The sequence below is a fragment of the Heterodontus francisci genome, unplaced genomic scaffold (genome assembly GCF_036365525.1).
Source record: "Heterodontus francisci isolate sHetFra1 unplaced genomic scaffold, sHetFra1.hap1 HAP1_SCAFFOLD_54, whole genome shotgun sequence".
Lineage (NCBI taxonomy): Eukaryota > Metazoa > Chordata > Chondrichthyes > Heterodontiformes > Heterodontidae > Heterodontus > Heterodontus francisci.
In genome coordinates this window covers 10,513,411-10,585,499 of record NW_027140250.1, presented here as the reverse complement: position 1 = coordinate 10,585,499, position 72,089 = coordinate 10,513,411, and positions in this window count along the sequence as shown.

The window sequence follows — 72,089 nt, the reverse complement described above, 5'->3', positions numbered from 1 at the left end:
CTGTGAAACCCCATACACACCTGTCAGGATCCTGATCCACTGTGAAAACCCATACACACCTGGCAGGATCCTGATGCACTGTGAAACCCCATACACACCTGGCAGGATCCTGATGCACTGTGAAACCCCATTCACACATGGCAGAATCCTGATCCACTGTGAAACCCCATACACACCTGGCAGAATCCTGATCCACTGTGAAGCCCCCATCCACACCTGGCAGGATCCTGATACACTGTGAAAACCCATACACACCTGGCAGTATCCTGATAAACGGTGAAACCCCCATACACTCCTGTCAGTATCCTGAATATTGTGAAAACCCCTTACACACCTGGCAGGATCCTGATATATTGCGAAAACCCCGTACACACCTTGCAGGATCCTGATCCTCTGTGAAACCCCGTACTCACCTTGCTGGATCCTGATGAACTGTGAAACCCCCATACACACCGGGCAGGATCCTGATAATCTGCGAAACCCCCGTACACACCTGGCAGGAGCCTGATACACTGTGAAAACCACGTGCACACCTGGCAGTTTCCTAATGCACAGTAAAACCCCATTCACATCTGGCAGGATCCTGATACACTGTGAAACCCCATACACACCTGGCAGGATCCTGATCCACTGTGAAACCCCCATTCACACGTGGCAGGATCCTGATACAATGTGAAACCCCCAGACACACCTGGCAGAATCGTGATACACTGTGACACCCCATACACACTTGGCAGGATCCTGATGCACTGTGAAACCCCATAAACACCTGGCAGGATCCTGATCCACTGTGAAACCGCCATACACACCTGGCAGGATCCTGATACACTGTGAAACCCCATACACACCTGGCAGGATCCTGATATACTGTGAAACCCCATACACACCTGGCATGTTCCTGATGCACAGTGAAACCCCATTCACATCTGGCAGGATCCTGATTCCCTGTGAAACCCCATACGCGCCTGGCAGGATCCTGATCCACTGTGAAACCCCCAAACACACGTGGCAGGATCCTAATACACTGTGAAAACCCCATACACACTGGGCAGGATCCTGATGCACTGTGAAACCCCATACATACCTGGCAGGATCCTGATCTACTGTGAAAACCCCACACACACGGCAGGATCCTGATCCACTGTGAAAACCCCATGCATACATGGCAGGATACTGATAAACTTTGAAACCCCCATACACACCTGGCAGGATCCTGATAAACTGTAAAACCCCCATACACACCTGGCAGGATCCTGATAAACGGTGTAACCCCCATACACACCTGGCAGGATCCTGATCCTCTGTGACACCCCGTACAACCCTGGCAGGATCCTGATATATTGTGAAAACCCCGTACACACCTGGCAGGATCCTGATGCACTGTGAAACCCCATACACACCTGGCAGGATCCTGATGCACAGTGAAACCCCATTCACACATGGCAGAATCCTGATCCACTGTGAAACCCCCATACACACCTGGCAGGATCATGATACACTGTGAAACCCCATACACACCTGGCAGGTTCCTGATGCACTGTGAAACCCCATACACACCTGGCAGAATCCTGATCCTCTGTGAAACCCCATACACACCTGGCAGGATCCTGATACACTGTGAAAACCCAATATACACCTGGAAGGATCCTGATACACTGTGAAACCCCATACACACCTGGCAGGATCCTGATGCACTGTGAAACTCCATACACACCTGGCAGGATCCTGATGCACTGTGAAACCCCATACACACCTGGCAGGATCCTGATACACTGTGAAAACCCAATATACACCTGGAAGGATCCTGATACACTGTGAAATCCCATACACACCTGGCAGGATACTGATCCACTGTGAAAACCCCATACATACCTTGCAGGATCCTGATAAACTGTGAAACCCCTACACACACCTGGCAGGATCCTGATGCAATGTGAAACCCCATACACACCTGGCAGGATCCTGATCCACTGAGAAACCCCCATACACACCTGGCAGGATCCTGATCCACTGTGAAAACCCCATACACACCTGGCAGGATCCTGATCCACTGTGAAATGCCCATACATACCTGGCAGGATCCTGATCTACTGTGAAAACCCCACACACACGGCAGGATCCTAATCCACTGTGAAAACCCCATGCATACATGGCAGGATACTGATAAACTTTGAAACCCCCATACACACCTGGCAGGATCCTGATAAACTGTAAAACCCCCATACACACCTGGCAGGATCCTGATGAACGGTGTCACCCCCATACACACCTGGCAGGATCCTGATCCTCTGTGACACCCCGTACAACCCTGGGAGGATCCTGATATATTGTGAAAACCCCGTACAAACCTGGCAGGATCCTGATGCACTGTGAAACCCCATACACACCTGGCAGGATCCTGATAAACTGTAAAACCCCCATACACACCTGGCAGGATCCTGATAAACGGTGTAACCCCCATACACACCTGGCAGGATCCTGATCCTCTGTGACACCCCGTACAACCCTGGCAGGATCCTGATATATTGTGAAAACCCCGTACACACCTGGCAGGATCCTGATGCACTGTGAAACCCCATACACACCTGGCAGGATCCTGATGCACAGTGAAACCCCATTCACACATGGCAGAATCCTGATCTACTGTGAAACCCCCATACACACCTGGCAGGATCATGATACACTGTGAAACCCCATACACACCTGGCAGGTTCCTGATGCACTGTGAAACCCCATACACACCTGGCAGAATCCTGATCCTCTGTGAAACCCCATACACACCTGGCAGGATTCTGATGCACTGTGAAACCCCATACACACCTGGCAGGATCCTGATGCACTGTGAAACCCCATACACACCTGGCAGGATCCTGATACACTGTGAAAACCCAATATACACCTGGAAGGATCCTGATACACTGTGAAACCCCATACACACCTGGCAGGATACTGATCCACTGTGAAAACCCCATACATACCTTGCAGGATCCTGATAAACTGTGAAACCCCTACACACACCTGGCAGGATCCTGATGCACTGTGAAACCCCATACACACCTGGCAGGATCCTGATCCACTGAGAAACCCCCATACACACCTGGCAGGATCCTGATCCACTGTGAAAACCCTATACACACCTGGCAGGATCGTGATAAACTGTGAAAACCCCATACACACCTGGCAGGATCCTGATCCACTGTGAAATGCCCATACATACCTGGCAGGATCCTGATCTACTGTGAAAACCCCACACACACGGCAGGATCCTGATCCACTGTGAAAACCCCATGCATACATGGCAGGAGACTGATAAACTTTGAAACCCCCATACACACCTGGCAGGATCCTGATAAACTGTAAAACCCCCATACACACCTGGCAGGATCCTGATGAACGGTGTCACCCCCATACACACCTGGCAGGATCCTGATCCTCTGTGACACCCCGTACAACCCTGGCAGGATCCTGATATATTGTGAAAACCCCGTACAAACCTGGCAGGATCCTGATGCACTGTGAAACCCCATACACACCTGGCAGGATCCTGATGCACAGTGAAACCCCATTCACACATGGCAGAATCCTGATCCACTGTGAAACCCCCATACACACCTGGCAGGATCATGATACACTGTGAAACCCCATACACACCTGGCAGGTTCCTGATGCACTGTGAAACCCCATACACACCTGGCAGAATCCTGATCCTCTGTGAAACCCCATACACACCTGGCAGGATCCTGATGCACTGTGAAACCCCCATACATACCTTGCAGGATCCTGATAAACTGTGAAACCCCCACACACACCTGGCAGGATCCTGATGCACTGTGAAACCCCATACACACCTGGCAGGATCCTGATCCACTGAGAAACCCCCATACACACCTGGCAGGATCCTGATCCAATGTGAAAACCCTATACACACCTGGCAGGATCCTGATAAACTGTGAAAACCCCATACACACCTGGCAGGATCCTGATCCACTGTGAAATGCCCATACACACCTGGCAGGATCCTGATAAACTGTGAAACCCCCATGCACACCTGGCAGGATCCTGATAGTCTGTGAAACCCCCCTACACACCTGGCAGTATCCTGATAAACGGCGAAACCCCCATACACACCTGGCAGGTTCCTGATATATTGTGAAATCCCCGTACACACCTTGCAGGATCCTGATCCTCTGTGAAACCCCGTACACACCTGGCAGGATGCTGATGAACTGTGAAACCCCCATGCACACCTGGCAGGTTCCTGATGCACTGTGACACCCCATACACACCTGGCAGAATCCTGATGCACTGTGAAGCCCCCAACCACACCTGGCAGGATCCTGATACACTGTGAAAACCCATGCACACCTGGCATGATCCTGATGCACGTTGAAAACCCATACACACCTGGCAGGATCCTGATGCACTGTGAAACCCCATACACACCTGGCAGGATCCTGATACACTGTGAAAACCCAATATACACCTGGAAGGATCCTGATACACTGTGAAACCCCATGCACACCTGGCAGGATCCCGATCAACTGTGAAACCCCCATACACACCTGGCAGGATCCTGATCAACTGTGAAACCCCCATACACACCTGGCAGAATCCTGATCCTCTGTGAAACCCCATACACACCTGGCAGGATCCTGATGCACTGTGAAACCCCATACACACCTGGCAGGATCCTGATGCACTGTGAAACCCCATACACACCTGGCAGGATCCTGATACACTGTGAAAACCCAATATACACCTGGAAGGATCCTGATACACTGTGAAACCCCATACACACCTGGCAGGATACTGATCCACTGTGAAAACCCCATACATACCTTGCAGGATCCTGATAAACTGTGAAACCCCCACACACACCTGGCAGGATCCTGATGCACTGTGAAACCCCATACACACCTGGCAGGATCCTGATCCACTGAGAAACCCCCATACACACCTGGCAGGATCCTGATCCAATGTGAAAACCCTATACACACCTGGCAGGATCCTGATAAACTGTGAAAACCCCATACACACCTGGCAGGATCCTGATCCACTGTGAAATGCCCATACACACCTGGCAGGATCCTGTTAAACTGTGAAACCCCCATGCACACCTGGCAGGATCCTGATAGTCTGTGAAACCCCCATACACACCTGGCAGTATCCTGATAAACGGCGAAACCCCCATACACACCTGGCAGGTTCCTGATATATTGTGAAATCCCCGTACACACCTTGCAGGATCCTGATCCTCTGTGAAACCCCGTACACACCTGGCAGGATGCTGATGAACTGTGAAACCCCCATGCACACCTGGCAGGTTCCTGATGCACTGTGACACCCCATACACACCTGGCAGAATCCTGATGCACTGTGAAGCCCCCAACCACACCTGGCAGGATCCTGATACACTGTGAAAACCCATGCACACCTGGCATGATCCTGATGCACGTTGAAAACCCATACACACCTGGCAGGATCCTGATGCACTGTGAAACCCCATACACACCTGGCAGGATCCTGATACACTGTGAAAACCCAATATACACCTGGAAGGATCCTGATACACTGAGAAACCCCATGCACACCTGGCAGGATCCCGATCAACTGTGAAACCCCCATACACACCTGGCAGGATCCTGATCCACTGTGAAACCCCCATACCCATCTGGCAGGATCCCGATACACTGTGAAACCCCATACACACCTGGCAGGATCCTGATCAACTGTGAAACCCCCATACACAACTGGAACGATCCTGATACACTGTGAAACCCCAGACACATCTGGCAGGATCCTGGTGCACTGTGAAAACCCCATACACACCTGGCAGGATACTGATCCACTTTGAAACTCCATACACATCTGGCAGATCCTGATACTCTGTGAAAACCCCATGCACACCTGGCAGGATCCTGATGCACTGTGAAAGTCCATACACACCTGGCAGATCCTGATATACTGTGAAAATCCCAAACACACCTGGCAGGATACTGATCCACTGTGAAAACCACATATATACCTTGCAGGATCCTGATAAACTGTGAAACCCCCCACACACCTGGCAGGATCCTGATGCACTGTGAAACCCCATACACACCTGGCAGGATCCTGATCCACTGTGAAACCCCCATACACACCTGGCAGGATCCTGATCCACTGTGAAAACCCTATACACACCTGGCAGGATCCTGATAAACTGTGAAAACCCCATACACACCTGGCAGGATCCTGATCCACTGTGAAAAGCCCATACACACCTGGCAGGATCCAGATAAACTGTGAAACCCCCATACACACCTGGCAGGATCCTGATAGTCTGTGAAACCCCCATACACACCTGGCAGTATCCTGATAAACGGTGAAACCCCCATACACACCTGTCAGTATCCTGATATATTGTGAAAACCCCGTATACACCTTGCAGGATCCTGATCCTCTGTGAAACCCCGTAAACGCCTGGCAGGATCCTGATATATTGTGAAAACCCCGTACACACCTTGCAGGATCCTGATCCTCTGTGAAACCCCGTACACACCTGGCAGGATGCTGATGAACTGTGAAACCCCCATGCAAACCTGGCAGGTTCCTGATAATCTGTGAAACCCCCGTACACACCTGGAAGGAGCCTGATACACTGTGAAAACCCCGTACACACCTGGCAGGTTCCTGATGCACAGTGAAACCCCATTCACACCTGGCAGGATCCTGATCCACTGTGAAACCCCCATACACACGTGGCAGGATCCTGACACACTGTGACACCCCATACACACGTGGCAGGATCCTGATGAACTGTGAAACCCCATACACACCTGGCAGGATCCTGATGAACTGTGAAACCCCATAAACACCTGGCAGGATCCTGATACAGTGTCAAACCCCATACACACCTGGCAGGATCCTGATCCACTGTGAAACCCCCATACACACCTGGAAGGATCCTGATACACTGTGAAACCCCAGATACATCTGGCAGGATCCTGGTGCACTGTGAAAACCCCATACACACCTTCCAGATCCTGATGCACAGTGAAAACCCCATACACACCTGGCAGGATCCTGATCCACTGTGAATACCCCATACACACCTGGCAGGATACTGATAAACGGTGAAACCCCCATGCACACCAGGCAGGATCCTGACCCTCTGTGAAACCCCGTACACACCTGGCAGGATCCTGATATGTTGCGAAATGCCCGTACACACCTGGCAGGATGCTGATACACTGTGAAACCCGATACAGACCTGGCAGGATCCTGATACACTGCGAAACCCCCATACGCACCTGGCAGGATCCTGCTAAACTGTGAAAACCCCATACACACCTGGCAGGATCCTGATCCACTGTGAAAACCCCATACACACCTGGCAGGATCCTAATACACTGTGAAAACCCCATACACACCTGGCAGGATCCTGATCCACTGTGAAAACCCCATACACACCTGGCAGGATCCTGAAACACTATGAAAACCCCATACACACCTGGCAGGATCCTGATCCACTGTGAAACTCCATACACACCTGGCATAATCCTGATCCACTGTGAAATCCCCATTAACACCTGGCAGGATCCTGATACACTGTGAAACCCCACACAGACCTGGAAGGATCCTGATGCACTGTGAAACCCCATACATACCTGGCAGAATCCTGATCCGCTGTGAAACCCCCATACACACCTGGCATGTCCTGATACACTGTGATACCCCATACACACCTGGCAGGATCCTGATGCACTGTGAAACCCCATATACACCTGGCAGGATCCTGATGCACTGTGAAACCCCATACACACCTGGCAAGATCCTGATACACTGTGAAAACCCAATACACAGCTGGAAGGATCCTGATAAACTGTGATGCCCCACACACACCTGGCAGGATCCTGATCCACTGTGAAACCCCCATACACACCTGGCAGGATCCTGATCCAGTGTGAAACCCCCATACCCACCTGGCGGGATCCCGATACACTGTGAAACCCCATACACACCTGTCAGGATCCTGTACACTGTGAAAACCCCATTCACATCCGGCAGGATCCTGATACACTGTGAAAACCCAATATACAGCTGGAAGGATCCTGATACACTGTGAAACCCCATACACACCTGGCAGGATCCCGATCAACTGTGAAACCCCCATACACACCTGGCAGGATCCTGATCCAAAGTGAAACCCCCATACCCACCTGGTAGGATCCCGATACACTGTGAAACCCCATACACACCTGGCAGGATCCTGATCCACTGTGAAACCCCCATACACACCTGGAACGGTCCTGATACACTGTGAAACCCCAGACACCTCTGGCAGGATCCTGGTGCACTGTGAAAACCCCATACACACCTGGCAGGATCCTGATCCACTTTGAAACTCCATGCACATCTGGCAGATCCTGATACTCTGTGAAAACCCCATGCACATCTGGCGGGATCCTGATGCACTGTGAAACTCGATACACACCTGGCAGATCCCGATATACTGTGAAAATCCCATACACACCTGGCAGGATACTGATCCACTGTGAAAACCCCATATATACCTTGCAGGATCCTGATAAACTGTGAAACCCCCACACACACCTGGCAGGATCCTGATGCACTGCGAAACCCCATACACACCTGGCAGGATCCTGATCCACTGTGAAACCCCCATACACACCTGGCAGGATCCTGATCCACTGTGAAAACCCTATACCCACCTGGCAGGATCCTGATAAACTGTGAAATCCCCATACACACCTAGCAGGAACCTGATAGTCTGTGAAACCCCCATAGACACCTGGCAGTATCCTGATAAACTGTGAAACCCCCATAAACACCTGTCAGTGTCCTGATATATTGTGAAAACCCCGTACACACCTAGCAGGATCCTGATCCTCTGTGAAACCCCGTAAACACCTGGCAGGATCCTGATATATTGTGAAAACCCCGTACACACCTTGCAGGATCCTGATCCTCTGTGAAACCCCGTACACACCTGGCAGGATGCTGATGAACTGTGAAACCCCCATGCACACCTGGCAGGTTCCTGATAATCTGTGAAAACCCCGTGCACACCTGGAAGGAGCCTGATACACTGTGAAAACCCCGTACACACCTGCCAGGTTCCTGATGCACAGTGAAACCCCATTCACACCTGGCAGGATCCTGATCCACTGTGAAACCCCCATACACACGTGGCAGGATCCTGATACACTGTGACACCCCATACACACGTGGCAGGATCCTGATGAACTGTGAAACCCCATAAACACCTGGCAGGATCCTGGTACACTGTGAAACCCCATACACACCTGGCAGGATCCTGATCCAAAGTGAAACCCCCATACACACCTGGAAGGATCCTGATACACTGTGAAACCCCAGATACATCTGGCAGGTTCCTGGTGCACTGTGAAAACCCCATACACACCTTCCAGATCCTGATGCACAGTGAAAACCCCATCCACACCTGGCAGGATCCTGATCCACTGTGAATACCCCATACACACCTGGCAGGATACTGATAAACGGTGAAACCCCCATGCACACCAGGCAGGATCCTGACCCTCTGTGAAACCCCGTACACACGTGGCAGGATCCTGATATGTTGCGAAATGCCCGTACACACCTGGCAGGACGCTGATACACTGTGAAACCCGATACAGACCTGGCAGGATCCTGATACACTGCAAACCCCCCATACACACCTGGCAGGATCCTGATCCACTGTGAAACCCCATACACACCTGGCATAATCCTGATCCACTGTGAAATCCCCATACACACCTGGCAGGATCCTGATACACTGTGAAACCCCACACACAGCTGGCAGGATCCTGATGCACTGTGAAACCCCATACATACGTGGCAGAATCCTGATACACTGTGATACCCCATACACACCTGGCATGATTCTGATGCACTGTGAAACCCCATATACACCTGGCAGGATCCTGATGCACTGTGAAACCCCATACACACCTGGCAGGATCCTGATACACTGTGAAAACCCAATACACACCTGGAAGGATCCTGATAAACTGTGATACCCCACACACACCTGGCAGGATCCTGATCCACTGTGAAACCCCAATACACACCTGGCAGTATCCTGATCCAGTGTGAAACCCCCATACCCACCTGTCAGGATCCCGATACACTGTGAAACCACATACACACCTGGCAGGATCCTGATCCACTGTGAAACCCCAATGCACACCTGGCAGGATCCTGATCCAGTGTGAAACCCCCATACCCACCTGTCAGGATCCCGATACACTGTGAAACCCCATACACACCTGGCAGGATCCTGATACACTGTGAAACCCCATGCACATTTGGCAGGATCCTGATCCACTGTGAAACGCCCATACACACCTGGAACGATCCTGATAAACATGTGATACCCCAGCCACATCTGGCAGGATGCTGGTGCTCTGTGAAAACCCCATAAAAACCTGGCAGGATCCTGATCCACTGTGTAACTCCATACACATCTGGCAGATCCTGATACTCTGTGAAAACCCCATACACACCTGGCAGGATCCTGATACACTGTGAAACTCCATACACACCTGGCAGATCCTGATACACTGTGAAAACCCCATACACACCTGGCAGGATCCTGATCCACTCTGAAAACCCCAGACATACCTGGCCGGATCCTGATCAACTGTGAAACCCCCATATACACCAGGCAGGATCCTGATGCACTTTGAAAACCCATACACACCTGGCAGGATCCTGATCCACTGTGAAACCCCCATACACACCTGGCAGGATCCTGATCCACTGTGAAACCCCGATACACACCTGGCAGGATCCTGATCCACTGTGAAAACCCCATACACACCTGGCAGGATCCTGATAAACTGTGAAAACCCCATACACACCTGGCAGGATCCTGATCCACTGTGAAAACCCCATACACACCTGGCAGGATACTGATAAACTGTGAAACCGCCATACACACCTGGCAGGATCCTGATAGACTGTGAAAACCCCATACACACCTGGCAGAATCCTGATAAACGGTGAAACCCCCATACACACCTGTCAGTATCCTGAATATTGTGAAAACCCCTCACAAACCTTGCAGGATCCTGATCCTCTGTGAAACCCCGTACACACCTGGCAGGATCCTGACATATTGTGAAAACCCCGTACACACCTTGCAGGATCCTGATCCTCTGTGAAACCCCGTACACACCTGGCAGGATCCTGATGAACTGTGAAACCCCCATACACACCTGGCAGGATACTGATAATCTCTGAAACCACCGTATACACCTGGCAGGAGCCTGATACACTGTGAAAACCACGTGCACACCTGGCAGTTTCCTGATGCACAGTGAAACCCCATTCACATCTGGCAGGATCCTGATACACTGTGAAACCCCATACACACCTGGCAGGATCCTGATCCACTGTGAAACCCCCATAAACACGTGGCAGGATCCTGATACACTGTGAAACCCCATACACATCTGGCAGGATCCTGATCCACTGTGAAACCCCCATACACACCTGGCAGGATCCTGATCCACGGTGAAACCCCGATACACACCTGGCAGGATCCTGATCCACTGTGAAAACCCCATACACACCTGGCAGGATCCTGATAAACTGTGAAAACCCCATACACACCTGGCAGGATCCTGATCCACTGTGAAAACACCATACACACCTGGCAGGATACTGATAAACTTTGAAACCCCCATACACACCTGGCAGGATCCTGAAAGACTGTGAAATCCCCATACACACCTGGCAGGATCCTGATAAACGGTGAAACCCCCATACACACCTGTCAGTCTCCTGAATATTGTGAAAACCCCTTACAAACCTTGCAGGATCCTGATCCTCTGTGAAACCCCGTACACACCTGGCAGGATCCTGACATATTGTGAAAACCCCGTACACACCTTGCAGGATCCTGATCCTCTGTGAAACCCCGTACTCACCTGGCAGGATCCTGATGAACTGTGAAACCCCCATACACACCTGGCAGGATCCTGATAATCTGTGAAACCACCGTACACACCTGGCAGGAGCCTGATACACTGTGAAAACCCGTGCACACCTGGCATGTTCCTGATGCACAGTGAAACCCCATTCACATCTGGCAGGATCCTGATACACTGTGAAACCCCATACACACCTGGCAGGATCCTGATCCACTGTGAAACCCCCATACACACCTGGAAGGATCCTGATACACTGTGAAACCCCAGATACATCTGGCGGGATCCTGGTGCACTGTGAAAACCCCATACACACCTTCCAGATCCTGATGCACAGTGAAAACACCATACACACCTGGCAGGATTCTGATCCACTGTGAAAACCCCATACACACCTGGCAGGATACTGATAAACGGTGAAACCCCCATACACACCAGGCAGGATCCTGACCCTCTGTGAAACCCCGTACTCACCTGGCAGGATCCTGACATATTGTGAAAACCCCGTACACACCTTGCAGGATCCTGATCCTCTGTGAAACCCCGGACTCACCTGGCAGGATCCTGATGAACTGTGAAACCCCCAGACACACCTGGCAGGATCCTGATAATCTGTGAAAACCCCGTACACACCTGGCAGGTTCCTGATGCACAGTGAAACCCCATTCACACCTGGTAGGATCCTGATCCACTGTGAAACCCCCATACACACGTGGCAGGATCCTGATACACTGTGACACCCCATACACACCTGGCAGGATCCTGATGAACTGTGAAACCCCATAAACACCTGGCAGGATCCTGATACACTGTGAAACCCCATACACACCTGGCAGGATCCTGATCAAAAGTGAAACCCCCATACACACCTGGAAGGATCCTGATACACTGTGAAACCCCAGATACATCTGGCAGGATCCTGGTGCACTGTGAAAACCCCATACACACCTTCCAGATCCTGATGCACAGTGAAAACCCCATACACACCTGGCAGGATCCTGATCCACTGTGAATACCCCATACACACCTGGCAGGATACTGATAAACGGTGAAACCCCCATGCACACCAGGCTGGATCCTGACCCTCTGTGAAACCCCGTACACACGTGGCAGGATCCTGATATGTTGCGAAATGCCCGTACACACCTGGCAGGATGCTGATACACTGTGAAACCCGATACAGACCTGGCAGGATCCTGATACACTGCGAAACCCCATACACACCTGGCATAATCCTGATCCACTGTGAAATCCCCATACACACCTGGCAGGATCCTGATACACTGTGAAACCCCACACACACCTGGCAGGATCCTGATACACTGTGAAACTCCATACACACCTGGCAGATCCTGATACACTGTGAAAACCCCATACACACCTGGCAGGATCCTGATCCACTCTGAAAACCCCAGACATACCTGGCCGGATCCTGATCAACTGTGAAACCACCATATACACCAGGTAGGATCCTGATGCACTTTGAAAACCCATACACACCTGGCAGGATCCTGATCCACTGTGAAACCCCCATACCCACCTGGCAGGATCCCGATACACTGTGAAACCCCATACACACCTGTCAGTATCCTGAATATTGTGAAAACCCCTTACAAACCTTGCAGGATCCTGATCCTCTGTGAAACCCCGTACACACCTTGCAGGATCCTGACATATTGTGAAAACCCCGTACACACCTTGCAGGATCCTGATCCTCTGTGAAACCCCGTACTCACCTGGCAGGATCCTGATGAACTGTGAAACCCCCATACACACCTGGCAGGATACTGATAATCTCTGAAACCACTGTACACACCTGGCAGGAGCCTGATACACTGTGAAAACCACGTGCACACCTGGCAGTTTCCTGATGCACAGTGAAACCCCATTCACATCTGGCAGGATCCTGATACACTGTGAAACCCCATACACACCTGGCAGGATCCTGATCCACTGTGAAACCCCCATACACACGTGGCAGGATCCTGATACACTGTGAAACCCCATACACATCTGGCAGGATCCTGATCCACTGTGAAACCCCCATACACACCTGGCAGGATCCTGATCCACTGTGAAACCCCGATACACACCTGGCAGGATCCTGATCCACTGTGAAAACCCCATACACACCTGGCAGGATCCTGATAAACTGTGAAAACCCCATACACACCTGGCAGGATCCTGATCCACTGTGAAAACGCCATACACACCTGGCAGGATACTGATAAACTTTGAAACCCCCTTACACACCTGGCAGGATCCTGAAAGACTGTGAAAACCCCATACATACCTGGCAGGATCCTGATAAACGGTGAAACCCCCATACACACCTGTCAGTCTCCTGAATATTGTGAAAACCCCTTACAAACCTTGCAGGATACTGATCCTCTGTGAAACCCCGTACACACCTGGCAGGATCCTGACAGATTGTGAAAACCCCGTACACACCTTGCAGGATCCTGATCCTCTGTGAAACCCCGTACTCACCTGGCAGGATCCTGATGAACTGTGAAACCCCCATACACACCTGGCAGGATCCTGATACACTGTGAAACCCCAGATACATCTGGCGGGATCCGGGTGCACTGTGAAAACCCCATACACAACTTCCAGATCCTGATGCACAGTGAAAACCCCGTACACACCTGGCAGGAGCCTAATACACTGTGAAAACCACGTGCACACCTGGCAGGTACCTGATGCACAGTGAAACCCCATTCACATCTGGCAGGATCCTGATACACTGTGAAACCCCAGATACATCTGGCGGGATCCTGGTGCACTGTGAAAACCCCATACACAACTTCCAGATCCTGATGCACAGTGAAAACCCCATACACACCTGTCAGGATTCTGATCCACTGTGAAAACACCATACACACCTGACAGGATACTGATAAACTGTGAAACCCCCATACACACCTGGCAGGATCCTGATAAACTGCGAAACCCTCATACACACCTGGCAGGATCCTGATAAACGGTGAAACCCCCATGCACACCAGGCAGGATCCTGACCCTCTGTGAAACCCCGTACACACCTGGCAGGATCCTGATATGTTGCGAAATGCCCGTACACACCTGGCAGGATGCTGATACACTGTGAAACCCGATACAGACCTGGCAGGATCCTGATACACTGCGAAACCCCCATACACACCTGGCAGGATCTTGATCCACTGTGAAACCCCATACACACCTGGCATAATCCTGATCCACTGTGAAATCCCCATAAACACCTGGCAGGATCCTGATACACTGTGAAACCCCACACACACCTGGCAGGTTCCTGATGCACTGTGAAACCCCATACATACCTGGCAGAATTTTGATCCACTGTGAAACCCCATACACACCTGGCAGGACCCTGATGCACTGTGAAACCCCATACACACCTGGCAGGATCCTGATAAACTGTGATACCCCACACACACCTGGCAGGATCCTGATCCACTGTGAAACCCCCATACACACCTGGCAAGATCCTGATCCAGTGTGAAACCCCCATACCCACCTGGCAGGATCCCGATACACTGTGAAACCCCATACACACCTGGCAGGATCCTGTACACTGTGAAACCCCATACACACCTGGCAGGATCCTGATCCACTGTGAAATGCCCATAAACACCTGGAACGATCCTGATACACATGTGATACCCCAGACACATCTGGCAGGATCCTGGTGCTCTGTGAAAACCCCATACAAACCTGGCAGGATCCTGATCCACTGTGAAACTCCATACACATCTGGCAGATCCTGATACACTGTGAAAACCCCATACACACCTGGCAGGATCCTGATCCACTGTGAAACCCCCATACACACCTGGAAGGATCCTGATACACTGTGAAACCCCAGATACATCTGGCGGGTCCTGGTGCACTGTGAAAACCCCATACACACCTTCCAGATCCTGATGCACAGTGAACACCCCATACACACCTGGCAGGATTCTGATCCACTGTGAAAACCCCATAAACACCTGGCAGGATACTGATAAACTGTGAAAACCCCATACACACCTGGCAGGATCCTGATAAACTGCGAAACCCTCATACACACCTGGCAGGATCCTGATAAACGGTGAAACCCCCATGCACACCTGGCAGGATCCTGACCCTCTGTGAAACCCCGTACACACCTGGCAGGATCCTGATATGTTGCGAAATGCCCGTACACACCTGGCAGGATGCTGATACACTGTGAAACCCGATACAGACCTGGCAGGATCTTGATCCACTGTGAAACCCCATACACACCTGGCATAATCCTGATCCACTGTGAAATCCCCAAACACACCTGGCAGGATCCTGATACACTGTGAAACCCCACACACACCGGGCAGGTTCCTGATGCACTGTGAAACCCCATACATACCTGGCAGAATAATGATCCACTGTGAAACCCCAGACACACCTGGCAGGATCCTGATGCACTGTGAAACCCCAAACACACCTGGCAGGATCCTGATACACTGTGAAAACCCAATACACACCTGGAAGGATCCTGATAAACTGTGATAACCCACACACACCTGGCAGGATCCTGATCCACTGTGAAACCCCCATACACACCTGGCAAGATCCTGATCCAGTGTGAAACCCCCATACCCACCTGGCAGGATCCCGATACACTGTGAAACCCCATACACACCTGGCAGGATCCTGTACACTGTGAAAACCCCATTCACATCCGGCAGGATCCTGATACACTGTGAAACCCCATACACACCTGGCAGGATCCTGATCCACTGCGAAATGCCCATAAACACCTGGAACGATCCTGATACACATGTGATACCCCAGACACATCTGGCCGGATCCTGGTGCTCTGTGAAAACCCCATACAAACCTGGCAGGATCCTGATCCACTGTGAAACTCCATACACATCTGGCAGATCCTGATACACTGTGAAAACCCCACACACACCTGGCAGGATCCTGATCCACTGTGAAAACCCCAGACATACCTGGCCGGATCCTGATCAACTGTGAAACCCCATACACACCTGGCAGGATCCTGATCCACTGTGAAACCCCGATTCACACATGGCAGGATCCTGATCCACGGTGAAAACCACATACACACCTGGCAGGATCCTGATAAACTGTGAAAACCCCATACACACCTGGCAGGATCCTGATCCACTGTGAAAACCCCATACAGACCTGGCAGGATACTGATAAACTGTGAAACCCCCATACACACCTGGCAGGATCCTGATAGACTGTGAAAACCCCATACACACCTGGCAGGATCCTGATAAACGGTGAAACCCCCATACACACCAGGCAGGATCCTGATAAACGGTGAAACCCCCATACACACCTGTCAGTCTCCTGAATATTGTGAAAACCCCTTACAAACCTTGCAGGATCCTGATCCTCTGTGAAACCCCGTACACACCTGGCAGGATCCTGACATATTGTGAAAACCCCGTACACACCTTGCAGGATCCTGATCCTCTGTGAAACCCCGTACTCACCTGGCAGGATCCTGATGAACTGTGATCCCCCATACACACCTGGCAGGATCCTGATAATCTGTGAAACCACCGTACACACCTGGCAGGAGCCTGATACACTGAGAAAACGACGTGCACACCTGGCAGGTTCCTGATGCACAGTGAAACCCCACTCACATCTGGCAGGATCCTGATACACTGTGAAACCCCATACACACCTGGCAGGATACTGATCCACTGTGAAACCCCCCTACACACGTGGCAGGATCCTGATACGCTGTGAAACCCCCAGACACAACTGGCAGGATCCTGATCGACTGTGAAACCCGATACAGACCTGGAAGGATCCTGATACACTGCGAAACACCCATACACACCTGGCAGGATCTTGATCCACTGTGAAACCCCATACACACCTGGCATAATCCTGATCCACTGTGAAATCCCCATACACACCTGGCAGGATCCTGATACACTGTGAAACCCCACACACACCTGGCAGTTTCCTGATGCACTGTGAAACCCCATACATACCTGGCAGAATCCTGATCCACTGTGAAACCCCCATACACACCTGGCAGGTCCTGATACACTGTGATACCCCATACACACCTGGCAGGATCCTGATGCACTGTGAAACCCCATACACACCTGGTATGATCCTGATGCACTGTGAAACCCCATACACACCTGGCAGGATCCTGATACACTGTGAACACCCAATACACACCTGGAAGGATCCTGATAAACTGTGATACCCCACACACACCTGGCAGGATCCTGATCCACTGTGAAAGCCCCATACACACCTGGCAGGATCCTGATCCAGTGTGAAACACCCATACCCACCTGGCAGGATCCCGATACACTGTGAAACCCCATACACACCTGGCAGGATCCTGTACACTGTGAATAACCCATTCACATCCGGCAGGATCCTGATACACTGTGAAACCCCATAAACACCTGGCAGGATCCTGATCCACTGTGAAACTCCATACACATCTGGCAGATCCTGAAACACTGTGAAAACCCCATACACACCTGGCAGGATCCTGATCCACTGTGAAAACCCCAGACATACCTGGCCGGATCCTGATCAACTGTGAAACCCCCATATACACCAGGCAGGATCATGATGCACTTTGAAAACCCATACACACCTGGCAGGATCCTGATCCACTGTGAAACCCCATACACACCTGGCAGGATCCTGATCCACTGTGAAACCCCGATACACACATGGCAGGATCCTGATCCACTGTGAAAACCACATACACACCTGGCAGGATCCTGATAAACTGTGAAAACCCCATACACACCTGGCAGGATCCTGATCCACTGTGAAAACCCCATACACACCTGGCAGGATACTGATAAACTGTGAAACCCCCATACACACCTGGCAGGATCCTGATAGACTGTGAAAACCCCATACACACCTGGCAGGATCCTGATAAACGGTGAAACCCCCATACACACCTGTCAGTATCCTGAATATTGTGAAAACCCCTTACACACCTTGCAGGATCCTGATCCTCTGTGAAACCCCGTACTCACCTGGCAGGATACTGATGAACTGCGAAACCCCCATACACACCTGGCAGGATCCTGATAATCTCTGAAACCACCGTACACACCTGGCAGGAGCCTGATACACTGTGAAAACCACGTGCACACCTGGCAGTTTCCTGATGCACAGCGAAACCCCATTCACATCTGGCAGGATCCTGATACACTGTGAAACCCCATACACACCTGGCAGGATCCTGATCCACTGTGAAACCCCCATACACACGTGGCAGGATCCTGATACACTATGAAACCCCATACACATCTGGCAGGATCCTGATCCACTGTGAAACCCCCATACACACCTGGCAGGATCCTGATCCACTGTGAAACCCCGATACACACCTGGCAGGATCCTGATCCACTGTGAAAACCCCATACACACCTGGCAGGATCCTGATAAACTGTGAAAACCCCATACACACCTGGCAGGATTCTGATCCACTGTGAAAACACCATACACACCTGGCAGGATACTGATAAACTTTGAAACACCCATACACACCTGGCAGGATCCTGATAGACTGTGAAAATCCCATACACACCTGTCAGTATCCTGAATATTGTGAAAACCCCTTACAAACCTTGCAGGATCCTGATCCTCTGTGAAACCCCGTACACACCTGGCAGGATCCTGACATATTGTGAAAACCCCGTACACACCTTGCAGGATCCTGATCCTCTGTGAAACCCCGTACTCACCTGGCAGGATCCTGATGAACTGTGAAACCCCCATACACACCTGGCGGGATCCTGATAATCTGTGAAACCACCGTACACACCTGGCAGGAGCCTGATACACTGTGAAAACCACGTGCACACCTGGCAGGTTCCTGATGCACAGTGAAACCCCATTCACATCTGGCAGGATCCTGATACACTGTGAAACCCCATACACACCTGGCAGGATACTGATCCACTGTGAAACCCCCCTACACACGTGGCAGGATCCTGATACACTGTGAAACCCCCAGACACACCTGGCAGGATCCTGATCCACTGTGAAACCCCCATACACACCTGGCAGAATCCTGATACACTGTGACACCCCATACACACGTGGCAGGATCCTGATACACTGTGAAACCCCATACACACCTGGCAGGATCCTGATATACTGTGAAACCCCATACACACCTGGCAGGTTCCTGATGCACAGTGAGACCCCATTCACATCTGGCAGGATCCTGATGCACTGTGAAACCCCATGCGCACCTGGCAGGATCCTGATCCACTGTGAAACCCCCAAACACACGTGGCAGGATCCTAATACACTGTGAAACCCCATACACACCTGGCAGGATCCTGATCTACTGTGAAAACCCCACACACAAGGCAGGATCCTGATCCACTGTGAAAACCCCATACACACATGGCAGGATACTGATAAACTTTGAAACCCCCTTACACACCTGGCAGGATCCTGATAAACTGTGAAACCCCCATACACACCTGGCAGGATCCTGATAAACGGGCTAACCCCCATACACACCTGGCAGGATCCTGATCCTCTGTGACACCCCGTACACCCCTGGCAGGATCCTGATATATTGTGAAAACCCCGTACACACCTGGCAGGATGCTGATACACTGTGAAACCCCATACACACCTGGCAGGATCCTGATGCACTGTGAAACCCCATTCACACATGGCAGAATCCTGATCCACTGTGAAACCCCCATACACACCTGGCAGGATCCTGATACACTGTGAAACCCCATACACACCTGGCAGGATCCTGATGCACTGTGAAACCCCATACACACCTGGAAGGAACCTGATAAGCTGTGAAAACCCAATATACACCTGGAAGGATCCTGATACACTGCGAAAACCCAATACACACCTGGCAGGATCCTGATCCACTGTGAAACCCCCATACACACCTGGCAGGATCCTGATCCACTGTGAAACCCCCATACCCACCTGGCAGGATCCCGATACACTGTGAAACCCCATACACACCTGGCAGGATCCCGATACAATGTGAAAACCCCATTCACATCCGGCAGGATCCTGTTACACTGTGAAACCCCATACACACCTGGCAGGATCCTGATACACTGTGAAACCCCCATACACACCTGGAACGATCCTGACAAAGTGTGAAACCCCGGACACATCTGGCAGGATCCTGGTGCACTGTGAAAACCCCATACACACCTGGCAGGATCCTGATCCACTTTGAAACTTCATATACATCTGGCAGATCCTGATACTCTGTGAAAAACCCATGCACACCTGGCAGGATCCTGATGCACAGTGAAACTCCATACACATCTGGCAGGATACTGATTCACTGTGAAAACCCCATACACACCTGGCAGTATCCTGATAAACTGTGAAAACCCCATACACACCAGGCAGGATCCTGATAATCTGTGAATCCCCCATAGAGACCTGACAGGATCCTGATACACTGTGAAAAGCCCATACACACCTGGCAGGATCCGGATAAACTGTGAAACCCCCATACACACCTGGCAGGATACTGATGAACTATGAAACCCCCATACACACCTGGCAGGGTCCTGATAAACTGTGAAACCCCATACTCATCTGGCAGGATCCTGACACACTGTGAAAACCCCATACACACCTGGCAGGATCCTGATCCACTGTGAAACCCCCATACACACCTGGCAGGATCCTGATAAACTTTGAAACCCCCATACACACCTGGCAGGATCCTGATAAACTGTGAAACCCCCATACACACCAGGCAGGATCCTGATAAACGGTGAAACTCCCATACACATCTGGCAGGATCCTGATACACTGTGAAACCCCACACACACCTGGCAGGTTCCTGATGCACTGTGAAACCCCATACATACCTGGCAGAATCCTGATCCACTGTGAAACCCCCATACACACCTGGCAGGTCCTGATACACTGTGATACCCCATACACACCTGGCAGGATCCTGATGCACTGTGAAACCCCATACACACCTGGTATGATCCTGATGCACTGTGAAACCCCATACACACCTGGCAGGATCCTGATACACTGTGAAAACCCAATACACACCTGGAAGGATCCTGATAAACTGTGATACCCCACACACACCTGGCAGGATCCTGATCCACTGTGAAACCCCCATACACACCTGGCAGGATCCTGATCCAGTGTGAAACACCCATACCCACCTGGCAGGATCCCGATACACTGTGAAACCCCATACACACCTGGCAGGATCCTGTACACTGTGAATAACCCATTCACATCCGGCAGGATCCTGATACACTGTGAAACCCCATAAACACCTGGCAGGATCCTGATCCACTGTGAAACTCCATACACATCTGGCAGATCCTGAAACACTGTGAAAACCCCATACACACCTGGCAGGATCCTGATCCACTGTGAAAACCCCAGACATACCTGGCCGGATCCTGATCAACTGTGAAACCCCCATATACACCAGGCAGGATCATGATGCACTTTGAAAACCCATACACACCTGGCAGGATCCTGATCCACTGTGAAACCCCATACACACCTGGCAGGATCCTGATCCACTGTGAAACCCCGATACACACATGGCAGGATCCTGATCCACTGTGAAAACCACATACACACCTGGCAGGATCCTGATAAACTGTGAAAACCCCATACACACCTGGCAGGATCCTGATCCACTGTGAAAACCCCATACACACCTGGCAGGATACTGATAAACTGTGAAACCCCCATACACACCTGGCAGGATCCTGATAGACTGTGAAAACCCCATACACACCTGGCAGGATCCTGATAAACGGTGAAACCCCCATACACACCTGTCAGTATCCTGAATATTGTGAAAACCCCTTACACACCTTGCAGGATCCTGATCCTCTGTGAAACCCCGTACTCACCTGGCAGGATACTGATGAACTGCGAAACCCCCATACACACCTGGCAGGATCCTGATAATCTCTGAAACCACCGTACACACCTGGCAGGAGCCTGATACACTGTGAAAACCACGTGCACACCTGGCAGTTTCCTGATGCACAGCGAAACCCCATTCACATCTGGCAGGATCCTGATACACTGTGAAACCCCATACACACCTGGCAGGATCCTGATCCACTGTGAAACCCCCATACACACGTGGCAGGATCCTGATACACTATGAAACCCCATACACATCTGGCAGGATCCTGATCCACTGTGAAACCCCCATACACACCTGGCAGGATCCTGATCCACTGTGAAACCCCGATACACACCTGGCAGGATCCTGATCCACTGTGAAAACCCCATACACACCTGGCAGGATCCTGATAAACTGTGAAAACCCCATACACACCTGGCAGGATTCTGATCCACTGTGAAAACACCATACACACCTGGCAGGATACTGATAAACTTTGAAACACCCATACACACCTGGCAGGATCCTGATAGACTGTGAAAATCCCATACACACCTGTCAGTATCCTGAATATTGTGAAAACCCCTTACAAACCTTGCAGGATCCTGATCCTCTGTGAAACCCCGTACACACCTGGCAGGATCCTGACATATTGTGAAAACCCCGTACACACCTTGCAGGATCCTGATCCTCTGTGAAACCCCGTACTCACCTGGCAGGATCCTGATGAACTGTGAAACCCCCATACACACCTGGCGGGATCCTGATAATCTGTGAAACCACCGTACACACCTGGCAGGAGCCTGATACACTGTGAAAACCACGTGCACACCTGGCAGGTTCCTGATGCACAGTGAAACCCCATTCACATCTGGCAGGATCCTGATACACTGTGAAACCCCATACACACCTGGCAGGATACTGATCCACTGTGAAACCCCCCTACACACGTGGCAGGATCCTGATACACTGTGAAACCCCCAGACACACCTGGCAGGATCCTGATCCACTGTGAAACCCCCATACACACCTGGCAGAATCCTGATACACTGTGACACCCCATACACACGTGGCAGGATCCTGATACACTGTGAAACCCCATACACACCTGGCAGGATCCTGATATACTGTGAAACCCCATACACACCTGGCAGGTTCCTGATGCACAGTGAGACCCCATTCACATCTGGCAGGATCCTGATGCACTGTGAAACCCCATGCGCACCTGGCAGGATCCTGATCCACTGTGAAACCCCCAAACACACGTGGCAGGATCCTAATACACTGTGAAACCCCATACACACCTGGCAGGATCCTGATCTACTGTGAAAACCCCACACACAAGGCAGGATCCTGATCCACTGTGAAAACCCCATACACACATGGCAGGATACTGATAAACTTTGAAACCCCCTTACACACCTGGCAGGATCCTGATAAACTGTGAAACCCCCATACACACCTGGCAGGATCCTGATAAACGGGCTAACCCCCATACACACCTGGCAGGATCCTGATCCTCTGTGACACCCCGTACACCCCTGGCAGGATCCTGATATATTGTGAAAACCCCGTACACACCTGGCAGGATGCTGATACACTGTGAAACCCCATACACACCTGGCAGGATCCTGATGCACTGTGAAACCCCATTCACACATGGCAGAATCCTGATCCACTGTGAAACCCCCATACACACCTGGCAGGATCCTGATACACTGTGAAACCCCATACACACCTGGCAGGATCCTGATGCACTGTGAAACCCCATACACACCTGGAAGGAACCTGATAAGCTGTGAAAACCCAATATACACCTGGAAGGATCCTGATACACTGCGAAAACCCAATACACACCTGGCAGGATCCTGATCCACTGTGAAACCCCCATACACACCTGGCAGGATCCTGATCCACTGTGAAACCCCCATACCCACCTGGCAGGATCCCGATACACTGTGAAACCCCATACACACCTGGCAGGATCCCGATACAATGTGAAAACCCCATTCACATCCGGCAGGATCCTGTTACACTGTGAAACCCCATACACACCTGGCAGGATCCTGATACACTGTGAAACCCCCATACACACCTGGAACGATCCTGACAAAGTGTGAAACCCCGGACACATCTGGCAGGATCCTGGTGCACTGTGAAAACCCCATACACACCTGGCAGGATCCTGATCCACTTTGAAACTTCATATACATCTGGCAGATCCTGATACTCTGTGAAAAACCCATGCACACCTGGCAGGATCCTGATGCACAGTGAAACTCCATACACATCTGGCAGGATACTGATTCACTGTGAAAACCCCATACACACCTGGCAGTATCCTGATAAACTGTGAAAACCCCATACACACCAGGCAGGATCCTGATAATCTGTGAATCCCCCATAGAGACCTGACAGGATCCTGATACACTGTGAAAAGCCCATACACACCTGGCAGGATCCTGATAAACTGTGAAACCCCCATACACACCTGGCAGGATACTGATGAACTATGAAACCCCCATACACACCTGGCAGGGTCCTGATAAACTGTGAAACCCCATACTCATCTGGCAGGATCCTGACACACTGTGAAAACCCCATACACACCTGGCAGGATCCTGATCCACTGTGAAACCCCCATACACACCTGGCAGGATCCTGATAAACTTTGAAACCCCCATACACACCTGGCAGGATCCTGATAAACTGTGAAACCCCCATACACACCAGGCAGGATCCTGATAAACGGTGAAACTCCCATACACATCTGGCAGGATCCTGATTCACTGTGAAACCCCCATACACACCTGGCAGGATCCTGATGCACTGTGAAACCCCCATACACACCTGGCAGGATCCTGATAAACTATGAAACCCCCATACACACCTGGCAGGATCCTGATAAAATGAGCAAACCCCATACACAACTTGCAGGATCCTGATCCACTGTGAATACCCCCATACACACCTGGCAGGATCCTGATAATCGATGAAATTCCTATACACACCTGGCAGGATACTGATGCACTGTGAAATCCCCATACACACCTGGCAGGATACTGATCCACTGTGAAAACCCCATACACACCTGGCAGTATCGTGATACACTGTGAAAGCCCATACGCACCTGGCAGGATCCTGATGCACTGTGAAAACCCCATACACACCTGGCAGGATCCTGAAACACTGTGAAACTCCCATACACACCTGGCAGGATCCTGATTCCATGTGAAAACCCCATACACACCTGGCAGGATCGTGATAAACTGTGAAACCCCATACACACCAGGCAGGATCCTGATAATCTGTGAAACCCCCATAGACACCTGACAGGATCCAGATACACTGTGAAAACCCCATACACACCTGGTAGGATCCTGATAAACTGTGAAACCCCCATACACACCTGGCAGGGTCCTGATGAACTGTGAAACCCCATACACATCTGACAGTATCCTGATACACTGTGAAACCCCCATACACACCAGGCAGGATCCTGATAAATCGAGAAACACCCATACACACCAGGCAGGATCCTGATCCACTGTGAAAGCCCCATATATACCTGGCAGGATCCTGATACACAGTGAAACCCCATTCTCATCTGGCGGCTTCCTGATACACTGTGGAACCCCATACACACCTGGCAGGATCCTGTTAAACTGTGAAAATCCCATACACACCCAGCAGGATACAGATGCACTGTGAAAACCCCCATACACACCTGGCAGGATCCTGATACACTGTGAAAACCCCAGACACACCTGGCAGGATACTGATACACTGTGAAAACCCCATACACACCTGGCAGGATCCTGATCCACTGTGAAAACCCCATACACACCTGGCAGGATCGTGATACACTGTGAAACCCCATACGCACCTGGCAGGATCCTGATGCACTGTGAAAACCCCATACACACCTGGCAGGATCCTGATACACTGTGAAACTCCCATACACATCTGGCAGGATACTGATTCACTGTGAAAACCCCATACACACCTGGCAGTATCCTGATAAACTGTGAAAAGCCCATACACACCAGGCAGGATTCTGATAATCTGTGAAACCCCCATAGACACCTGACAGGATCCTGATACACTGTGAAAAGCCCATACACACCTGGCAGGATCCTGATAAACTGTGAAACCTCCATACACACCTGGCAGGATACTGATGAACTATGAAACCCCCATACACACCTGGCAGGATACTGATGCACTGTGAAATCCCCATACACACCTGGCAGGATCCTGATCCACTGTGAAACCCCCATACACACCTGGCAGGTTCCTGATAAACTATGAAACCCCCATACACACCTGGCAGGATCCTGATAAACTGTGAAGCCCCCATACACACCAGGCAGGATCCTGATAAACTGTGAAACTCCCATACATATCTGGCAGTATCCTGATTCACTGTGAAACCCCCATACATACCTGGCAGGATCCTGATGCACTGTGAAACCCCCAAACACACCTGGCAGGATCCTGATAAACTATGAAACCCCCATACACACCTGGCAGGATCCTGATAAACGATGAAATCCCCATACAAACCTGGCAGGATACTGATGCACTGTGAAATCCCCATACACACCTGGCAGGATCCTGATCCACTGTGAAAACCCCATACACACCTGGCAGGATTGTGATACACTGTGAAACCTCATATGCACCTGGCAGGATCCTGATGCACTGTGAAACTCCCATACACACCTGGCAGGATCCTGATTCACTGTGAAAACCCCAGACACACCTGGCAGGATCCTGATAAACTGTGAAAACCCCATGCACACCAGGCAGGATCCTGATACTCTGTGAAACCCCCATAGACACCTGACAGGATCCAGATACACTGTGAAAACCCCATACACACCTGGCAGGATCCTGATCCACTGTGAAACCCCCATACACACCTGGCAGGATCCTGATAAACTATGAATCACCCATACACACCTGGCAGGATCCTGATAAACTGTGAAACCCCCATACACACCAGGCAGGATCCTGATAAACTGTGAAACTCCCATACACATCCGGCAGGATCCTGATTCACTGTGAAACCCCCATACACAACTGGCAGGATCCTGATGCACTGTGAAACCCCCATACACACCTGGCAGAATCCTGATAAACTATGAAACTCCAAAACACACCTGGCAGGATCCTGCTAAACTGTGAAAACCCCATGCACACCTGGCAGGATCCTGATAAACTGTGAAACCCCCATACACACCAGGCAGGATCCTGATAAACTGTGAACCTCCCATGCACATCTGGCAGGATCCTGATTCACTGTGAAACCCCCATACACACCTGGCAGGATCCTGATGCACTGTGAAACCCCCATACACACCTGGCAGGATCCTGATAAACTATGAAACCCCCAAACACACCTGGCAGGATCCTGATAAACTGTGAAAACCCCATACACAACTTGCAGGATCCTGATCCACTGTGAATACCCCGATACACACCTGGCAGGATCCTGATAAACGATGAAACCCCCGTACACACATGGCAGGATCCTGATAAACTGTGAAACCCCATACACATCTGGCGGGATCCTGATACACAGTGAAACCCCATTCACATCTGGCAGGATCCTGATTCACTGTGAAACCCCCATTCACACCTGGAAGGATCCCGATCTACTGTGAAACCCCATTCACATCTGGCAGGATCCTGATCCACTGTGAATACCCCAGACACACCTGGCAGGATCCTGATGCACTGTGAAAACCACATACACACATGGCAGGATCCTGTTAAACTGTGAAAATCCCATACACACTCAGCAGGATACAGATGCACTGTGAAAACCCCCATACACACCTGGCAGGATCCTGATACACTGTGAAAACCCCAGACACACCTGGCAGGATACTGATACACTGTGAAAACCCCATACACACCTGGCAGGATCCTGATCCACTGTGAAAACCCCATACACACCTGGCAGGATCGTGATACACTGTGAAACCCCATACGCACCTGGCAGGATCCTGATGCACTGTGAAAACCCCATACACACCTGGCAGGATCCTGATACACTGTGAAACTCCCATACACATCTGGCAGGATACTGATTCACTGTGAAAACCCCATACACACCTGGCAGTATCCTGATAAACTGTGAAAAGCCCATACACACCAGGCAGGATCCTGATAATCTGTGAAACCCCCATAGACACCTGACAGGATCCTGATACACTGTGAAAAGCCCAAACACACCTGGCAGGATCCTGATAAACTGCGAAACCTCCATACACACCTGGCAGGATACTGATGAACTATGAAACCCCCATACACACCTGGCAGGGTCCTGATAAACTGTGAAACCCAATACACATCTGGCAGGATCCTGACACACTGTGAAAACCCCATACACACCTGGCAGGATCCTGATCCACTGTGAAACCCCCATACACACCTGGCAGGTTCCTGATAAACTATGAAACCCCCATACACACCTGGCAGGATCCTGATAAACTGTGAAGCCCCCATACACACCAGGCAGGATCCTGATAAACTGTGAAACTCCCATACACATCTGGCAGGATCCTGATTCACTGTGAAACCCCCATACATACCTGGCAGGATCCTGATGCACTGTGAAACCCCCAAACACACCTGGCAGGATCCTGATAAACTATGAAACCCCCATACACACCTGGCAGGATCCTGATAAACGATGAAATCCCCATACACACCTGGCAGGATACTGATGCACTGTGAAATCCCCATACACACCTGGCAGGATCCTGATCCACTGTGAAAACCCCATACACACCTGGCAGGATCGTGATACACTGTGAAACCTCATATGCACCTGGCAGGATCCTGATGCACTGTGAAAACCCCATACACACCTGGCAGGATCGCGATACACTGTGAAACTCCCATACATACCTGGCAGGATCCTGATTCACTGTGAAAACCCCATGCACACCAGGCAGGATCCTGATACTCTGTGAAACCCCCATAGACACCTGACAGGATCCAGATACACTGTGAAAACCCCATACACACCTGGCAGGATCCTGATCCACTGTGAAACCCCCATACACACCTGGCAGGATCCTGATAAACTATGAATCACCCATACACACCTGGCAGGATCCTGATAAACTGTGAAACCCCCATACACACCAGGCAGGATCCTGATAAACTGTGAAACTCCCATACACATCCGGCAGGATCCTGATTCACTGTGAAACCCCCATACACACCTGGCAGGATCCTGATGCACTGTGAAACCCCCATACACACCTGGCAGGATCCTGATAAACTATGAAACCCCAAAACACACCTGGCAGGATCCTGCTAAACTGTGAAAACCCCATGCACACCTGGCAGGATCCTGATAAACTGTGAAACCCCCATACACACCAGGCAGGATCCTGATAAACTGTGAAACTCCCATGCACATCTGGCAGGATCCTGATTCACTGTGAAACCCCCATACACACCTGGCAGGATCCTGATGCACTGTGAAACCCCCATACACACCTGGCAGGATCCTGATAAACTATGAAACCCCCAAACACACCTGGCAGGATCCTGATAAACTGTGAAAACCCCATACACAACTTGCAGGATCCTGATCCACTGTGAATACCCCGATACACACCTGGCTGGATCCTGATAAACGATGAAACCCCCGTACACACCTGGCAGGATCCTGATAAACTGTGAAACCCCATACACATCTGGCGGGATCCTGATACACAGTGAAACCCCATTCACATCTGGCAGGATCCTGATTCACTGTGAAACCCCCATTCACACCTGGAAGGATCCCGATCCACTGTGAAACCCCATTCACATCTGGCAGGATCCTGATCCACTGTGAAAACCCCAGACACACCTGGCAGGATCCTGATGCACTGTGTAAACCACATACACACATGGCAGGATCCTGATGCACTGTGAAAGCCCAAAAACACCTGGCAGGATCCTGATGCGCAGTGAAAACCCCATAAGCACCTGCCAGGATCCTGATACATCGTGAAAACCCCATACACACCTGGCAAGATCATGATACACTGTGAAAACCCATACACACCTGGCAAGATGCTGATGCACAGTGAACACCCATACACACGTGGCAGGATCCTGATCCCCTGTGAAAACCCCATACATACCTGGCAGGATCCTGATCCACTGTGAAACCACAAAAACACCTGGCAGGATCCTGATACACTGTGAAAACCCCAAACACACCTGGCAGGATCCTGATGCACTGTGAAAACCCATACACACGTGGCAGGATCCTGATACACTGTGAAACTCCCATACACATCTGGCAGGATCCTGATTCACTGTGAAACCCCATACACACCTGGCAGGATCCTGATGCACTGTGAAACCCCATACACACCTGGCAGGATCCTGATACACTGTGAAAACCCAATACACACCTGGAAGGATCCTGATAAACTGTGATACCCCACACACACCTGGCAGGATCCTGATCCACTGTGAAACCCCCATACCCACCGGGCAGGATCCTGATCCAGTGTGAAACCCCCATACCCACCTGGCAGGATCCCGATACACTGTGAAACCCCATACACACCTGGCAGGATCCTGTACACTGTGAAAACCCCATACACATCCGGCAGGATCCTGATACACTGTGAAACCCCATACACACCTGGCAGGATCCTGATCCACTGTGAAATGCCCATCAACACCTGGAACGATCCTGATACACATGTGATACCCCAGACACATCTGGCAGGATCTTGGTGCTCTGTGAAAACCCCATACAAACCTGGCAGGATCCTGATCCACCGTGAAACTCCATACACATCTGGCAGATCCTGATACACTGAAAACCCCATACACACCTGGCAGGATCCTGATCCACTGTGAAAACCCCAGACATACCTGGCCGGATCCTGATCAACTGTGAAAACCCCATATACACCAGGCAGGATCATGATGCACTTTGAAAACCCATACACACCTGGCAGGATCCTGACCCACTGTGAAACCCCATACACACCTGGCAGGATCCTGATCCACTGTGAAACCCCGATACACACATGGCAGGATCCTGATCCACTGTGAAAACCACATACACACCTGGCAGGATCCTGATAAACTGTGAAAACCCCATACACACCTGGCAGGATCCTGATCCACTGTGAAAACCCCATACACACCTGGCAGGATACTGATAAACTGTGAAACCCCCATACACACCTGTCAGGATCCTGATAGACTGTGAAAACCCCATACACACCTGGCAGGATCCTGATAAACGGTGAAACCCCCAAACACACCTGTCAGTATCCTGAATATTGTGAAAACCCCTTACAAACCTTGCAGGATCCTGATCCTCTGTGAAACCCCGTACACACCTGGCAGGATCCTGACATATTGTGAAAACCCCGTACACACCTTGCAGGATCCTGACCTCTGTGAAACCCCGTACTCACCTGGCAGGATCCTGATGAACTGTGAAACCCCCATACACACCTGGCAGGATCCTGATAATCTCTGAAACCACCGTACACACCTGGCAGGAGCCTGATACACTGTGAAAACCACGTGCACACCTGGCAGTTTCCTGATGCACAGCGAAACCCCATTCACATCTGGCAGGATCCTGATACACTGTGAAACCCCATACACACCTGGCAGGATCCTGATCCAATGTGAAGCCCCCATACACACGTGGCAGGATCCTGATACACTGTGAAACCCCATACACATCTGGCAGGATCCTGATCCACTGTGAAACCCCCATACACACCTGGCAGGATCCTGATCCACTGTGAAACCCCGATACACACCTGGCAGGATCCTGATCCACTGTGAAAACCACATACACACCTGGCAGGATCCTGATAAACTGTGAAAACCGCATACACACCTTGCAGGATTCTGATCCACTGTGAAAACACCATACACACCTGGCAGGATACTGATAAACTTTGAAACACCCATACACACCTGGCAGGATCCTGATAGACTGTGAAAACCCCATACACACCTGGCAGGATCCTGAATATTGTGAAAACCCCTTACAAACCTTGCAGGATCCTGATCCTCTCTGAAACCCCGTACACACCTGGCAGGATCCTGACATATTGTGAAAACCCCGTACACACCTTGCAGGATCCTGATCCTCTGTGAAACCCCGTACTCATCTGGCAGGATCCTGATGAACTGTGAAACCCCCATACACACCTGGCAGGATCCTGATAATCTGTGAAACCACCGTACACACCTGGCAGGAGCCTGATACACTGTGAAAACCACGTGCACACCTGGCAGGTTCCTGATGCACAGTGAAACCCCATTCACATCTGGCAGGATCCTGATACACTGTGAAACCCCATACACACCTGGCAGGATACTGATCCACTGTGAAACCCCCCTACACACGTGGCAGGATCCTGATATACTGTGAAACCCCCAGACACACCTGGCAGGATCCTGATCCACTGTGAAACCCCCATACACACCTGGCAGAATCCTGATACACTGTGACACCCCATACACACGTGGCAGGATCCTGATGCACGGTGAAACCCCATAAACACCTGGCAGGATCCTGATCCACTGTGAAACCCCCATGCACACCTGGCAGATCCTGATACACTGTGAAACCCCATACACACCTGGCAGGATCCTGATATACTGTGAAACCCCACACACACCTGGCAGGTTCCTGATGCACAGTGAGACCCCATTCACGTCTGGCAGGATCCTGATGCACTGTGAAACCCCATGCGCACCTGGCAGGATCCTGATCCACTGTGAAACCCCCAAACACACGTGGCAGGATCCTAATACACTGTGAAACCCCATACACACCTGGCAGGATCCTGATGCACTGTGAAACCCCATACATACCTGGCAGGATCCTGATCTACTGTGAAAACCCCACACACACGGCAGGATCCTGATCCACTGTGAAACCCCCTTACACACCTGGCAGGATCCTGATAAAATGTGAAACCCCCATACACACCTGGCAGGATCCTGATAAACGGTGTAACCCCCATACACACCTGGCAGGATCCTGATCCTCTGTGACACCCCGTACACCCCTGGCAGGATCCTGATATATTGTGAAAACCCCGTACACACCTGGCAGGATGCTGATACACTGTGAATCCCAAATAGACACCTCACAGGATCCTGATACACTGTGAAAAGCCCATACACACCTGGCAGGATCCTGATAAACTGTGAAACCCCCATACACACCTGGCAGGATACTGATAAACTATGAAACCCCCATACACACCTGGCAGGGTCCTGATAAACTGTGAAACCCCATACTCATCTGGCAGGATCCTGACACACTGTGAAAACCCCATACACACCTGGCAGGATCCTGATCCACTGTGAAACCCCCATACACACCTGGCAGGATCCTGATAAACTTTGAAACCACCATACACACCTGGCAGGATCCTGATAAACGATGAAATCCCTATACACACCTGGCAGGATACTGATGCACTGTGAAATCCCCATACACACCTGGCAGGATACTGATCCACTGTGAAAACCCCATACACACCTGGCAGTATCGTGATACACTGTGAAAGCCCATACGCACCTGGCAGGATCCTGATGCACTGTGAAAACCCCGTACACACCTGGCAGGATCCTGAAACACTGTGAAACTCCCATACACACCTGGCAGGATCCTGATTCACTGTGAAAACCCCATACACACCTGGCAGGATCCTGATAAACTGTGAAACCCCATACACACCAGGCAGGATCCTGATAATCTGTGAAACCCCCATAGACACCTGACAGGATCCAGATACACTGTGAAAACCCCATACACGCCTGGTAGGATCCTGATAAACTGTGAAACCCCCATACACACCTGGCAGGGTCCTGATGAACTGTGAAACCCCATACACATCTGGCAGTATCCTGATACACTGTGAAACCCCCATACACACCAGGCAGGATCCTGATAAATCGAGAAACCCCCATACACACCAGGCAGGATCCTGATCCACTGTGAAAGCCCCATATATACCTGGCAGGATCCTGATACACAGTGAAACCCCATTCTCATCTGGCGGCTTCCTGATACACTGTGGAACCCCATACACACCTGGCAGGATCCTGTTAAACTGTGAAAATCCCATACACACCCAGCAGGATACAGATGCACTGTGAAAACCCCCATACACACCTGGCAGGATCCTGATACACTGTGAAAACCCCAGACACTCCTGGCAGGATACTGATACACTGTGAAAACCCCATACACACCTGGCAGGATCCTGATCCACTGTGAAAACCCCATACACACCTGGCAGGATCGTGATACACTGTGAAACCCCATACGCACCTGGCAGGATCCTGATGCACTGTGAAAACCCCATACACACCTGGCAGGATCCTGATACACTGTGAAACCCCCATACACATCTGGCAGGATACTGATTCACTGTGAAAACCCCATACACACCTGGCAGTATCCTGATAAACTGTGAAAAGCCCATACACACCAGGCAGGATCCTGATAATCTGTGAAACCCCCATAGACACCTGACAGGATCCTGATACACTGTGAAAAGCCCATACACACCTGGCAGGATCCTGATAAACTGTGAAACCTCCATCCACACCTGGCAGGATACTGATGAACTATGAAACCCCCATACACACCTGGCAGGGTCCTGATAAACTGTGAAACCCAATACGCATCTGGCAGGATCCTGACACACTGTGAAAACCCCATACACACCTGGCAGGATCCTGATCCACTGTGAAACCCCCATACACACCTGGCAGGGTCCTGATAAACTATGAAACCCCCATACACACCTGGCAGGATCCTGATAAACTGTGAAGCCCCCATACACACCAGGCAGGATCCTGATAAACTGTGAAACTCCCATACACATCTGGCAGGATCCTGATTCACTGTGAAACCCCCATACATACCTGGCAGGATCCTGATGCACTGTGAAACCCCCAAACACACCTGACAGGATCCTGATAAACTATGAAACCCCCATACACACCTGGCAGGATCCTGATAAACGATGAAATCCCCATACACACCTGGCAGGATACTGATGCAGTGTGAAATCCCCATACACACCTGGCAGGATCCTGATCCACTGTGAAAACCCCATACACACCTGGCAGGATCGTGATACACTGTGAAACCTCATATGCACCTGGCAGGATCCTGATGCACTGTGAAAACCCCATACACACCTGGCAGGATCCTGATACACTGTGAAACTCCCATACACACCTGGCAGGATCCTGATTCACTGTGAAAACCCCATACACACCTGGCAGGATCCTGATAAACTGTGAAAACCCCATGCACACCAGGCAGGATCCTGATACTCTGTGAAACCCCCATAGACACCTGACAGGATCCAGATACACTGTGAAAACCCCATACACACCTGGCAGGATCCTGATCCACTGTGAAACCCCCATACACACCTGGCAGGATCCTGATAAACTATGAATCACCCATACACACCTGGCAGGATCCTGATAAACTGTGAAACCCCCATACACACCAGGCAGGATCCTGATAAACTGTGAAACTCCCATACACATCCGGCAGGATCCTGATTCACTGTGAATCCCCCATACACACCTGGCAGGATCCTGATGCACTGTGAAACCCCCATACACACCAGGCAGGATCCTGATAAACTATGAAACCCCAAAACACACCTGGCAGGATCCTGATAAAATGTGAAAACCCCATACACACCTGGCAGGATCCTGATCCACTGTGAAAACCCCATACACACCTGGCAGGATCGTGATACACTGTGAAACCCCATACGCACCTGGCAGGATCCTGATGCACTGTGAAAACCCCATACACACCTGGCAGGATCCTGATACACTGTGAAACTCCCATACACATCTGGCAGGATACTGATTCACTGTGAAAACCCCATACACACCTGGCAGTATCCTGATAAACTGTGAAAAGCCCATACACACCAGGCAGGATCCTGATAATCTGTGAAACCCCCATAGACACCTGACAGGATCCTGATACACTGTGAAAAGCCCATACACACCTGGCAGGATCCTGATAAACTGTGAAACCTCCATCCACACCTGGCAGGATACTGATGAACTATGAAACCCCCATACACACCTGGCAGGGTCCTGATAAACTGTGAAACCCAATACACATCTGGCAGGATCCTGACACACTGTGAAAACCCCATACACACCTGGCAGGATCCTGATCCACTGTGAAACCCCCATACACACCTGGCAGTTTCCTGATAAACTATGAAACTCCCATACACACCTGGCAGGATCCTGATAAACTGTGAAGCCCCCATACACACCAGGCAGGATCCTGATAAACTGTGAAAATCCCATACACATCTGGCAGGATCCTGATTCACTGTGAAACCCCCATACATACCTGGCAGGATCCTGATGCACTGTGAAACCCCCAAACACACCTGGCAGGATCCTGATAAACTATGAAACCCCCATACACACCTGGCAGGATCCTGATAAACGATGAAATCCCCATACACACCTGGCAGGATACTGATGCACTGTGAAATCCCCATACACACCTGGCAGGATCCTGATCCACTGTGAAAACCCCATACACACCTGGCACGATCGTGATACACTGTAAAACCTCATATGCACCTGGCAGGATCCTGATGCACTGTGAAAACCCCATACACACCTGGCAGGATCCTGATACACTGTGAAACTCCCATACACACCTGGCAGGATCCTGATTCACTGTGAAAACCCCATACACACCTGGCAGGATCCTGATAAACTGTGAAAACCCCATGCACACCAGGCAGGATCCTGATACTCTGTGAAACCCCCATAGACTCCTGACAGGATCCAGATACACTGTGAAAACCCCATACACACCTGGCAGGATCCTGATCCACTGTGAAACCCCCATACACACCTGGCAGGATCCTGATAAACTATGAATCACCCATACACACCTGGCAGGATCCTGATAAACTGTGAAACCCCCATACACACCAGGCAGGATCCTGATAAACTGTGAAACTCCCATACACATCCGGCAGGATCCTGATTCACTGTGAAACCCCCATACACACCTGGCAGGATCCTGATGCACTGTGAAACCCCCATACACACCTGGCAGGATCCTGATAAACTATGAAACCCCAAAACACACCTGGCAGGATCCTGATAAACTGTGAAAACCCCATGCACACCTGGCAGGATCCTGATCCACTGTGAAACCCCGATACACACATGGCAGGATCCTGATCCACTGTGAAAACCACATACACACCTGGCAGGATCCTGATAAACTGTGAAAACCCCATACACACCTGGCAGGATCCTGATCCACTGTGAAAACCCCATACACACCTGGCAGGATACTGATAAACTGTGAAACCCCCATACACACCTGGCAGGATCCTGATAGACTGTGAAAACCCCATACACACCTGGCAGGATCCTGATAAACGGTGAAACCCCCATACACACCTGTCAGTATCCTGAATATTGTGAAAACCCCTTACAAACCTTGCAGGATCCTGATCCTCTGTGAAACCCCGTACACACCTGGCAGGATCCTGACATATTGTGAAAACCCCGTACACACCTTGCAGGATCCTGATCCTCTGTGAAACCCTGTACTCACCTGGCAGGATCCTGATGAACTGTGAAACCCCCATACATACCTGGCAGGATCCTGATAATCTCTGAAACCACCGTACACACCTGGCAGGAGCCTGATACACTGTGAAAACTACGTGCACACCTGGCAGTTTCCTGATGCACAGCGAAACCCCATTCACATCTGGCAGGATCCTGATACACTGTGAAATCCCATACACACCTGGCAGGATCCTGATCCAATGTGAAGCCCCATACACATCTGGCAGGATCCTGATCCACTGTGAAACCCCCATACACACCTGGCAGGATCCTGATCCACTGTGAAACCCCGATACACACCTGGCAGGATCCTGATAAACTGTGAAAACCCCATACACACCTTGCAGGATTCTGATCCACTGTGAAAACACCATACACACCTGGCAGGATACTGATAAAATTTGAAACACCCATACACACCTGGCAGGATCCTGATAGACTGTGAAAACCCCATACACACCTGGCAGGATCCTGATAAACGGTGAAACCCCCATACACACCTGTCAGTATCCTGAATATTGTGAAAACCCCTTACAAACCTTGCAGGATCCTGATCCTCTCTGAAACCCCGTACACACCTGGCAGGATCCTGACATATTGTGAAAACCCCGTACACACCTTGCAGGATCCTGATCCTCTGTGAAACCCCGTACTCACCTGGCAGGATCCTGATGTACTGTGAAACCCCCATACACACCTGGCAGGATCCTTATAATCTGTGAAACCCCACACACACCTGGCAGGTTCCTGATGCACAGTGAGACCCCATTCACATCTGGCAGGTTCCTGATGCACTGTGAAACCCCATGCGCACCTGGCAGGATCCTGATCCACTGTGAAACCCCCAACACACGTGGCAGGATCCTAATACACTGTGAAACCCCATACACACCTGGCAGGATCCTGATGCACTGTGAAACCCCATACATACCTGGCAGGATCCTGATCTACTGTGAAAACCCCACACACACGGCAGGATCCTGATCCACTGTGAAAACCCCATACACACATGGCAGGATACTGATAAACGTTGAAACCCCCTTACACACCTGGCAGGATCCTGATAAACTGTGAAACCCCCATACACACCTGGCAGGATCCTGATAAACGGTGTAACCCCCATACACACCTGGCAGGATCCTGATCCTCTGTGACACCCCGTACACCCCTGGCAGGATCCTGATATATTGTGAAAACCCCGTACACACCTGGCAGGATGCTGATACACTGTGAATCCCCCATAGACACCTGACAGGATCCTGATACACTGTGAAAAGCCCATACACACCTGGCAGGATCCTGATAAACTGTGAAACCCCCATACACACCTGGCAGGATACTGATAAACTATGAAACCCCCATACACACCTGGCAGGATCCTGATAAACTGTGAAACCCCACACTCATCGGGCAGGATCCTGACACACTGTGAAAACCCCATACACACCTGGCAGGATACTGATCCACTGTGAAACCCCCATACACACCTGGCAGGATCCTGATAAACTTTGAAACCCCCATACACACCTGGCAGGATCCTGATAAACTGTGAAACCCCCATACACACCAGGCAGGATCCTGATAAACTGTGAAACTCCCATACACATCCGGCAGGATCCTGATTCACTGTGAAACCCCCATACACACCTGGCAGGATCCTGATGCACTGTGAAACCCCCATACACACCTGGCAGGATCCTGATAAACTATGAAACCCCAAAACACACCTGGCAGGATCCTGATAAACTGTGAAAACACCATGCACACCTGGCAGGATCCTGATCCACTGTGAAACCCCGATACACACATGGCAGGATCCTGATCCACTGTGAAAACCACATACACACCTGGCAGGATCCTGATAAACTGTGAAAACCCCATACACACCTGGCAGGATCCTGATCCACTGTGAAAACCCCATACACACCTGGCAGGATACTGATAAACTGTGAAACCGCCATACACACCTGGCAGGATCCTGATAGACTGTGAAAACCCCATACACACCTGGCAGGATCCTGATAAACGGTGAAACCCCCATACACACCTGTCAGTATCCTGGATATTGTGAAAACCCCTTACAAACCTTGCAGGATCCTGATCCTCTGTGAAACCCCGTACACACCTGGCAGGATCCTGACATATTGTGAAAACCCCGTACACACCTTGCAGGATCCTGATCCTCTGTGAAACCCTGTACTCACCTGGCAGGATCCTGATGAACTGTGAAACCCCCATACACACCTGGCAGGATCCTGATAATCTCTGAAACCACCGTACACACCTGGCAGGAGCCTGATACACTGTGAAAACTACGTGCACACCTGGCAGTTTCCTGATGCACAGCGAAACCCCATTCACATCTGGCAGGATCCTGATACACTGTGAAACCCCATACACACTTGGCAGGATCCTGATCCAATGTGAAGCCCCCATACACACGTGGCAGGGTCCTGATACACTGTGAAACCCCATACACATCTGGCAGGATCCTGATCCACTGTGAAACCCCCATACACACCTGGCAGGATCCTGATCCATTGTGAAACCCCGATACACACCTGGCAGGATCCTGATCCACTGTGAAAACCCCATACACACCTGGCAGGATCCTGATAAACTGTGAAAACCCCATACACACCTTGCAGGATTCTGATCCACTGTGAAAACACCATACACACCTGGCAGGATACTGATAAACTTTGAAACACCCATACACACCTGGCAGGATCCTGTAGACTGTGAAAACCCCATACACACCTGGCAGGATCCTGATAAACGGTGAAACCCCCATACAAACCTGTCAGTATCCTGAATATTGTGAAAACCCCTTACAAACCTTGCAGGATCCTGATCCTCTCTGAAACCCCGTACACACCTGGCAGGATCCTGACATATTGTGAAAACCCCGTACACACCTTGCAGGATCCTGATCCTCTGTGAAACCCCGTACTCACCTGGCAGGATCCTGATGAACTGTGAAACCCCCATACACACCTGGCAGGATCCTGATAATCTGTGAAACCCCACACACACCTGGCAGGTTCCTGATGCACAGTGAGACCCCATTCACATCTGGCAGGATCCTGATGCACTGTGAAACCCCATGCGCACCTGGCAGGATCCTGATCCACTGTGAAACCCCCAACACACGTGGCAGGATCCTAATACACTGTGAAACCCCATACACACCTGGCAGGATCCTGATGCACTGTGAAACCCCATACATACCTGGCAGGATCCTGATCTACTGTGAAAACCCCACACACACGGCAGGATCCTGATCCACTGTGAAAACCCCATACACACATGGCAGGATACTGATAAACTTTGAAACCCCCTTACACACCTGGCAGGATCCTGATAAACTGTGAAACCCCCATACACACCTGGCAGGATCCTGATAAACGGTGTAACCCCCATACACACCTGGCAGGATCCTGATCCTCTGTGACACCCCGTACACCCCTGGCAGGATCCTGATATATTGTGAAAACCCCGTACACACCTGGCAGGATGCTGATACACTGTGAATCCCCCATAGACACCTGACAGGATCCTGATACACTGTGAAAAGCCCATACACACCTGGCAGGATCCTGATAAACTGTGAAACCCCCATACACACCTGGCAGGATACTGATAAACTATGAAACCCCCATACACACCTGGCAGGGTCCTGATAAACTGTGAAACCCCATACTCATCTGGCAGGATCCTGACACACTGTGAAAACCCCATACACACCTGGCAGGATCCTGATCCACTGTGAAACCCCCATACACACCTGGCAGGATCCTGATAAACTTTGAAACCCCCATACACACCTGGCAGGATCCTGATAAACTGTGAAACCCCCATACACACCAGGCAGGATCCTGATAAACGGTGAAACTCCCATACACATCTGGCAGGATCCTGATTCACTGTGAAACCCCCACACACACCTGGCAGGATCCTGATAAACGGTGTAACCCCCATACACACCTGGCAGGATCCTAATCGTCTGTGACACCCCGTACACCCCTGGCAGGATCCTGATATATTGTGAAAACCCCGTACACACCTGGCAGGATGCTGATACACTGTGAATCCCCCATAGACACCTGACAGGATCCTGATACACTGTGAAAAGCCCATACACACCTGGCAGGATCCCGATAAACTGTGAAACCCCCATACACACCTGGCAGGATACTGATAAACTATGAAACCCCCATACACACCTGGCAGGATCCTGATAAACTGTGAAACCCCATACTCATCTGGCAGGATCCTGACACACTGTGAAAACCCCATACACACCTGGCAGGATCCTGATCCACTGTGAAACCCCCATACACACCTGGCAGGATCCTGATAAACTTTGAAACCCCCATACACACCTGGCAGGATCCTGATAAACTGTGAAACCCCCATACACACCAGGCAGGATCCTGATAAACTGTGAAACTCCCATACACATCCGGCAGGATCCTGATTCACTGTGAAACCCCCATACACACCTGGCAGGATCCTGATGCACTGTGAAACCCCCATACACACCTGGCAGGATCCTGATAAACTATGAAACCCCAAAACACACCTGGCAGGATCCTGATAAACTGTGAAAACCCCATGCACACCTGGCAGGATCCTGATCCACTGTGAAACCCCGATACACACATGGCAGGATCCTGATCCACTGTGAAAACCACATACACACCTGGCAGGATCCTGATAAACTGTGAAAACCCCATACACACCTGGCAGGATCCTGATCCACTGTGAAAACCCCATACACACCTGGCAGGATACTGATAAACTGTGAAACCCCCATACACACCTGGCAGGATCCTGATAGACTGTGAAAACCCCATACACACCTGGCAGGATCCTGATAAACGGTGAAACCCCCATACACACCTGTCAGTATCCTGAATATTGTGAAAACCCCTTACAAACCTTGCAGGATCCTGATCCTCTGTGAAACCCCGTACACACCTGGCAGGATCCTGACATATTGTGAAAACCCCGTACTCACCTTGCAGGATCCTGATCCTCTGTGAAACCCTGTACTCACCTGGCAGGATCCTGATGAACTGTGAAACCCCCATACACACCTGGCAGGATCCTGATAATCTCTGAAACCACCGTACACACCTGGCAGGAGCCTGATACACTGTGAAAACTACGTGCACACCTGGCAGTTTCCTGATGCACAGCGAAACCCCATTCACATCTGGCAGGATCCTGATACACTGTGAAACCCCATACACACCTGGCAGGATCCTGATCCAATGTGAAGCCCCCATACACACGTGGCAGGATCCTGATACACTGTGAAACCCCATACACATCTGGCAGGATCCTGATCCACTGTGAAACCCCGATACACACCTGGCAGGATCCTGATCCACTGTGAAACCCCGATACACAACTGGCAGGATCCTGATCCACTGTGAAAACCCCATACACACCTGGCAGGATCCTGATAAACTGTGAAAACCCCATACACACCTTGCAGGATCCTGATCCTCTCTGAAACCCCGTACACACCTGGCAGGATCCTGACATATTGTGAAAACCCCGTACACACCTTGCAGGATCCTGATCCTCTGTGAAACCCCGTACTCACCTGGCAGGATCCTGATGAACTGTGAAACCCCCATACACACCTGGCAGGATCCTGATAATCTGTGAAACCCCACACACACCTGGCAGGTTCCTGATGCACAGTGAGACCCCATTCACATCTGGCAGGATCCTGATGCACTGTGAAACCCCATGCGCACCTGGCAGGATCCTGATCCACTGTGAAACCCCCAACACACGTGGCAGGATCCTAATACACTGTGAAACCCCATACACACCTGGCAGGATCCTGATGCACTGTGAAACCCCATACATACCTGGCAGGATCCTGATCTACTGTGAAAACCCCACACACACGGCAGGATCCTGATCCACTGTGAAAATCCCATACACACATGGCAGGATACTGATAAACTTTGAAACCCCCTTACACACCTGGCAGGATCCTGATAAACTGTGAAACCCCCATACACACCTGGCAGGATCCTGATAAACGGTGTAACCCCCATACACACCTGGCAGGATCCTGATCCTCTGTGACACCCCGTACACCCCTGGCAGGATCCTGATATATTGTGAAAACCCCGTACACACCTGGCAGGATGCTGATACACTGTGAATCCCCCATAGACACCTGACAGGATCCTGATACACTGTGAAAAGCCCATACACACCTGGCAGGATCCTGATAAACTGTGAAACCCCCATACACACCTGGCAGGATACTGATAAACTATGAAACCCCCATACACACCTGGCAGGGTCCTGATAAACTGTGAAACCCCATACTCATCTGGCAGGATCCTGACACACTGTGAAAACCCCATACACACCTGGCAGGATCCTGATCCACTGTGAAACCCCCATACACACCTGGCAGGATCCTGATAAACTTTGAAAACCCCATACACACCTGGCAGGATCCTGATAAACTGTGAAACCCCCATACACTCCAGGCAGGATCCTGATAAACGGTGAAACTCCCATACACATCTGGCAGGATCCTGATTCACTGTGAAACCCCCACACACACCTGGCAGGATCCTGATGCACTGTGAAAACCCCATACACACCTGGCAGGATCCTGATAAACTATGAAACCCCCATACACACCTGGCAGGATCCTGATAAAATGAGCAAACCCCATACACAACTTGCAGGATCCTGATCCACTGTGAATACCCCCATACACACCTGGCAGGATCCTGATAAACGATGAAATCCCTATACACACCTGGCAGGATCCTGATGCACTGTGAAACCCCATACATACCTGGCAGGATCCTGATCTACTGTGAAAACCCCACACACACGGCAGGATCCTGATCCACTGTGAAAACCCCATACACACATGGCAGGATACTGATAAACTTTGAAACCCCCTTACACACCTGGCAGGATCCTGATAAACTGTGAAACCCCCATACACACCTGGCAGGATCCTGATAAACGGTGTAACCCCCATACACACCTGGCAGGATCCTGATCCTCTGTGACACCCCGTACACCCCTGGCAGGATCCTGATATATTGTGAAAACCCCGTACACACCTGGCAGGATGCTGATACACTGTGAATCCCCCATAGACACCTGACAGGATCCTGATACACTGTGAAAAGCCCATACACACCTGGCAGGATCCTGATAAACTGTGAAACCCCCATACACACCTGGCAGGATACTGATAAACTATGAAACCCCCATACACACCTGGCAGGGTCCTGATAAACTGTGAAACCCCATACTCATCTGGCAGGATCCTGACACACTGTGAAAACCCCATACACACCTGGCAGGATCCTGATCCACTGTGAAACCCCCATACACACCTGGCAGGATCCTGATAAACTTTGAAACCCCCATACACACCTGGCAGGATCCTGATAAACTGTGAAACCCCCATACACTCCAGGCAGGATCCTGATAAACGGTGAAACTCCCATACACATCTGGCAGGATCCTGATTCACTGTGAAACCCCCACACACACCTGGCAGGATCCTGATGCACTGTGAAACCCCCATACACACCTGGCAGGATCCTGATAAACTATGAAACCCCCATACACACCTGGCAGGATCCTGATAAAATGAGCAAACCCCATACACAACTTGCAGGATCCTGATCCACTGTGAATACCCCCATACACACCTGGCAGGTTCCTGATAAACGATGAAATCCCTATACACACCTGGCAGGATACTGATGCACTGTGAAATCCCCATACACACCTGGCAGGATACTGATCCACTGTGAAAACCCCATACACACCTGGCAGTATCGTGATACACTGTGAAAGCCCATACGCACCTGGCAGGATCCTGATGCACTGTGAAAACCCCGTACACACCTGGCAGGATCCTGAAACACTGTGAAACTCCCATACACACCTGGCAGGATCCTGATTCACTGTGAAAACCCCATACACACCTGGCAGGATCCTGATAAACTGTGAAACCCCATACACACCAGGCAGGATCCTGATAATCTGTGAAACCCCCATAGACACCTGACAGGATCCAGATACACTGTGAAAACCCCATACACACCTGGTAGGATCCTGATAAACTGTGAAACCCCCATACACACCTGGCAGGGTCCTGATGAACTGTGAAACCCCATACACATCTGGCAGTATCCTGATACACTGTGAAACCCCCATACACTCCAGGCAGGATCCTGATAAATCGAGAAACCCCCATACACACCAGGCAGGATCCTGATCCACTGTGAAAGCCCCATATATACCTGGCAGGATCCTGATACACAGTGAAACCCCATTCTCATCTGGCGGCTTCCTGATACACTGTGGAACCCCATACACACCTGGCAGGATCCTGTTAAACTGTGAAAATCCCATACACACCCAGCAGGATACAGATGCACTGTGAAAACCCCCATACACACCTGGCAGGATCCTGATACACTGTGAAAACCCCAGACACACCTGGCAGGATCGTGATACACTGTGAAAGCCCATACGCACCTGGCAGGATCCTGATGCACTGTGAAAACCCCATACACACCTGGCAGGATCCTGATACACTGTGAAACTCCCATACACATCTGGCAGGATACTGATTCACTGTGAAAACCCCATACACACCTGGCAGTATCCTGATAAACTGTGAAAAGCCCATACACACCAGGCAGGATCCTGATAATCTGTGAAACCCCCATAGACACCTGACAGGATCCTGATACACTGTGAAAAGCCCATACACACCTGGCAGGATCCTGATAAACTGTGAAACCTCCATACACACCTGGCAGGATACTGATGAACTATGAAACCCCCATACACACCTGGCAGGGTCCTGATAAACTGTGAAACCCAATACACATCTGGCAGGATCCTGACACACTGTGAAAACCCCATACACACCTGGCAGGATCCTGATCCACTGTGAAACCCCCATAAACACCTGGCAGGTTCCTGATAAACTATGAAACCCCCATACACACCTGGCAGGATCCTGATAAACTGTGAAGCCCCCATACACACCAGGCAGGATCCTGATAAACTGTGAAACTCCCATACACATCTGGCAGGATCCTGATTCACTGTGATACCCCCATACATACCTGGCAGTATCCTGATGCACTGTGAAACCCCCAAACACACCTGGCAGGATCCTGATAAACTATGAAACCCCCATGCACACCTGGCAGGATCCTGATAAACGATGAAATCCCCAGACACACCTGGCAGGATACTGATGCACTGTGAAATCCCCAAACACACCTGGCAGGATCCTGATCCACTGTGAAAACCCCATACACACCTGGCAGGATCGTGATACACTGTGAAACCTCATATGCACCTGGCAGGATCCTGATGCACTGTGAAAACCCCATACACACCTGGCAGGATCCTGATACACTGTGAAACTCCCATACACACCTGGCAGGATCCTGATTCACTGTGAAAACCCCATACACACCTGGCAGGATCCTGATAAACTGTGAAAACCCCATGCACACCAGGCAGGATCCTGATACTCTGTGAAACCCCCATAGACACCTGACAGGATCCAGATACACTGTGGAAACCCCATACACACCTGGCAGGATCCTGATCCACTGTGAAACCCCCATACACACCTGGCAGGATCCTGATAAACTATGAATCACCCATACACACCTGGCAGGATCCTGATAAACTGTGAAACCCCCATACACACCAGGCAGGATCCTGATAAACTGTGAAACTCCCATACACATCCGGCAGGATCCTGATTCACTGTGAAACCCCCATACACACCTGGCAGGATCCTGATGCACTGTGAAACCCCCATACACACCTGGCAGGATCCTGATAAACTATGAAACCCCAAAACACACCTGGCATGATCCTGATAAACTGTGAAAACCCCATGCACACCTGGCAGGATCCTGATTAACTGTGAAACCCCCATACACACCAGGCAGGAACCTGATAAACTGTGAAACTCCCATGTACATCTGGCAGGATCCTGATTCACTGTGAAACCCCCATACACACCTGGCAGGATCCTGATGCACTGTGAAAACCCCATACACACCTGGCAGGATCCTGATCCACTGTGAAACCCCCATAAACACCTGGCAGGTTCCTGATAAACTATGAAACCCCCATACACACCTGGCAGGATCCTGATAAACTGTGAAAACCCCATACACACCTGGCAGGATCCTGATACACTGTGAAACTCCCATACACACCTGGCAGGATCCTGATTCACTGTGAAAACCCCATACACACCTGGCAGGATCCTGATAAACTGTGAAAACCCCATGCACACCAGGCAGGATCCTGATACTCTGTGAAACCCCCATAGACACCTGACAGGATCCAGATACACTGTGGAAACCCCATACACACCTGGCAGGATCCTGATCCACTGTGAAACCCCCATACACACCTGGCAGGATCCTGATAAACTATGAATCACCCATACACACCTGGCAGGATCCTGATAAACTGTGAAACCCCCATACACACCAGGCAGGATCCTGATAAACTGTGAAACTCCCATACACATCCGGCAGGATCCTGATTCACTGTGAAACCCCCATACACACCTGGCAGGATCCTGATGCACTGTGAAACCCCCATACACACCTGGCAGGATCCTGATAAACTATGAAACCCCAAAACACACCTGGCATGATCCTGATAAACTGTGAAAACCCCATGCACACCTGGCAGGATCCTGATTAACTGTGAAACCCCCATACACACCAGGCAGGAACCTGATAAACTGTGAAACTCCCATGTACATCTGGCAGGATCCTGATTCACTGTGAAACCCCCATACACACCTGGCAGGATCCTGATGCACTGTGAAACCCCCATACACACCTGGCAGGATCCTGATAAACTATGAAACCCCCAAACACACCTGGCAGGATCCTGATAAACTGTGAAAACCCCATACACAACTTGCAGTATCCTGATCCACTGTGAATACCCCGATACACACCTGGCAGGATCCTGATAAACGATGAAACCCCCGTACACACCTGGCAGGATCCTGATAAACTGTGAAACCCCATACACATCTGGCGGGATCCTGATACACAGTGAAACCCCATTCACATCTGGCAGGATCCTGATTCACTGTGAAACCCCCATTCACACCTGGAAGGATCCCGATCCACTGTGAAACCCCATTCACATCTGGCAGGATCCTGATCCACTGTGAAAACCCCAGACACACCTGGCAGGATCCTGATGCACTGTGAAAACCACATACACACATGGCAGGATCCTGATGCACTGTGAAAGCCCAAAAACACCTGGCAGGATCCTGATGCGCAGTGAAAACCCCGTAAGCACCTGGCAGGATCCTGATACATCGTGAAAACCCCATACACACCTGGCAAGATCATGATACACTGTGAAAACCCATACACACCTGGCAAGATGCTGATGCACAGTGAACACCCATACACACGAGGCAGGATCCTGATCCCCTGTGAAAACCCCATACATACCTGGCAGGATCCTGATCCACTGTGAAACCACAAAAACACCTGGCAGGATCCTGATACACTGTGAAAACCCCAAACACACCTGGCAGGATCCTGATGCACTGTGAAAACCCATACACACGTGGCAGGATCCTGATACACTGTGAAACTCGCATACACATCTGGCAGGATCCTGATTCACTGTGAAACCCCATACACACCTGGCAGGATCCTGATGCACTGGGAAACCCCATACACACCTGGCAGGATCCTGATACACTGTGAAAACCCAATACACACCTGGAAGGATCCTGATAAACTGTGATACCCCACACACACCTGGCAGGTTCCTGATCCACTGTGAAACCCCCATACACACCTGGCAGGATCCTGATCCAGTGTGAAACCCCCATACCCACCTGGCAGGATCCCGATACACTGTGAAATCCCATACACACCTGGCAGGATCCTGTACACTGTGAAAACCCCATTCACATCCGGCAGGATCCTGATACACTGTGAAACCCCATACACACCTGGCAGGATCCTGATCCACTGTGAAATGCCCATAAACACCTGGAACGATCCTGATACACATGTGATACCCCAGACAGATCTGGCAGGATCCTGGTGCTCTGTGAAAACCCCATACAAACCTGGCAGGATCCTGATCCACTGTGAAACTCCATACACGTCTGGCAGATCCTGATACACTGTGAAAACCCCATACACAGCTGGTAGGATCCTGATCCACTGTGAAAACCCCAGACATACCTGGCCGGATCCTGATGAACTGTGAAACGCCCATATACACCAGGCAGGTTCATGATGCACTTTGAAAACCCATACACACCTGGCAGGATCCTGATCCACTGTGAAACCCCATACACACCTGGCAGGATCCTGATCCACTGTGAAACCCCGATACACACATGGCAGGATCCTGATCCACTGTGAAAACCACATACACACCTGGCAGGATCCTGATAAACTGTGAAAACCCCATACACACCTGGCAGGATCCTGATCCACTGTGAAAACCCCATACACACCTGGCAGGATACTGATAAACTGTGAAACCCCCATACACACCTGGCAGGATCCTGATAGACTGTGAAAACCCCATACACACCTGGCAGGATCCTGATAAACGGTGAAACCCCGATACACACCTGTCAGTATCCTGAATATTGTGAAAACCCCTTACAAACCTGCAGGATCCTGATCCTCTGTGAAACCCCGTGCACACCTGGCAGGATCCTGACATATTGTGAAAACCCCGTACATACCTTGCAGGATCCTGATCCTCTGTGAAACCCCGTACTCACCTGGCAGGATCCTGATGAACTGTGAAACCCCCATACACACCTGGCAGGATCCTGATAATCTCTGAAACCACCGTACACACCTGGCAGGAGCCTAATACACTGTGAAAACCACTTGCACACCTGGCAGGATCCTGATAAACTGTGAAACCCCCATACACACCTGGCAGGATCCTGATAATCTGTGAAACCCCACACACACCTGGCAGCTTCCTGATGCACAGTGAGACCCCATTCACATCTGGCAGGATCCTGATGCACTGTGAAACCCCATGTGCACCTGGCAGGATCCTGATCCACTGTGAAACCCCCAACACACGTGGCAGGATCCTAATACACTGTGAAACCCCATACACACCTGGCAGGATCCTGATGCACTGTGAAACCCCATACATACCTGGCAGGATCCTGATCTACTGTGAAAACCCCACACACACGGCAGGATCCTGATCCACTGTGAAAACCCCATACACACCTGGCAGGATACTGATAAACTTTGAAACCCCCTTACACATCTGGCAGGATCCTGATAAACTGTGAAACCCCCATACACACCTGGCAGGATCCTGATAAACGGTGTAACCCCCATACACACCTGGCAGGATCCTGATCCTCTGTGACACCCCGTACACCCCTGGCAGGATCCTGATATATTGTGAAAACCCCGTACACACCTGGCAGGATGCTGATACACTGTGAATCCCCCATAGACACCTGACAGGATCCTGATACACTGTGAAAAGCCCATACACACCTGGCAGGATCCTGATAAACTGTGAAACCCCCAGACACACCTGGCAGGATACTGATAAACTATGAAACCCCCATACACACCTGGCAGGGTCCTGATAAACTGTGAAACCCCATACTCATCTGGCAGGATCCTGACACACTGTGAAAACCCCATACACACCTGGCAGGATCCTGATCCACTGTGAAACCCCCGTACACACCTGGCAGGATCCTGATAAACTTTGAAACCCCCATACACACCTGGCAGGATCCTGATAAACTGTGAAACCCCCATACACACCAGGCAGGATCCTGATAAACGGTGAAACTACCATACACATCTGGCAGGATCCTGATTCACTGTGAAACCCCCATACACACCTGGCAGGATCCTGATCCACTGTGAAACCCCCATACACACCTGGCAGGATCCTGATAAACTATGAAACCCCCATACACACCTGGCAGGATCCTGATAAACGATGAAATCCCTATACACACCTGGCAGGATACTGATGCACTGTGAAATCCCCATACACACCTGGCAGGATACTGATCCACTGTGAAAACCCCATACACACCTGGCAGTATCGTGATACACTGTGAAAGCCCATACGCACCTGGCAGGATCCTGATGCACTGTGAAAACCCCATACACACCTGGCAGGATCCTGAAACACTGTGAAACTCCCATACACACCTGGCAGGATCCTGATTCACTGTGAAAACCCCATACACACCTGGCAGGATCCTTATGAACTGTGAAACCCCATACACACCAGGCAGGATCCTGATAATCTGTGAAACCCCCATAGACACCTGACAGGATCCAGATACACTGTGAAAACCCCATACACACCTGGTAGGATCCTGATAAACTGTGAAACCCCCATACACACCTGGCAGGGTCCTGATGAACTGTGAAACCCCATACACATCTGGCAGTATCCTGATACACTGTGAAACCCCCATACACACCAGGCAGGATCCTGATAAATCGAGAAACCCCCATACACACCAGGCAGGATCTTGATCCACTGTGAAAGCCCCATATATACCTGGCAGGATCCTGATACACAGTGAAACCCCATTCTCATCTGGCGGCTTCCTGATACACTGTGGAACCCCATACACACCTGGCAGGACCCTGTTAAACTGTGAAAATCCCATACACACCCAGCAGGATACAGATGCACTGTGAAAACCCCATACACACCTGGCAGGATCGTGATACACTGTGAAACCTCATATGCACCTGGCAGGATCCTGATGCACTGTGAAAACCCCATACACACCTGGCAGGATCCTGATACACTGTGAAACTCCCATACACACCTGGCAGGATCCTGATTCACTGTGAAAACCCCATACACACCTGGCAGGATCCTGATAAACTGTGAAAACCCCATGCACACCAGGCAGGATCCTGATACTCTGTGAAACCCCCATAGACACCTGACAGGATCCAGATACACTGTGGAAACCCCATACACACCTGGCAGGATCCTGATCCACTGTGAAACCCCCATACACACCTGGCAGGATCCTGATAAACTATGAATCACCCATACACACCTGGCAGGATCCTGATAAACTGTGAAACCCCCATACACACCAGGCAGGATCCTGATAAACTGTGAAACTCCCATACACATCCGGCAGGATCCTGATTCACTGTGAAACCCCCATACACACCTGGCAGGATCCTGATGCACTGTGAAACCCCCATACACACCTGGCAGGATCCTGATAAACTATGAAACCCCAAAACACACCTGGCATGATCCTGATAAACTGTGAAAACCCCATGCACACCTGGCAGGATCCTGATTAACTGTGAAACCCCCATACACACCAGGCAGGAACCTGATAAACTGTGAAACTCCCATGTACATCTGGCAGGATCCTGATTCACTGTGAAACCCCCATACACACCTGGCAGGATCCTGATGCACTGTGAAACCCCCATACACACCTGGCAGGATCCTGATAAACTATGAAACCCCCAAACACACCTGGCAGGATCCTGATAAACTGTGAAAACCCCATACACAACTTGCAGTATCCTGATCCACTGTGAATACCCCGATACACACCTGGCAGGATCCTGATAAACGATGAAACCCCCGTACACACCTGGCAGGATCCTGATAAACTGTGAAACCCCATACACATCTGGCGGGATCCTGATACACAGTGAAACCCCATTCACATCTGGCAGGATCCTGATTCACTGTGAAACCCCCATTCACACCTGGAAGGATCCCGATCCACTGTGAAACCCCATTCACATCTGGCAGGATCCTGATCCACTGTGAAAACCCCAGACACACCTGGCAGGATCCTGATGCACTGTGAAAACCACATACACACATGGCAGGATCCTGATGCACTGTGAAAGCCCAAAAACACCTGGCAGGATCCTGATGCGCAGTGAAAACCCCGTAAGCACCTGGCAGGATCCTGATACATCGTGAAAACCCCATACACACCTGGCAAGATCATGATACACTGTGAAAACCCATACACACCTGGCAAGATGCTGATGCACAGTGAACACCCATACACACGAGGCAGGATCCTGATCCCCTGTGAAAACCCCATACATACCTGGCAGGATCCTGATCCACTGTGAAACCACAAAAACACCTGGCAGGATCCTGATACACTGTGAAAACCCCAAACACACCTGGCAGGATCCTGATGCACTGTGAAAACCCATACACACGTGGCAGGATCCTGATACACTGTGAAACTCCCATACACATCTGGCAGGATCCTGATTCACTGTGAAACCCCATACACACCTGGCAGGATCCTGATGCACTGGGAAACCCCATACACATCTGGCAGGATCCTGATACACTGTGAAAACCCAATACACACCTGGAAGGATCCTGATAAACTGTGATACCCCACACACACCTGGCAGGTTCCTGATCCACTGTGAAACCCCCATACACACCTGGCAGGATCCTGATCCAGTGTGAAACCCCCATACCCACCTGGCAGGATCCCGATACACTGTGAAATCCCATACACACCTGGCAGGATCCTGTACACTGTGAAAACCCCATTCACATCCGGCAGGATCCTGATACACTGTGAAACCCCATACACACCTGGCAGGATCCTGATCCACTGTGAAATGCCCATAAACACCTGGAACGATCCTGATACACATGTGATACCCCAGACAGATCTGGCAGGATCCTGGTGCTCTGTGAAAACCCCATACAAACCTGGCAGGATCCTGATCCACTGTGAAACTCCATACACGTCTGGCAGATCCTGATACACTGTGAAAACCCCATACACAGCTGGTAGGATCCTGAACCACTGTGAAAACCCCAGACATACCTGGCCGGATCCTGATGAACTGTGAAACGCCCATATACACCAGGCAGGTTCATGATGCACTTTGAAAACCCATACACACCTGGCAGGATCCTGATCCACTGTGAAACCCCATACACACCTGGCAGGATCCTGATCCACTGTGAAACCCCGATACACACATGGCAGGATCCTGATCCACTGTGAAAACCACATACACACCTGGCAGGATCCTGATAAACTGTGAAAACCCCATACACACCTGGCAGGATCCTGATCCACTGTGAAAACCCCATACACACCTGGCAGGATACTGATAAACTGTGAAACCCCCATACACACCTGGCAGAATCCTGATAGACTGTGAAAACCCCATACACACCTGGCAGGATCCTGATAAACGGTGAAACCCCGATACACACCTGTCAGTATCCTGAATATTGTGAAAACCCCTTACAAACCTGCAGGATCCTGATCCTCTGTGAAACCCCGTGCACACCTGGCAGGATCCTGACATATTGTGAAAACCCCGTACATACCTTGCAGGATCCTGATCCTCTGTGAAACCCCGTACTCACCTGGCAGGATCCTGATGAACTGTGAAACCCCCATACACACCTGGCAGGATCCTGATAATCTCTGAAACCACCGTACACACCTGGCAGGAGCCTGATACACTGTGAAAACCACTTGCACACCTGGCAGGATCCTGATAAACTGTGAAACCCCCATACACACCTGGCAGGATCCTGATAATCTGTGAAACCCCACACACACCTGGCAGCTTCCTGATGCACAGTGAGACCCCATTCACATCTGGCAGGATCCTGATGCACTGTGAAACCCCATGTGCACCTGGCAGGATCCTGATCCACTGTGAAACCCCCAACACACGTGGCAGGATCCTAATACACTGTGAAACCCCATACACACCTGGCAGGATCCTGATGCACTGTGAAACCCCATACATACCTGGCAGGATCCTGATCTACTGTGAAAACCCCACACACACGGCAGGATCCTGATCCACTGTGAAAACCCCATACACACCTGGCAGGATACTGATAAACTTTGAAACCCCCTTACACATCTGGCAGGATCCTGATAAACTGTGAAACCCCCATACACACCTGGCAGGATCCTGATAAACGGTGTAACCCCCATACACACCTGGCAGGATCCTGATCCTCTGTGACACCCCGTACACCCCTGGCAGGATCCTGATATATTGTGAAAACCCCGTACACACCTGGCAGGATGCTGATACACTGTGAATCCCCCCATAGACACCTGACAGGATCCTGATACACTGTGAAAAGCCCATACACACCTGGCAGGATCCTGATAAACTGTGAAACCCCCAGACACACCTGGCAGGATACTGATAAACTATGAAACCCCCATACACACCTGGCAGGGTCCTGATAAACTGTGAAACCCCATACTCATCTGGCAGGATCCTGACACACTGTGAAAACCCCATACACACCTGGCAGGATCCTGATCCACTGTGAAACCCCCGTACACACCTGGCAGGATCCTGATAAACTTTGAAACCCCCATACACACCTGGCAGGATCCTGATAAACTGTGAAACCCCCATACACACCAGGCAGGATCCTGATAAACGGTGAAACTACCATACACATCTGGCAGGATCCTGATTCACTGTGAAACCCCCATACACACCTGGCAGGATCCTGATGCACTGTGAAACCCCCATACACACCTGGCAGGATCCTGATAAACTATGAAACCCCCATACACACCTGGCAGGATCCTGATAAACGATGAAATCCCTATACACACCTGGCAGGATACTGATGCACTGTGAAATCCCCATACACACCTGGCAGGATACTGATCCACTGTGAAAACCCCATACACACCTGGCAGTATCGTGATACACTGTGAAAGCCCATACGCACCTGGCAGGATCCTGATGCACTGTGAAAACCCCATACACACCTGGCAGGATCCTGAAACACTGTGAAACTCCCATACACACCTGGCAGGATCCTGATTCACTGTGAAAACCCCATACACACCTGGCAGGATCCTTATGAACTGTGAAACCCCATACACACCAGGCAGGATCCTGATAATCTGTGAAACCCCCATAGACACCTGACAGGATCCAGATACACTGTGAAAACCCCATACACACCTGGTAGGATCCTGATAAACTGTGAAACCCCCATACACACCTGGCAGGGTCCTGATGAACTGTGAAACCCCATACACATCTGGCAGTATCCTGATACACTGTGAAACCCCCATACACACCAGGCAGGATCCTGATAAATCGAGAAACCCCCATACACACCAGGCAGGATCTTGATCCACTGTGAAAGCCCCATATATACCTGGCAGGATCCTGATACACAGTGAAACCCCATTCTCATCTGGCGGCTTCCTGATACACTGTGGAACCCCATACACACCTGGCAGGACCCTGTTAAACTGTGAAAATCCCATACACACCCAGCAGGATACAGATGCACTGTGAAAACCCCCATACACACCTGGCAGGATCCTGATACACTGTGAAAACCCCAGACACACCTGGCAGGATACTGATACTCTGTGAAAACCCCATACACACCTGGCAGGATCCTGATCCACTGTGAAAACCCCATACACACCTGGCAGGATCGTGATACACTGTGAAACCCCATAAGCACCTGGCAGGATCCTGATGCACTGTGAAAACCCCATACAGACCTGGCAGGATCCTGATACACTGTGAAACTCCCATACACATCTGGCAGGATACTGATTCACTGTGAAAAACCCATACACACCTGGCAGTATCCTGATAAACTGTGAAAAGCCCATACACACCAGGCAGGATCCTGATAATCTGTGAAACCCCCATAGACACCTGACAGGATCCTGATACACTGTGAAAAGCCCATACACACCTGGCAGGATCCTGATAAACTGTGAAACCTCCATACACACCTGGCAGGATACTGATGAACTATGAAACCCCCATACACACCTGGCAGGGTCCTGATAAACTGTGAAACCCAATACACATCTGGCAGGATCCTGACACACTGTGAAAACCCCATACACACCTGGCAGGATCCTGATCCACTGTGAAACCCCCATACACACCTGGCAGGTTCCTGATAAACTATGAAACCCCCATACACACCTGGCAGGATCCTGATAAACTGTGAAGCCCCCATACACACCAGGCAGGATCCTGATAAAGTGCGAAACTCCCATACACATCTGGCAGGATCCTGATTCACTGTGAAACCCCCATACATACCTGGCAGGATCCTGATGCACTGTGAAACCCCCAAACACACCTGGCAGGATCCTGATAAACTATGAAACCCCCATACACACCTGGCAGGATCCTGATAAACGATGAAATCCCCATACACACCTGGCAGGATACTGATGCACTGTGAAATCCCCAAACACACCTGGCAGGATCCTGATCCACTGTGAAAACCCCATACACACCTGGCAGGATCGTGATACACTGTGAAACCTCATATGCACCTGGCAGGATCCTGATGCACTGTGAAAACCCCATACACACCTGGCAGGATCCTGATACACTGTGAAACTCCCATACACACCTGGCAGGATCCTGATTCACTGTGAAAACCCCATACACACCTGGCAGGATCCTGATAAACTGTGAAAACCCCATGCACACCAGGCAGGATCCTGATACTCTGTGAAACCCCCATAGACACCTGACAGGATCCAGATACACTGTGAAAACCCCATACACACCTGGCAGGATCCTGATCCACTGTGAAACCCCCATACACACCTGGCAGGATCCTGATAAACTATGAATCACCCATACACACCTGGCAGGATCCTGATAAACTGTGAAACCCCCATACACACCAGGCAGGATCCTGATAAACTGTGAAACTCCCATACACATCCGGCAGGATCCTGATTCACTGTGAAACCCCCATACACACCTGGCAGGATCCTGATGCACTGTGAAACCCCCATACACACCTGGCAGGATCCTGATAAACTATGAAACCCCAAAACACACCTGGCAGGATCCTGATAAACTGTGAAAACCCCATGCACACCTGGCAGGATCCTGATAAACTGTGAAACCCCCATACACACCAGGCAGGAACCTGATAATCTGTGAAACTCCCATGTACATCTGGCAGGATCCTGATTCACTGTGAAACCCCCATACACACCTGGCAGGATCCTGATGCACTGTGAAACCCCCATACACACCTGGCAGGATCCTGATAAACTATGAAACCCCCAAACACTCCTGGTAGGATCCTGATAAACTGTGAAAACCCCATACACAACTTGCAGTATCCTGATCCACTGTGAATACCCCGATACACACCTGGCAGGATCCTGATAAACGATGAAACCCCCGTACACACCTGGCAGGATCCTGATAAACTGTAAAACCCCATACACATCTGGCGGGATCCTGATACACAGTGAAACCCCATTCACATCTGGCAGGATCCTGATTCACTGTGAAACCCCCATTCACACCTGGAAGGATCCCGATCCACTGTGAAACCCCATTCACATCTGGCAGGATCCTGATCCACTGTGAAAACCACATACACACATGGCAGGATCCTGATGCACTGTGAAAGCCCAAAAACACCTGGCAGGATCCTGATGCGCAGTGAAAACCCCATAAGCACCTGGCAGGATCCTGATACATCGTGAAAACCCCATACACACCTGGCAAGATCATGATACACTGTGAAAACCCATACACACCTGGCAAGATGCTGATGCACAGTGAACACCCATACACACGTGGCAGGATCCTGATCCCCTGTGAAAACCCCATACATACCTGGCAGGATCCTGATACACTGTGAAACCACAAAAACACCTGGCAGGATCCTGATACACTGTGAAAACCCCAAACACACCTGGCAGGATCCTGATGCACTGTGAAAACCCATACACACGTGGCAGGATCCTGATACACTGTGAAACTCCCATACACATCTGGCAGGATCCTGATTCACTGTGAAACCCCATGCACACCTGGCAGGATCCTGATGCACTGTGAAACCCCATACACACCTGGCAGGATCCTGATACACTGTGAAAACCCAATACACACCTGGAAGGATCCTGATAAACTGTGATACCCCACACACACCTGGCAGGATCCTGATCCACTGTGAAACCCCCATACACACCTGGCAGGATCCTGATCCAGTGTGAAACCCCCATACCCACCTGGCAGGATCCCGATACACTGTGAAACCCCATACCCCCCTGGCAGGATCCTGTACACTGTGAAAACCCCATTCACATCCGGCAGGATCCTGATACACTGTGAAACCCCATACACACCTGGCAGGATCCTGATCCACTGTGAAATGCCCATAAACACCTGGAACGATCCTGATACACATGTGATACCCCAGACACATCTGGCAGGATCCTGGTGCTCTGTGAAAACCCCATGCAAACCTGGCAGGATCCTGATCCACTGTGAAACTCCATACACATCTGGCAGATCCTGATACACTGTGAAAACCGCATACACACCTGGCAGGATCCTGATCCACTGTGAAAACCCCAGACATACCTGGCCGGATCCTGATCAACTGTGAAACGCCCATATACACCAGGCAGGATCATGATGCACTTTGAAAACCCATACACACCTGGCAGGATCCTGATCCACTGTGAAAACCCATACACACCTGGCAGGATCCTGATCCACTGTGAAACCCCGATACACACCTGGCAGGATCCTGATCCACTGTGAAAACCACATACACACCTGGCAGGATCCTGATAAACTGTGAAAGCCCCATACACACCTGGCAGGATCCTGATCCACTGTGAAAACCCCATACACACCTGGCAGGATACTGATAAACTGTGAAACCCCCATACACACCTGGCAGGATCCTGATAGACTGTGAAAAGCCCATACACATATGGCAGGATCCTGATAAACGGTGAAACCCCCATACACACCTGTCAGTATCCTGAATATTGTGAAAACCCCTTACAAACCTTGCAGGATCCTGATCCTCTGTGAAACCCCGTACACACCTGGCAGGATCCTGACATATTGTGAAAACCCCGTACACACCTTGCAGGATCCTGATACTCTGTGAAACCCCGTACTCACCTGGCAGGATCCTGATGAACTGTGAAACCCCCATACACACCTGGCAGGATCCTGATAATCTCTGAAACCACCGTACACACCTGGCAGGAGCCTGATGCACTGTGAAAACCACTTGCACACCTGGCAGTTTCCTGATGCACAGCGAAACCCCATTCACATCTGGCAGGATCCTGATACACTGTGAAACCCCATACACACCTGGCAGGATCCTGATCCAATGTAAAGCCCCCATACACACGTGGCAGGATCCTGATACACTTTGAAACCCCATACACACCTGGCAGGATCCTGATCCACTGTGAAACCCCCATACACACCTGGCAGGATCCTGATCCACTCTGAAACCCCGATACACACCTGGCAGGATCCTGATCCACTGTGAATACCCCATACACACCTGGCAGGATCCTGATAAACTGTAAAAACCCCATACACACCTTGCAGGATTCTGACCCACTGTGAAAACACCATACACACCTGGCAGGATACTGATAAACTTTGAAAAACCCATACACACCTGGCAGGATCCTGATAGACTGTGAAAACCCCATACACACCAGGCAGGATCCTGATAAACGGTGAAACCCCCATACACACCTGTCAGTATCCTGAATATTGTGAAAACCCCTTACAAACCTTGCAGGATCCTGATCCTCTCTGAAACCCCGTACACACCTGGCAGGATCCTGACATATTGTGAAAACCCCGTACACACCTTGCAGGATCCTGATCCTCTGTGAAACCCCGGACTCACCTGGCAGGATCCTGATGAACTGTGAAACCCCCATACACACCTGGCAGGATACTGATAATCTGTGAAACCACCGTACACACCTGGCAGGAGCCTGATACACTGTGAAAACCACGTGCACACCTGGCAGGTTCCTGATGCACAGTGAAACCCCATTCACATCTGGCAGGATCCTGATACACTGTGAAACCCCATACACACCTGGCAGGATACTGATCCACTGTGAAACCCCCCTACACACGTGGCAGGATCCTGATATACTGTGAAACCCCCAGACACACCTGGCAGGATCCTGATCCACTGTGAATCCCCCATACACACCTGGCAGAATCCTGATACACTGTGACACCCCATACACACGTGGCAGGATCCTGATGCACTGTGAAACCCGATAAACACCTGGCAGGATCCTGATCCACTGTGAAACCCCCATACACACCTGGCAGGATCCTGATACACTGTGAAACCCCATACACACCTGGCAGGATCCTGATATACTGTGAAACCCCACACACACCTGGCAGGTTCCTGATGCACAGTGAGACCCCATTCACATCTGGCAGGATCCTGCTGCACTGTGAAACCCCATGCGCACCTGGCAGGATCCTGATCCACTGTGAAACCCCCAAACACACGTGGCAGGATCCTAATACACTGTGAAACCCCATACACACCTGGCAGGATCCTGATGCACTGTGAAACCCCATACATACCTGGCAGGATTCTGATCTACTGTGAAAACCCCACACACACAGCAGGATCCTGATCCACTGTGAAAAGCCCATACACACATGGCAGGATACTGATAAACTTTGAAACCCCCTTACACACCTGGCAGGATCCTGATAAACTGTGAAAACCCCATACACACCTGGCAGGATCCTGATAAACGGTGTAACCCCCATACACACCTGGCAGGATCCTGATCCTCTGTGACACCCCGTGCACCCCTGGCAGGATCCTGATATATTGTGAAAACCCCGTACACACCTGGCAGGATGCTGATACACTGTGAAACCCCCATACACACCTGGCAGGATCCTGATAAACTGTGAAACCCCATTCACTCATGGCAGAATCCTGATCCACTGTGAAACCCCCATACACACCTGGCAGGATCATGATACACTGTAAAACCACATGCACACCTGGCAGGATCCTGATGCACTGTGAAACCCCATACACACCTGGCAGAATCCTGATCCACTGTGAAGCCCCCATACACACCTGGCAGGATCCTGATACACTGTGAAACCCCATACACACCTGGCAGGATCCTGATGCACTGTGAAACCCCATACACACCTGGAAGGATCCTGATACGCTGTGAAAACCCAATATACACCTGGAAGGATCCTGATACACTGCGAAAACCCAATACACACCTGGCAGGATCCTGATCCACTGTGAAACCCCCATACACACCTGGCAGGATCCTGATCCACTGTGAAACCCCCATACCCACCTGGCAGGATCCCGATACACTGTGAAACCCCATACACACCTGGCAGGATCCCGATACAATGTGAAAACCCCATTCATATCCGGCAGGATCCTGATACACTGTGAAACCCCATACACACCTGGCAGGATCCTGATACACTGTGAAACCCCATACACACCTTGCAGGATCCTGATCCACTTTGAAACACCATACACATCTGGCAGATCCTGATACTCAGTGAAAAACCCATGCACACCTGGCAGGATCCTGATGCACAGTGAAACTCCATACACATCTGGCAGGATACTGATTCACTGTGAGAACCCCATACACACCTGGCAGTATCCTGATAAACTGTGAAAACCCCATACACACCTGGCAGGATCCTGATAAACTGTGAAACCCCCAGACACACCTTGCAGGATCCTGATCCACTTTGAAACACCATACACATCTGGCAGATCCTGATACTCTGTGAAAAACCCATGCACACCTGGCAGGATCCTGATGCACAGTGAAACTCCATACACATCTGGCAGGATACTGATTCACTGTGAAAACCCCATACACACCTGGCAGTATCCTGATAAACTGTGAAAACCCCATACACACCTGGCAGGATCCTGATAAACTGTGAAACCCCCAGACACACCTTGCAGGATCCTGATCCACTTTGAAACACCATACACATCTGGCAGATCCTGATACTCTGTGAAAAACCCATGCACACCTGGCAGGATCCTGATGCACAGTGAAACTCCATACACATCTGGCAGGATACTGATTCACTGTGAAAACCCCATACACACCTGGCAGTATCCTGATAAACTGTGAAAACCCTATACACACCTGGCAGGATCCTGATAAACTGTGAAACCCCCATACACACCTGGCAGGATACTAATAAACTATGAAACCCCCATACACACCTGGCAGGGTCCTGATAAACTGTGAAACCCCATACACATCTGGCAGGATCCTGACACACTGTGAAACCCCCATACACACCAGGCAGGATCCTGATAAACTGTGATACTCGCATACACATCTGGCAGTATCCTGATTCACTGTGAAACCCCCATACACACCTGGCAGGATCCTGATGCACTGTGAAACCCCCATACACACCTGGCAGGATCCTGATTAACTATGAAACCCCCATACACACCTGGCAGGATCCTGATAAAATGAGCAAACCCCATACACAACTTGCAGGATCCTGATCCACTGTGAATACCCCCATACACACCTGGCAGGATCCTGATAAACGATGAAATCCCCATACACACCTGGCAGGATACTGATGCACTGTGAAATCCCCATACACACCTGGCAGGATACTGATCCACAGTGAAAACCCCATACACACCTGGCAGGATCGTGATACACTGTGAAAGCCCATACGCACCTGGCAGGATCCTGATGCACTGTGAAAACCCCATACACACCTGGCAGGATCCTGATTCACTGTGAAAACCCCATACACACCTGGCAGGATCCTGATAAACTGTGAAACCCCATACACACCAGGCAGGATCCTGATAATCTGTGAAACCCCCATAGACACCTGACAGGATCCAGATACACTGTGAAAACCCCATACACACCTGGAAGGATCCTGATAAACTGTGAAACCCCCATACACACCTGGCAGGGTCCTGATGAACTGTGAAACCCCATACACATCTGGCAGTATCCTGATACACTGTGAAACCCCCATACACACCAGGCAGGATCCTGATAAACCGAGAAACCCCCATACACACCAGGCAGGATCCTGATCCACTGTGAATACCCCCATACACACCTGGCAGGATCCTGATAAATTATGAAACCCCCATACACACCTGGCAGGATCCTGATAAAATGTGCAAACCCCATACACAACTTGCAGGATCCTGATCCACTGTGAATAACCCCATACACACCTGGCAGGATCCTGATAAACGGTGAAATCCCCAGACACACCTGGCAGGATACTGATGCACTGTGAAATCCCCATACACACCTGGCAGGATCCTGATCCACTGTGAAAACCCCATACACACCTGGCAGGATCGTGATACACTGTGAAACTTCATATGCACCTGGCAGGATCCTGATGCTCTGTGAAAACCCCATACACACCTGGCAGGATCCTGATACACTGTGAAACTCCCATACACACCTGGCAGGATCCTGATTCACTGTGAAAACCCCATACACACCTGGCAGGATCCTGATAAACTGTGAAAACCCCATGCACACCAGGCAGGATCCTGATACTCTGTGAAACCCCCATAGACACCTGACAGGATCCAGATACACTGTGAAAACCCCATACACACCTGGCAGGATCCTGATCCACTGTGAAAACCCCATACACACCTGGCAGGATCGTGATACACTGTGAAACTTCATATGCACCTGGCAGGATCCTGATGCTCTGTGAAAACCCCATACACACCTGGCAGGATCCTGATACACTGTGAAACTCCCATACACACCTGGCAGGATCCTGATTCACTGTGAAAACCCCATACACACCTGGCAGGATCCTGATAAACTGTGAAAACCCCATGCACACCAGGCAGGATCCTGATACTCTGTGAAACCCCCATAGACACCTGACAGGATCCAGATACACTGTGAAAACCCCATACACACCTGGCAGGATCCTGATAAACTGTGAAACCCCCATACACACCTGGCAGGATACTGAAAAACTATGAAACCCCCATACACACCTGGCAGGGTCCTGATAAACTGTGAAACCCCATACACATCTGGCAGTATCCTGATACACTGTGAAAACCCCAAACACACCTGGCAGGATCCTGAACCACTGTGAAACCCCCATAAACACCTGGAAGGATCCTGATAAACTATGAATCACCCATACACACCTGGCAGGATCCTGATAAACTGTGAAACCCCCATACACACCAGGCAGGATCCTGATAAACTGTGAAACTCCCATACACATCTGGCAGGATCCTGATTCACTGTGAAACCCCCATACACACCTGGCAGGATCCTGATGCACTGTGAAACCCCCATACACACCTGGCAGGATCCTGATGCACTGTGAAACCCCCATACACACCTGGCAGGATCCTGATGCACTGTGAAAACCCCATACACACCTGGCAGGATCCTGATAAACTGTGAAAACCCCATACACACCTGGCAGGATCCTGATAAACTATGAAACCCCCAAACACACCTGGCAGGATCCTGATAAACTGTGAAAACCCCATACACAACTTGCAGGATCCTGATCCACTGTGAATACCCCGATACACACCTGGCAGGATCCTGATAAACGATGAAACCCCCATACACACCTGGCAGGATCCTGATAAACTGTGAATCCCCATACACATCTGGCGTGATCCTGATACACAGTGAAACCCCATTCACATCTGGCAGGATCCTGATTCACTGTGAAACCCCCATTCACACCTGGAAGGATCCCGATCCACTGTGAAACCCCATTCACTTCTGGCAGGATCCTGATCCACTGTGAAAACCCCAGACACACCTGGCAGGATCCTGATGCACTGTGAAAACCACATACACACATGGCAGGATCCTGATGCACTGTGAAAGCCCAAAAACACCTGGCAGGATCCTGATGCGGAGTGAAATTCCCATAAGCACCTGGCAGGATCATGATACACTGTGAAAACCCATACACACCTGGCAAGATGCTGATGCACAGTGAACACCCATACACACGTGGCAGGATCCTGATCCCCTGTGAAAACCCCATACACACCTGGCAAGATCATGATACACTGTGAAAACCCATACACACCTGGCAAGATGCTGATGCACAGTGATCACCCATACACACGTGGCAGGATCCTGATCCCCTGTGAAAACCCCATACATACCTGGCAGGATCCTGATCCACTGTGAAACCACAAAAACACCTGGCAGGATCCTGATACACTGTGAAAACCCCAAACACACCTGGCAGGATCCTGATGCACTGTGAAAACCCATACACACGTGGCAGGATCCTGATACACTGTGAAACTCCCATACACATCTGGCAGGATCCTGATTCACTGTGAAACCCCCATACACACCTGGCAGGATCCTGATGCACTGTGAAACCCCCATACACACCTGGCAGGATCCTGATAAATTATGAAACCCCCATACACACCTGGCAGGATCCTGATAAACTGTGAAAACCCCATACACACCTGGCAGGATCCTGATAAACTGTGAAACCCACATACACACCTGGCAGGATACTGATACACTGTGAAAACCCCATGCACACCAGGCAGGATCCTGATAAACTGTGAAACCCACATACACACGTGGCAGGATCCTGATACACTGTGAAGACCCCATACACACCTGGCAGGATTCTGATCCACTGTGAAAACCCCATACACACCTGGCAGGATCCTGATCCACTGTGCAAACCCCAGACACACTTTGCAGGATCCTGATGCACTGTGAAAATCCCATACACACCTGGCAGGATCCTGATACACTGTGAAAACCCCATACACACCTGGAAGGACACTGATCCGCTGTGAAAACCCCATACACACCTGGCAGGATGCTGATAAATTGTGAATCCCCCATACACACCTGTCAGGTTCCTGATAAAAGGTGAAACCCCCATACACACCAGGCCGAATCCTGATACACTGTGAAAACCCCATACACACGTGGCAGGATCCTGATGAACTGTGAAACCCCATTACACACCAGGAAGGATCCTGATAAACTGTGAAAACCCCACACACACGTGGCAGGATCCTGATCCACTGTGAAACCCCATCCAGACCAGACAGGATCCTGATAAACTGTGAAACCCACATACACACCTGGCAGGATTCTGATACACTGTGAAACCAACATACACACCTGGCAGGATCCTGATACACTGTGAAAACTCCATACACACGTGGCAGGATCCTAATAAACTGTGAAACCCCATACACACGTTGTTGCATCCTGATACACTGTGAAAACACCATACACACCTGCCAGGAACCTGATCCGCTCTGAAAACCCCATACACACCTGGCAGGATCCTGATCAACTGTGAAAACCCCTTCCACACGTGGCAGGATCCTGATCCACTGTGAAAACCCCATACACACCTGGCAGGATCCTGATAAACTGTGAATCCCCATACACATCTGGCGTGATCCTGATACACAGTGAAACCCCATTCACATCTGGCAGGATCCTGATTCACTGTGAAACCCCCATTCACACCTGGAAGGATCCCGATCCACTGTGAAACCCCATTCACTTCTGGCAGGATCCTGATCCACTGTGAAAACCCCAGACACACCTGGCAGGATCCTGATGCACTGTGAAAACCACATACACACATGGCAGGATCCTGATGCACTGTGAAAGCCCAAAAACACCTGGCAGGATCCTGATGCGGAGTGAAAATCCCATAAGCACCTGGCAGGATCATGATACACTGTGAAAACCCATACACACCTGGCAAGATGCTGATGCACAGTGAACACCCATACACACGTGGCAGGATCCTGATCCCCTGTGAAAACCCCATACACACCTGGCAAGATCATGATACACTGTGAAAACCCATACACACCTGGCAAGATGCTGATGCACAGTGATCACCCATACACACGTGGCAGGATCCTGATCCCCTGTGAAAACCCCATACATACCTGGCAGGATCCTGATCCACTGTGAAACCACAAAAACACCTGGCAGGATCCTGATACACTGTGAAAACCCCAAACACACCTGGCAGGATCCTGATGCACTGTGAAAACCCATACACACGTGGCAGGATCCTGATACACTGTGAAACTCCCATACACATCTGGCAGGATCCTGATTCACTGTGAAACCCCCATACACACCTGGCAGGATCCTGATGCACTGTGAAACCCCCATACACACCTGGCAGGATCCTGATAAATTATGAAACCCCCATACACACCTGGCAGGATCCTGATAAACTGTGAAAACCCCATACACACCTGGCAGGATCCTGATAAACTGTGAAACCCACATACACACCTGGCAGGATACTGATACACTGTGAAAACCCCATGCACACCAGGCAGGATCCTGATAAACTGTGAAACCCACATACACACGTGGCAGGATCCTGATACACTGTGAAGACCCCATACACACCTGGCAGGATTCTGATCCACTGTGAAAACCCCATACACACCTGGCAGGATCCTGATCCACTGTGCAAACCCCAGACACACTTTGCAGGATCCTGATGCACTGTGAAAACCCCATACACACCTGGAAGGACACTGATCCGCTGTGAAAACCCCATACACACCTGGCAGGATGCTGATAAATTGTGAATCCCCCATACACACCTGTCAGGTTCCTGATAAACGGTGAAACCCCCATACACACCAGGCCGAATCCTGATACACTGTGAAAACCCCATACACACGTGGCAGGATCCTGATGAACTGTGAAACCCCATTACACACCAGGAAGGATCCTGATAAACTGTGAAAACCCCACACACACGTGGCAGGATCCTGATCCACTGTGAAACCCCATCCAGACCAGACATCCTGATAAACTGTGAAACCCACATACACACCTGGCAGGATTCTGATACACTGTGAAACCAACATACACACCTGGCAGGATCCTGATACACTGTGAAAACTCCATACACACGTGGCAGGATCCTAATAAACTGTGAAACCCCATACACACGTTGTTGCATCCTGATACACTGTGAAAACACCATACACACCTGCCAGGAACCTGATCCGCTCTGAAAACCCCATACACACCTGGCAGGATCCTGATCAACTGTGAAAACCCCTTCCACACGTGGCAGGATCCTGATCCACTGTGAAAACCCCATACACACCTGGCAGGATGCTGATAAATTGTGAAACCGCCATACACACCTGGCAGGATCCTGATCCACTGTGAAAACCCCATACAAACCTGGCAGGATACTAATACACTGTGAAACCCTCATACACACCAGGCAGGAGCCTGATACACAGTGAAAATTCCATACACACCTGGCAGGACGCTGATAAACTGTGAAAATCCCATACAAACCGGGCAGGTCCCTGATACACTGTGAAAACCCCATACCCTCCTGGCAGGAACCTGATACACTGTGAAAACCCCATACACACCTGGCAGGACCCTGATACTCTGTGAAAACCCCATACACTCCTGGCAGGATCCTGATCCAGTGTGAAACCCCATACACACCTGGCAGTATCCTGATCCACTGTGAAACCACATATTCACCTGTCAGATCCTGATACACCGTGAAACCCCCATACACAACTGGCAGGATCCTGATCCACTGTGAACCCCCCAAACACATCTGGCACGATCCTGATACACTGTGAAACCCCATACACATCTGGCAGGATCCTGATAAACCGTGAAACCCCAGACACATCTGGCAGGATCCTGATGCACAGTGAAACCCCATTCACATCTGGCAGGATACTGATACACTGTGTAACCCCCATACACACATGGCAGGATCCTGATCCACTGTGAAAACTCCATACACACCTGGCAGGACGCTGATAAACTGTGAAAATCCCATACAAACCGGGCAGGATCCTGATACACTGTGAAAACCCCATAACCTCCTGGCAGGAACCTGATACACTGTGAAAACCCCATACACACCTGGCAGGACCCTGATACACTGTGAAAACCCCATACACTCCTGGCAGGATCCTGATCCAGTGAGAAACCCCATACACACCTGGCAGTATCCTGATCCACTGTGAAACCACATATTCACCTGGCAGATCATGATACACCGTGAAACCCTCATACACAACTGGCAGGACCCTGATACACTGTGAAACCCCATACACATCTGGCAGGAACCTGATACACTGTGAAACCCCAGACACATCTGGCAGGATCCTGATGCTCTGTGAAAACTCCATACACACCTTGCAGGGCCCTAATACACTGTGAAATCCCCATATGCACCTGGCAGGATCCTGATCCACTGTGAAACACCCATACACACCTGGTAGGATCCTGATACACTGTGAAAAGCCCATACACACCTGGCAGGACTCTGATACAATGTGAATCCCCTTACACAACTGGCAGGATCCTGATACACTGTGAAAACCCCATACACACCTGGCAGCACCCTGATACACTGTGAAAATCCCATACACTCGTGGCAGGATCCTGATCCAGTGTGAAACCCCATACATACCTGGCAGTATCCTGATCCACTGTGAAACCACATATTCACCTGGCAGATCCTGATACACTGTGAAAACCCCATACA